This window comes from Mus caroli, unplaced genomic scaffold (genome assembly GCF_978045245.1).
Source record: "Mus caroli unplaced genomic scaffold, Mus_caroli_1 scaffold_2, whole genome shotgun sequence".
Taxonomy (NCBI): Eukaryota; Metazoa; Chordata; class Mammalia; order Rodentia; family Muridae; genus Mus; species Mus caroli.
The window spans coordinates 1,359,174-1,430,733 of record NW_028227257.1 but is presented as its reverse complement, the minus strand read 5'-3'; the positions used below and the strand labels follow the sequence as shown (position 1 = coordinate 1,430,733).

The 71,560-nt window shown below is 48.7% G+C and overlaps 1 protein-coding gene and 1 non-coding gene across 2 annotated transcripts; both read left to right on the top strand.

Annotated features, from left to right (window-relative positions):
* The first annotated feature begins 13,353 nt into the window (after window positions 1-13,353).
* On the top strand, window positions 13,354-55,736 carry Ntsr1 (neurotensin receptor 1). The gene is made up of 4 exons (XM_021156860.3): window positions 13,354-14,506; window positions 52,308-52,524; window positions 54,386-54,476; window positions 55,484-55,736. The coding sequence occupies exons 1-4, from the start codon at window positions 13,793-13,795 to the stop codon at window positions 55,734-55,736; spliced, it is 1,275 nt and encodes a 424-aa protein (XP_021012519.2). The 5' UTR covers window positions 13,354-13,792.
* A 14,643-nt stretch (window positions 55,737-70,379) lies between these two features.
* On the top strand, window positions 70,380-70,512 carry LOC147005695 (small nucleolar RNA SNORA51). Its single transcript, XR_015046586.1, has one exon. It is a non-coding gene; the product is annotated as a small nucleolar RNA SNORA51 (small nucleolar RNA).
* The last annotated feature ends 1,048 nt before the right edge of the window (window positions 70,513-71,560 follow it).

Genomic DNA, 71,560 nt, shown 5'->3' with positions numbered 1-71,560 from the left:
ACTGGAAGATTCTAAGTTCAGAGAGATTGTGGAATCTTTGGGTAGCAGGGCCTAGTTGGCAGTCGTAAACTACTAGAGACACACCTGGAGGGTTCCAACCCTATGCTGTGTCTGGTCTCAACTCTGTTTTCTGGGCATTGGCAGGTGAGAGGGTGGATCTGGTCCTGCTACTATGGTGGACTATATCCATGAACTGTGAACCAGAATAAATTCTTCCTCCCTTAAGTTGCTTCTGTCAGATGTTTGGTCACAGCAATGAGAAAGGTTCACTAACACAGTCCTCAGAATCCTCTTCAAGTAGCATGCCTACACAGTGGTGTCCTGCTGTGTAGAGTTACATGCCCACGCAGTTGGGGGGCTGACACAGAGGCAAATTCCCTCCATTCTGCTCTCACTCACCCAGAACAGCTCAGGAACAATCATCTCAGTTATCCAGCCTCGGAATTTCCAGAGAAAGGGGAAATTATTCACGTGTGACACTGTCAAGATTTTCCAGCTCGTCATGGACATGAGCTTGCTCCTGACCCCTCCCCTTTTCTTCTGTTCACGGTGTTGGTCTAGTCTTATGGTTGTAGTAGAAGCCTCAGGATTTACCATCCAAGGCGCCCCATCTGTGCTCAATCACACAGCCACCATGTCAGACGCCAGAGAGGGGAGCCAGAGTCAGGCTATCTCAAAGAACAATGGGAGCAGGGCAGAACACAGGTGCCAGGGACTCAGGACTTAGAGCACTGCCATCCTGCCACCCCAACTCTTCCCTGGGCTACCGACCAGTGAGAGTGGCGCGTCTACCCCGCAAGCACAGCAGGAGAATCCCACATGTCTATCTTGGACAGTGCCTGTGAACCTGGTCCATTCCTGAGGCGTTTCTAACTGCCTGGCAGGGAAAAATAGAGAGATCCAGTCCACTCTAGGTCCTGCAGGCCTGGTTACAAGAAACAGAAACCCTGGGACCCCACAGAAGAAGTAGGGTAAGTCTCAAAACAAAGGGACCTCTGTGGTCTGGGTAAGCATAGGAGAGCTTCTGGCATGTAGTGAAGGTTAACAAAGAGTTAGTGGGCTCTACAGATTTAACATGGCCCGGCAAGATGACTCAGATAATAAAGGTACCAAGCTGCTAAACCAGACAGCCTGAGTTCAATTCCCATGATTCTACACTGTGGATGGAAAGTATCAACTCCTCCCTCACATTATGGTATGTGCACAAACACCACACACACACACACACACACACACACACACACACACACACACACACACACAAATAAGCGCCTCTATCACTGAACTACATCCCTGGTACTCCAGGGCTTCTGTAAAGGAAAAGTAGACCTCATCCCACCTCTGTTTGTCACTGTGCTCATTATAGATGGATGTGCACTCAAACATCACATTGTGTACGTGCAGACAGAGGGAGGGAAGGAGAGAGGGAAGGCGAGCCTCCAAGGGCTTAGACTCCTGCAAGATTCCAGGCCAGATCCCGCCATTGTAATGGTAATGATGTTTGAGTCTCCCGGGCAAGCACTTGTGAACATGTTGGAGAGAAAAGGTGCAATTTCTATGGGTGTCATAATCTGATTTTGTTTTAACTGCTCATTTATTTGGGAACACAGTTTTCTTAAGCGCACTAATGTTCCTTTTCCCCTCCACGGTGATATTTTTAAGAACCAGATTGTAGAGCCATGCAGTGCAGAGCCTTGCGGGTGCACTCAGAGATTTCTTAGGGAAACCGGCAGCCGGCAGCAGCATCTGCTGCTCCCCCAGAGAAGGGAGGGGGGCATTAAGTTTGACAAACTCGGGCTTTTTGGACATGTAACTATCCAGCCCCTTGCTCCAATGGGCTGGGCTCTACCTGGTTCCAGAACCAAGGGAGGTCCATCTTGCTCCTTGGCACTGAACGTGGTTCTCTCTGTTTATCCTGCATTGGAAGATAGACAACTGGATTAGATGAAGAATGCACGGGCACAGAAGCTCCTGTTGGTTTGAATCACTCAGTTAGAAGATATTTATCACTAACCACATGAAGATCTAGCCATAGCTCTGGTAGCTCCATAGCCCCTCTACGATGGTCACTGAGGGGGTCTTCTGTGATGAAACGCCCAAGTTCTTTGTATCTTGAACAAAGAGTTGAGCAAGACACAGAGAAGCAGCAACAAAGGGTTCCGTTTTCATTAAAAGTGAAAGCAGACCACATGCTCCATAGAGTGGGAACTGTGCTAGCAAGTGAGTCTCAGGAGTCACTACTTATCTCTGGGCCCAGGGTCTTGCAATTACACAGGGAAGGGAGTGGGTCAGTAAGGGCAGACCTCTCCCTAACTAATGAAGGTGACTGTCATCCCTGAATTATATCACATATTTACTGTGCATAAAGCATCCCATGATCCTGTGTTATTTTTTTCCTTCGTGTACATGTGAGTCTCAAGGGGAATTCCCCACTGGGTTTCCCAACAGTGGTTGGATTTATTTGTTTGCTGGAGGGAATTTGTACAGTTCAAGGGGTAATCTGACAGAGTACAAGGGGAGGTCTTTTTATTATTATTTTGGGTTGTTTGTTTGTTTTTCAAAACAGGGTTTCTCTGTATAGCCCTAGACTGTCCTGGAACTCACTCAGTAGACCAGGCTGGCCTTGAGTGCTAAGATTAAGTGTTTGTACCACTACTACCCCACAGGAAGTCTTTTCCAATGGCTGGGTCCTGGAATTAACTTTCATCTGATTCCTAGTCAGTCATGTTGGTCTGATCCTTTCTTCCTGGCCCACGCCCATCCTGGGCTAATCTTCCCATCACCTTCTGTACTGGAAAAAAAAGAAAAAAGATTGGTCGGAGACACAGTAATAGAAAGGATGATTTTTTTTTAAATTTATTTATTGTATGTATTTTATGAGTGCTGTCTTGCATGTATACCTGCATACCAGAAGACCATCAGATCCCAGTACAGATGGTTGTGAGCCGCCACGATGTTGCTGGAAATTGAACTCAAGATTCTGGAAGAGCAGATAGTGCTCTTAACTGCCAAGCCTGGAAGATAGTTTATTAAGGAAGAAAAACATTTTTAACTTGGAATTGGGTCTGAGCTAGAGAGAGGCCAAGGAGCCAGAGAGGCTGGTTGACAGGGCCATATGATCTTTCTATGAGCATATTTGAGAATATGAGATGTTCATAGGAATAATATTTGTACATTATTCATGTTTTCTCTGATGCCCTGCTTTGTCCAGCCCCCTAATTATAGGATTATTTCCCAAATAAAGATGTTCCAGTTCCTAAGGATGTCACAAAAGTCAAGGCTCCATGTGGGAAACTGGGACCAAAGTTCAAAGTTCAAATCAAATCTCCATCACTGGGAAGTTGCAAGGGACTTAGGAGTTCTATGCCAGGGACTACGGCTGGAAACTAAGCACAGGTTTCTTACTGTGTCACAGCACACTGATGTGTTAATATGATAGGATATTTTTTTAAAAGATTTATTTATTTATTTATTTATTTATTATAAGTAAGTACACTGTAGTTGTCTTCAAACACACCAGAAGAGGGCGTCAGATCTCATTACGGATGGTTGTGAGCCACCATGTGGTTGCTGGGATTTGAACCCTGGACCTTTGGAAGAGCAGTTGGGTGCTCTTACCCACTGAGCCATCTCACCAGCCTGATAAGATATTTTTGGCTTACAGTTTGGGAGAGAATAGCCCATCACAGTCGGGAAGCCATGCGAATTTCACAGCACCCAGTAGCTGCTTGCTACGTGGCTCCGAACTTAGTCCAAAACCTGCAGGGCTTGACCCCCTCAAACCTAGAAGCAATATTCTGAAAAGTACTACCCCCTAATGTTTCACAACCCCCCAAAACACAGCCATTGGCTGGGGACGATGTGTTCAACACATGAGTCTATGGGGATATTTCACATGCCGACCATAATAGATGGGTGTCCTGGATGGCAGGGGTGGTTACAGTCACAAAGCCCCTTAAGGTGAAGAACATTCTCTCTGCACTCAGGTGCTGAAAGAGTTGAGGAGGATGGGACGTGCCAGTGTGCAAAGTGTGCATCTGGCACTGAGCTGGTCCTGGGTCGGGATTGGCTGAGTGTTTGGCATGGTAATCAACAATAGGCAGAGATAGGATCACAGCCATGCATCTCTTGAAGCAGCTCATTACTTCTGTAGATAAAAACATGACAAGCAGATACTGTAAACCCCCAGCCCATGGGCTAAGCTGTTTCACTCCACAGCCTGAGCCGTATCTGAGGGCTAAGGTGCCTTGGCAGATTTGGGCATTCTGAAGCACATTGGAGATGTGTGAGGTAGCTTGTTAGTAACAAATAAGTTGGCAAGTAAAACCTTGTTGTTCTGCAGCCTGTTCAGAAAAAAACCAAAGAAGTAAGCATAGGGCTTCCAAGAGTCCTCTTTGATAAGCCACAATTCCCCTTATGTTTTCAGAAGCAGTCATTTCCATGAGAAAGTTCCAGAAGTTTGTCAAATGGTATGTCTATTCATTTACTTGGAGCCACATATTTGACTGTGGCTTTGCAAATGTATCTCATGACTTTCACTTACCAGGGTCTAGTGTATCCTTCTCTGTCCACATGTCAGAGTCTGTCCAGTCCCTCTCTTTCATAGAAAGACCAAGGTGTCACAGGCTACGCTGTCTGCCCCAGGCTCTGGTCACAGATAGTAGTGTGGGTGACAGGGCCCAGAGCTCAGCTCAGTTCCCAGCCATTTCATACTCGATGACTCTCAGGACAGAGCTCTCTAGGTCCTATACATTCACAGAGGGAGCAAGATTCACCTCTCCGAGGTTGGTTCAAAGTGTTAGGATGCTGTGGGTATACCTGCATGTGATCTCATCTCGGAAATGGTAAGACACAAATGTTCAAATGGGTGAAACGGAAACAAAGTAGTGTGAATGGATACATTGAGCGATTCTGTCAATACCGTGGGTCTGACCCAGCTCCCTTGTGAAAGAACCAGACCTTATCCACACAATCTCTGCAGTGCCACAGCTTAGCTTATCCACGCAGTTGCTGTCTGCACCAGTACAGGAAGAACTGGTTGGAAGATTGATGAGCCAGCCAGTTGGGCTCTAACAACCTTACCTGGTCTGGCTTCCCTGGAATCAGCAACATGAGAAAATGGACCTGGCTTGATGACATTGATACATAGAACCAACTCTGCCTAGAGAAAGGACTGTCTGGAGCAGACTCCTGGGCAGTGGCTGGAAACCTTCCCTTCCCCACTGTCTGTTCTGATAAGCTGATCTTGGTGTGTCTGGGGTATTGGTCACTGCATCATCTCTATTAATAGTGGGATTTGTAGTAGGCAGCATGGCATCAGGCTAATCTCAGAAGGGGTTAGAGACCACAGATAGCCATGTGGGTAGTTGCCCCTGGCTCTATGACTGGCCCCAATCAAGGCCCTGGACACTCAAGCTTGTAGTCACTTGGGAGAAATGAGTGCTGTCTAGACTCCATGGATAGAGGAAAGAGGACTGTGTTTGGTCTCCCTAGAATTCTGTCCCCGAGCCCCAAAGGCTTTGTCCATATTATGGTGACCTGGCTCCTCTGTATGTGAAGATTGGCATGTGTGATTTGTCCCCAAGGTCCCTAGCTATTTAACAAGTGACAGTTGTGACTGGTACTCCTGAACTACAAAGATGATCCTATTTTAAGTATCAGGCAGAACTTACTACCTGGAACACACCCAATGTTGAGTCCAGGCAGGATCCACATCATGGGCATAACCAAGGCTGCATCCACACACACCCTACCCCCAGCCCCCAGACACACCTAGCTGGCCCCTGCAATGGGTGGTGTGGATAGTCGGGAACTAGGATCAAGGGGAGTCAAAGAGCCTGGCCAGGCAGCTTCAGCCTGTCTTTCTTCCCCCTGGAAGGCATGGGAAGAGGCTGCCCGCAGGGCTTAGCACCTGCATGTTATTTTTAGGGAAAGTTTTACACTCAATTATCCATGTTAACTCAACATAATTTATCCTCTGAAAAGAAAACATGCAAAAAGTAGACATACCAGCCCCTGAGCATTGCTTAGGTCAAGAGTGAGTCAGCAGAGACCCCAGTGTGTGTTCTGGAAGGTGGAAGACAATGTCCTCTGGGTGGGGCTGCCATGCTGTGCCAAGAACAGATGCCTGGCATCTTTGTTGTTTATTATTATTTTTCAGCCCGGAGGATCGGAACTCAACTACTAGGTATCAGACAAGGGCTCTGTCACTGAACCATATCCAGCAGAGCAACCCCCTGCTCGGCTGTCCCACTCTGTCAGGCTCTTTGTCTTCTCAAGAGACTCAGTTTATCCTGAGAACAGACTTAGGACCCTGTCCCTCATCATCCTGGATGATAGCTTCCTCTGTCTCTGTCCCTGTCAAGACTGGTCCCCGGAGCTTCCTACTCCTCCCTGTCCCCACTCCTGGTCTTCTCACCACCAGCATGGACTAGGGCTGACAAGGAGATGCTCTCTGTATCCAGCCATCCTGGGGTTTTCTCCTAGGATATAAAACAAGACTAGTGGGCTCTCCAGGATGGACAGAGGCAAGAGCAGGAGGAGCCCTGAGCCTCCACTGGCCATTGATCTACTCACCCAGGCTCTTCTGGCAAGTGGGTATTCTGAGATGCCCACTCAGTCCGAGAGGAGGGGCCCAGAAGAGTGTTGTGTGTGCACACAGTTGATTCTATTGGCTCCATCAAAATCTTTCATTGCTGGGGTAAGGGGGAGGTTGAAATGGAGTCTCTTTGTGTAGCTTAGCCTGACGTTGATCACCTAATTCTTCTACCTCCGCCTTCTGTGCACCACTCCCAGCTTTAAAGCTCCTTTAGTAGCTTCTGTCCGACTGGAGTTGTAGAGTGCTTACTGGACAAGAGCCCTAGCGCTTGCTTTGCAATAGTGTCTGTTTCCTTACTCTCGGAAGCAAACTTCCCACAGATGCACCTGCTACTTTGTAACTCTGCAACCACATCCCTGAATAGACCTCCCTGGTCTATAGAACCAGGATGTTAGTGAATCTGGTCCCTTCTGGATGCCCCATGGGCTCCCACACGGTTGATGGAGGTAGGTTCCACAGCTGCCTTCTCCCCTATTCTGCCCTCTCTGCCCAACATAGAAACCCTTCTTGATTTTTGTTTGTTTGGGGGATGTGGTTTTGTTTTGTTTTGTTTGTTTGTTTGTTTTTCTTGTTGGTTGGTTGGTCTTGTTTTGGGGGGTGTTTTTATTTGGGGGGGGTTGGAGGGGGTTGTTTTTGTTTTTGTTTTTGTTTGTGTGTGTTCCTGATAACACAGGATAAACTCTTATGCTAAGGCAGTTAACAAGCTGCCTCACAGGTCTTCTGGGTGTCTGGAGCCCATCATTTTCCTGACCACATTGCACTGTCCCAAGATAATAGGGCCAGTCCATGAACATCAAGCAGTTGGCACTGCTACTTTGTAGATAAGGAAACCGTGGCTCTGGATACCTAGAGATTCACCCAGTGGAGGTAGCCAAGACTGAAGCCACTACCACTTTGCCTGACCAAGTAGAGCAGGCTTGCCCAGGATGTAGTGCCAGCCTTAGGTGTTGAGGGTCCCAAGCTCCAGCCAAGAGGAGACACTCTCTCCAAAACTGTAGAAAAAAACAAGGAGGGTGGATATGGTATTCCATGCTTGCAAGTCTAAGAATGTTAAAGCAGGAGAATTGCCTTGAATTCAACCCCTATTTCACTTACATGATAAAAGACCTTGTCTGAAATAAAAACAAACAAAAGAACTTAAGTATCTGCAGATGGAGCAGATGGCCAAAGGGGCTCCTCTCCCTCCACACTTTGGTTATTGTCCTGGGCAAAGCCAGTGCCTAGCCCTAACCGAAGAGGGTGGGGCAAAGTAGCAGGTTCTCTAAGCAGGCTCAGAAGGCCTCTGCCAGCCTGTGTCTACCAACGAAGACCCTGGGAAAAACTTGGGCTGAAGGCTTAGCATGAGACACCCATGTATGCATAAAGGCAGTTCACAGGAAGACAGGAGTGCTGAGTGGACTGAACACTGGACAAGAGAAACACAGAACTCACAGAACCTTGAGTTCAAGGGGCAGAGATGTCTTTGAGAGGTCAGAAGAACGTAAGCCAATCAGTCTTAGGTGCTCCATGAGTGGGGAAGGGCAGGTATGCACTGCACACTCCAGGCAGACCTTGGGAAACGTGCTGATGTTGGCAGCCACCAAGCAGAGTATAACTGAAACACATGATTAAAATGGGCCTGTTATAGGCAGTGAGGGCTGGCTGAAGTCCTCAGGTTTGAACTAGAAGGTTCTGGGTGTTTTAGCCACAGGAAATGAAGAATCTCTGGATGTCTTGGGTGGTAGGAGAGCTTCAATCTGACTGGAACCTGTACTGAGTGCTTACTGGGTATAGTGTCTGTTTCCTTACTCTCTGAAGCAAACTTCCCACAGATGTACCTGCTACCTTGTAACTTTGCAGTCACAGTCCAGAATAGACCTCCGTGGTCTAGAACAAGGGTGTTACTGAGTATGGATATATCTATCCTAGTGTAAAGACAGGGGATGAATAGGAGTGACCATGGTTAAACTACTAGGTCTTCAGGATAGGGGGTACCAGTACTTTGTGTGCAGTCCCCCATAGCTTCCCTGAGTTAGCGTCTCTGCCTGCTTAGTTCTGAAAGGTCTCTGGATTGCAGCTTTAAAATCAGGGCGAGGCGATCATAATAACCCTCACTGCTCGATAGCCCATTCCAAAAGAACTTCAGACCTGAGGGAGGGTGACTTTTGGGTATGTGAATAGGATGGCCACAGCGTCATCCTGGGAAAGAGTCCCCTGGGGAAGAGGTGGGGGTGTGGCATCTCCCTGCTTGGCTTCTCCAGCTGGTTGGAGCAGGTGCTTTGTGAATGCTGCAATTTCCTCGGAGTGACATTCTGTGTTGTTTGAAGAGTGTGCACTCACTGTAAGACACTCTCAGTGGCTTCACAGGGACCACACCATGTGCACTGTACACACGGGGAAACCGAGGTCCAGGGGATTTATTTGCCTTGTCAGAGCCAATCGACACAACAAGGTAGAGCTACGATTCCAGACCTCTTCGATACAGATTTCATGACATCCTACCCACTGCCAACAACATTATATTCTGTGGCCCTGTGTGTGTCTCTTGTAGTCACATAGTGCACTCTGGGCAGCCACCCCACTCCCTCTCCTGGTTCCTACCCCAGAATACAGCTTGTGACTCCAGAGAGCTGGCCAAGGCTGAAGGGTGATCTGGGAATTTGAAAAACAAGGGTGACCATTTTACAGCCTGAAGGACCTGGACCTGGACCTTGGGGATCTGCCAGAAACCCCCAGAGATGCTGTGAGCATTGCCAGACTGCAGGGAGAGGCGGTGGCTACTCCCCACACGCTGTGAGCATTGCCAGACTGCAGGGAGAAGCGGTGGCTACTCCCCACACGTGTACATGTGTTGCTCTATTTTTAAGATTCCTCCTTGGAAGGCAGCAGGCCTTGGAACACACTCAGTTCCAAACTGTGAGATGGAGCATACAGCTCGACTCTTCAGAGGATTCGTGCTGCCTATCCTCACTGTCTACATACATTTATACCTCACCCACCCAAGCCACAAAGGACACCAAATAATAGAACTAAGCATAACCCAGGTAGGGTATACAGACCCACATTGCCGGAGCTTGAGAGGCTGAGGCAGGAGGATTCTGAGTTCAAGGCCAGTATCTTTGAGAAACTCTGTCTCAAAAATAGAAAATAGGACCCAGAGAGATTTCTCAGATGGTGAAGACACTTGCCACGGAACCAGACAACCTGAGTCTGATCTACAGGACACACAGACTGGAAGGCAAGAACTAACTCCCACAAGTTGTCCTCTGATCTGTGTGTGCAGGCACACACACACACACACATACACACACAGTGTAGCATACTTGTACCTGTACACACAGTATCACATGTGCCTGCACAAATGCACATACATACACACTATGTCACCCATGTGCCTGCATGAATATACACACACGTGCACACTCACACACTCAAATAATAAATAAATAAAATGTTGACCAAGAATAGTGATGCACACCTTTGATCCCAGCATAAGAAGTAAAGACAGATAGATCTCTATGAATCTACAAAGTGAGATCTAGACCAGCAAGGTTACACAGTAAGTCTGTGTCTCAAAACAAGAAGAATATAATTTTAAAAATTAATGAAGATAAATAAATAAATAAATAAATAAATAAATAAATAAATAAATGGATTAGAGATGTGTTCAGTGACAGAGTGCTTGCCTAGCACGTGCAAGGTCCTGCGTTCAATCCCAGCACTTCAAAAGCAGAAAAAAAAAAAAACAAATAAATAAATGTTTGCTGTGTTAGTGTCTGAGTTTTAAAGGTTTCTTAGAAAGCAAAAAAATAACTAATGCAATATGATTGAAAATGCATTTACCTTTTTTAAAGAATTCTTTTATTTTTAATTATGTATATTAGGGGTGGGGGTGTGTGCACATGAGTCAGATACCAGTGGAGGCCAGAAAGAGGGGCTTGATCCGGGCCTATGGAGCTGGAGTTACAAACCACCTTCTGTGGTCAATGGGAACCAAGCTCCAGGCCCCTGTAGTTGACAATGAGCCATCTCTTTAACATTTTGAACTCATTAAGAAGCCTCCTATAATAGTGGTCTAGGGGCCAGAGAAAGGAGGCATGGAATCTGAGCAGACACAGCCTCCCTTTACTGGGGCCTGTTGGACACAATGAGTAGGTGGCACCACTGTTGTCTGTGTCTATGTGAGCAGTGCTGGGGGTCACAGGGTCAGTCATCAAACCACACAAACAAGGATGTCAGCTCCTAGGAAGGCGCCTGCTGCAGCCTCTTTTTTTTGGTGGCTCTTTGAACTTGGCTTTCACACGAAGATAATAGCTTAAAATTCCACATAATGATGGGACTCAGCCTTATCCATATCACACCAGGGACCTAGGAGGCTGAAATCATCCTGTATTCTAGCTACGTCTGGAATCCCAGACCATGTCAGTAGACTTGGGCCTTGCTGCAGAGGAGATGGGTCAGCTCTGGCCCTGGAAGTGGGTCCAGACCAGAGCAGCTGGGACTCCCCACAGCCCACCCAGGATCCTGATCCCCACACAGTGGTGACTCATGCTTCTAGAGCTTTGCTTGCCCATAGCTATGAGGTGCTTCCATCTGTCAGTGTGCAGCTTGAGCGATTGGTGTTATAGCTGGGTCACCTATGGACACATCTGGATCCAGGCTTGACTCCGGTGCAAGGTGCTCAATGACATGTTACTCAGAGAGGGAACCTGTTGGGAAGCATGGATTGGAAATGAAAATGTGCAATTAAAGGTTCTGCGTGAGCCTTCCTGTCTCAGAGCACAAAGAACAATCTAGAAGTATCCGGAGTTATGGCCACTGGGGAGCCCCTGTGAGGGCCTGCGCCATCTCTATGCACATCCAGGGCTTCTGGATGGTATTTTCCTAGCTGGTTTTAAGCAAATACCTTGTCATAATATGTGTGCTAAGTTGCCATTTATGATTTTTTTTTAAAGCTTTGACGCTATCGGAAAAGAAAGCTTTGGAGACACAAGGCTGGCTTAGCCAAAAGGTCAGGACTAGAAAACTAAACATGAACTCATGCTGCCTTTGAGATGGCCTCTCCCACGTGGCTGCAGCTCCTGTTGCCAAACGGATATACTGCTGTGGTCACCGTCTAGGACCCTCCTCTGGGGAACCCCCTGATGGAGGAGGCCAGATGACACTGTTGGTGGTTGAGTTTGGGTGAGACCAAGGACACAACAGGGGAGTGAGACATGGGATCATATATAGCCTAGTGCTACTACTTCCTAATCATGCAGGCCCTCCCCACCCCTCCCCATGCTCATTAAGTTGGTGCACAGAATCTGTCAAAGAACAAATCTAGTCTCAAGCCCACCTTACCCGCACTCAATGGGCAAGCAGCCAGAACCCATCAAGGTAGGTTTCAAGTTCCCTTCCACAATGGAAGAAGCTGAGGCTTGCCCAAATATTAGAAGCCTGATCAACCCCTACACCCTCAGCCTGCTGTATTGGCGTCTCTTAAGGGGACACAGTAGTTTCCTTTGAAAACCAAGTGTTTAAGCACTGCTTTTCATGTGTTAACATTCTGTGGAGGGTACCAGCTTTTGTTGAGGAGGCACTGAGGCCTGAGGGTCACTGGCTACGCAGGGATCCCTGGTCTGGGTCAAAGCCTCACCCACTTCTCTCGTTACCCTTTCTCTCCCCCACAGTCCACTCAGGACCCCTAGTTCCAGCGCAGCAGATACAGCCAGCCAGGTCCATGCAGGGACGGCAATCCCTGAGCCTTCCTTCCCTCCTGCCCCGGGACTCCCCAGGATCCAGGGAGGAGTTTTCTGGAGGAAGAGGGCAGGAGAAAGGCCGAGAGAGCCAAGTGGGGAAATAGAGGCAAGGGCCCTGGGGCAAGCAAGATGGCAGCAAGCCTGGAAGCTCTGGCCAGCGCCCCTGCCAAAGAGGACAAGATGAAAAGACCTTTGTTCCCCGGGTCCCTGACTGGGGCAGGGTCCCCTGAGAAAAGCTGTGCTGGGCCGAGTGCACAGGCTTCAGGGTTTCCTGCAAGGACAGACGCAGCTCTGTGTCGCCCACAAACCTGCCCTTCCCCTCTGAAACACGACAGGGCACCAGCTCTGAGAGTCACTGCTAGTAACCAAATCCAGGTGACTACAGAAGGGCAGAAGGTCCCATCATACCCAAAGGCAGCTAAGACCGTGGGACTGCCCGGGCCTGCGTGGAGAGATGGGCTGTTCTGCCTTCCTGCTCTATGCTTTCCTTCACCAGACCCTTCACAGACTAGAGGGCCCCCTGGGTGCTTCTGGCACCCCACAGGCACCCAGAAGAGAGGAAGTCGAGGCAGTTGTACAAAGGCCCTGACATACCAGCAGGGTGCCGCCTCCTTCTCCGCCTTCCCCTCGAGAACACCATCGTGTCCCTAAGGGAGCTGAAGGCGGCTAAGGGTAGCTTTCTTTCTGGGGTGGGAGAAGTTGGGACCAACGATCGTGAAAGAAAGATCGTGCCGCCCAGGAGAGGTTGAAAGGAAAGATCCAATAATCCCCTCATTCTCCCTCGCCTGGTAGGGAATTCTGCTTCCTGGGGTACTCATCCTAGCCCAGGTGGTCCCCGGGAGCGTGCAGGAGCAACCGTCAGCCAGTATCCGGGTGGGGAGGGGACAGTGGCTGTGGCGTCTCTGACTCTCCAACACCCACCCTCCTCCACTGCTGGGCGCGCCGCGCAGCCGCCAGCTCAGTGGAAGCGCGAGGAGCCCGGCAGGCTCCGGCGCAGCAGGAGGTGTGCGAAGTCGGGTGCGGAAAGAGCTCCAAGCAGAAGAGGGAGAACGAGGGTGAGCACGCTGGGCAGCCGTGCGTGCGCTCTGCTCTGCGCCACAGGCTCGCCCAACGAAGCACAAGCCAGCAGGGTCGCGGTTCTGAGGACATCGCTGCCACCCAGGAGTGCAGAGAACCAACCACAGAATCTGGAGGTCGGTAGCAGCCCCGATCTAGGCAGGCTCGGAGCCAGGGGGTTGCCGAGGAAGAACCGGAAAGCAGACCCCAGACTCTGAAGGAGAAAGAAGAGTAGATCCCTGAGCCGGCACGTCTCGAGCCCCAGAGCTCCCAGGATCTCCTGGATAGCGGGCTTCGCCGCCGGACGGCACGCCCCCCTTAGCTTCCACACCCTCTCCTCTGAGCGCCTCCTCATCTGCCCCTGGAGGGACTTTCACCTTCAAAGGTGCAGGACAAAGCCGCATATCCGGCGCCCACCATGCACCTCAACAGCTCCGTGCAGCAGGGAGCCCCCAGTGAACCTGGTGCCCAGCCCTTCCCACGGCCACAGTTCGGACTGGAGACGATGCTCCTGGCGCTCAGCTTGAGCAATGGTTCTGGCAATTCCTCAGAATCCATCCTGGAGCCCAACAGCAACCTGGACGTGAACACTGACATTTATTCCAAGGTGCTGGTGACCGCTGTATACCTGGCACTTTTTGTGGTGGGCACTGTGGGCAACTCGGTGACAGCCTTCACTCTAGCGCGGAAGAAGTCTCTGCAGAGCCTGCAGAGCACTGTGCATTACCACCTGGGTAGCCTGGCACTGTCTGACCTGCTCATCCTGCTGCTGGCCATGCCCGTGGAGCTGTACAACTTCATCTGGGTGCACCATCCCTGGGCCTTTGGGGATGCTGGCTGCCGTGGCTACTATTTCCTGCGAGATGCCTGCACCTATGCCACAGCCCTCAATGTAGCCAGCCTGAGTGTGGAGCGCTACTTGGCCATCTGCCATCCCTTCAAGGCCAAGACCCTCATGTCCCGCAGCCGCACCAAGAAATTCATCAGTGCCATATGGCTAGCCTCAGCGCTGCTGGCTGTACCCATGCTTTTCACCATGGGCCTGCAGAACCGCAGTGCCGATGGCCAGCACCCTGGTGGGCTGGTGTGCACACCCACGGTGGACACAGCCACCGTCAAGGTCGTCATCCAGGTAAGAACATCTAAAAGGGGACTCTCTGAGCTGTGGCACATTAGAGGGCACACCAGGGCAGCCGGTTTCCCGTCTGGCTGTTTCTTTCTATTGGAGCCACACAGAGACTTTAGTAGTGTCACCTCAGAAGTTCCGGTGATTCAAGGCACCACCTGGGGAGAGACACAGTTGTGTTGCCTTGTGGAAAGAACTGTGCCTCAGAAGCACTTTATTCTTCTCCCTTGTCCCAAAGTAGGCCCCAGTGACATCATACTGAGCAACATATGGAGAGCGCTCAGCAAGGCTCCTCTTGCTGAGTTTGGGAAGGGGCGGGGCATAGCCATCAACTCCTCCTCAACTTTTCACTCCCAGTTGCATACCCCGCCCTGCTTCCTCCCCTCCTGTTGAAGGGGGCTTGAGCCCCAATCAGTGACTTCTATTTACTGTAAGCCCGAGGGTACTCTCAGGGAAGAGGGTTGCCACCAGCCATCAGGAATCCCTGACGTCCCAGGCTGAGTCCCCAAGGCCTTCTGGCTGCCTCTCCTGGACCCAAATCCAAGAGCTGGAGCTTTAATCTGGGAATTGTTCCCAGTTGAGTTACACTTTCCCTGTCTGCGAAGTGAAGTGATCACAACATGGTCAGGAGGGCTCAGAGAGGGGTTCGAAGGCCCCCAGTCTGAAGTACTCCAGGCCCTTGCTGCTGTTGGTGCTGTTTCTGCAGAGCAATAGGAAGTGTCTTGGTGTGGAGGGGTATGACGAGGTAAAAAAAAAAAGATTGGGATGATGGACCACAGTCCTCTACGGGTCTGAGCGTAGCACCAGGGAACCAGATGGGAGCCCTCCTTGGAAGTTACCAGCAGAGAACTCAACATGGCAGGAAGCTCATCAGGAGCAGACCTTGAGGTGGGAAGGGGGCATCCACAGGGGCAGCCAGAGCAGAAGTGACATTTTAAGCCAGGCATGGTTGATTGTGCCAATACTCCAGAGGCTGAGGCAGGAGGATTACAAGTTTGAGGCAAGCTGGAAAACAAGAACAACAACCGGGGGGGGGGGGGGAGAAAGGATGTTTAGAATAATTTCTTGGCTGTAGATCCTGGGCAACCGTAGAAGTACAGGGAGGGTTCTCTTTCACCACAGGGTGGTCAAGAAAAGCAGAGAATGAGAGGATCTGGCTGAGGGCTCCTGCAATGTTAGAGGGTCCTCCAGGGAAGCTGGCTGTGCCATCTGTCTGTTGCTTTCTTCACCAAGCCATCTTGGTGGCTGAGAGGCCACCAGTGAGATTCTGTGGTCACATGGTATGTCCAGGTGATACCCAGACACCAGAAATGCTGGGTCAGTTGTAACCCATATTCCGATGCCAGGCAAATCAACAGTGCATCTCTGAAGTGGGCCGTGGGGACAAGTGTCCCCTGAGCTGCCACTCCTCAGCGGGGCTGAGTCAGTGCCCAACGTTTCTAACAAGGTCCCCTGCATTAAGGCAAGCGCACATTTGTTGGGTGATAAGCAGTAGGATTCAAATGGCTCCTTGCTTCCTTTGAGGCAACAGGCTTCGTCCTTCAAGCTCCTGTCTTTGATGGGCTTTGTAGGAAAGGGGACTTTTCAGTCCACACTGTTCCCAGCCTCTCCAGCTGTAGGGCCTGGGCCAGGGGCAAGCACAACTCATCTGCATCTGCTTGACAAAACCCTTTCTGAGATTCCTGCAGAACCCCTGTTGGAGCCCAGAACCGGATCCACAAATGACAGGGTGTCTCCTCCCTCCCAAAGCGCTCTTGTCTGGGGCTTGTCATTGCTTGGCAGCTTCCGGGTCCATTTGACAGGGTCCTGGTCACTGTCCATCAGCAATGCTTTTTGAGCACCCATCCTGGGCGAGGCTCTCCTCGGTAGCTGTCACAGCACAGGCTGAGTGTTTACTAAGTGCCTACTGGTGGCTTCTGTGCCCCTGGAGAGCAGAGCTTCGGTTTTCCCTCAGCAGACACAGCCTTATTCTCGGAGCGACTGATTACAGCGTGCTCTTCGTCTACCTGGTGTTAACAGCTGACCAGGTCTCTCTGGCTGGGACCACAAGCTGTTCTGGGTATTTGATGAGACCATTCCTAGGGAGAGGCGTGGGCCCTCTCACTCCTTCTAAACCTCTATCTGCTATCTAAAGATGTGTTTTGTTGCTGAGCTCATTGGTTTTGCAGTGCCCACCAAGATGTCTGGGTCCATGAAGCAGATGAGCGTGGCTGCCTTCTGTCCTACTTGTGTCTCCAGTCAGGACTGGCTATGCCATGTCTCCATCCTCATGACCATATTTGGAAGTATTCAAGTGTTGGCCTCTTTCCAAAACAGGGACATCCCTCTGCCTTAGTGCCTTCCATGAGGACTGCTACTCTGAACACTTTAAGGATTTCAGTTCAAGCACTTGTAAACAGAAGCTATTAAAAAAATGAGCTGAGAGTTAGGTGGTAAACTTCTGAGCAACTGAGAACGGTTTAGAGGCTGGGTGTTTGGGGCATAGCAGGATAGAGCAGAACCAGGCAGGCAGAGGGAAAACAATAGGTGAACCCTGATGCCCAGCTCCTCCTGAAGGCTCAGGGTCTGGCTCTGGTACCAATGGACAGGAGGAAGAGCTGGAGACTTGGGGACTTCATGGTGTCTGAGGGTTCCCCAGTACTGTACCTGAGCCACATGTGTCTCTGACACCACCCAGGCCACCCAGAGCTTCCTGCTCTGACCTTGGGTCTTACAGTACTCTGTTGCTAACCTTGGAGTTTGTGTCCCAGCTCAGATAGGTCCTGTGTTCTCATGTCCAGGTAGTATGCACTGATGGAAAGATACATGGAAAGACATGTGAGCCCAAGGGCTGTGCCCGCCCTCCCCATCATCTGCCGAGCTACCCTTGGAGAGCCTCTTTTCCAATAAAAATGGAAGCATCCCTCTTGCAGTCAGACCCAACAGCAGCAGTAGCCCTGGATAAGGTACACACTCCCTCCCAGGGGCAGGAGAGGCTAACACAGGGAGAGGTAGTGCCCCAAGTCTACAGCAGATCAATAGCAAGGTGACTGACATGAAGAACAGCCTCTGGGCATGACTAAGGAAGGGGGGACATTGGTTTTAATAGAGTTTACAGAAACACCATCTGGGGGAAAGGTCGCAGGTATGTGTGAGGGAATATTGAATATTGACCTCCTTTATATATGCTTGCAGTGTTTAACAGTCAAAGTTTGATTTTTTTTAAAAGTTACTTTGTGTGCGTGAGCGCAATCACACAGACACTCAGGTGAAGGTACATGCGTGTGGAGTTCAGTTCCCTCCTTCTTCTGTGGATCCAGGTGTCAAATACAGCTTGTCGTGTTTCTCAGGGAAAATTTTCACCATCCTGATGACTGAAGTTTTTATTTCATTTTATTTTATTTATTTTTAACTCGTGTGTGTGTGTGTGTGAGAGAGAGAGAGAGAGAGATTGAAATTTTGTGTGTGTGTGTGTGTGTGTGTGTGTGTGTTGTGTGTGTGTGTGTGTGTGTGTGTGCAGCCATACTCTCTGGGGCTGGAGTTTCAGAGCTGTGAGCTGCCTCATGTAGGTGCTAGGAACCAAATTCCAGTCCTCTGGAAGAGGAGAAAGGACTCTTAACCACCGAGCCATCTCTCCAGACCCTGATCAAAGCTTTTAAAAGCACAACATGGTATATATTCCTGGGCATAGTGGTGCATGTTTGTAATCTCAACTCTCAGGAGGCAGAGACAAGGATATATATATATATATATATATATATATATATATATATATATGGCTCAGGTACAGGATATATATATATATATATATATCTGAGTATATATATATATATATATATATACTCAGACCCTGACAGAGAGGGCCCAGGGTGGGGTGGGGTGGAACTTGGCTTATGAAATCTGGCATCCAGATGGTAGGCCATGATTGAACATAATGGCCAAGACTCTAAAGCTTTGAGGAGTGAGGGAGACTGAGATAGTCTTCCAGGACTCACCTCACCTTGGGAACAGGGTGATCTGGCCTTGTGGCTGGCCTGGCCTGGCCTAGCAAGATAGGACATGAAGGATGGGGACCTGCAGGCAATTCAGGTGGGGTCGGCACTGGGACCTTGCTTCTTGGAAAGCAACAGCGGCAGGACCACCTATTCATACCAATCAGACCTGGGAGAGCCAGAACCCCAGGCACTTGTTCAATGTATCCATCAGACTGCTGGTGCTTCTCCTGGGGACTTAGCACCAGTTTCTCTGTGAGATGGGTGAAGAGAAGGGAACATGGGGGCCCAGGGTTGGCACGAGTCCCGGAGGAAGAGCCTCTCCACAGGAGCTCAGGGGGCTGTCCAGGTAGCTCCTATAGTAGCCAAGCACTGGGCTCCCAGGCCTCACCCTCAGAATGATACTTCCTGAAGAGTCATCTGCAGTCCTGCGGTGCCAAGGGCACAGGGGTTTGTCCTCTGAGCAGAGCCTCGTGTCATCATCTTGATATGTTGTACTGGGAGGCAGAGACTCTGGCTGATCAAGTCTGATAACGTGACAGAGATGCCCCCACGGTCACATGCAAATAGTGGGCCAGGCTGGCATGGAGGCTCTGTCAGTACTCTGGACCATGCACCAATGTTGGAGGCCTGTCCATCTGCATTTCCCAACCCATGATTATACAACCTTGCAGGATTTTCTGGCTGTCTTTAAAGGAAGGAGAGATTCTCAAACCCTTCCCTCCCCAAGTTGCTATCAGTCAGTGTTTTAGCACAGCCTTCAGAAGTAAGCTAGAACAGGACAGGCTGTTGGTCAGTGTCTTAGTTAGGGTTTTACTGCTGTGAAGAGACACCATGACCAAGGCAACTCTTATAAGGACAACCTTTAATTGGAGCTGACTTACAGGTTCAGAGGTTCAGTCCATTATCATCAAGACAGGAGCATGGCAGCATCCAGGCAGGCATGGTGCAGGAGGAGCTGAGAGTTTTACATCTTCATCTGAAGGCTGCTAGCAGAATACTGGCTTCTAGGCAGCTAGGATGAGGGTCTTAAAGCCCATGCCCACAATGACACACCTACTTCAACAAGGCCACACCTTCTAATAGTGTCACTCCCTGGACTGAGCATATACAAACCATCACAGTCAGATTGGTCAAGTTGAAACTACCCTCTTCAACCCAGACACCTGTGCCAGGGCTGGTTTAGATGGTAAATTAGCAGAGACTCCCAAAGCCTGAGCCATCACTTAGGAATGGTCAGTTTGGGGGCCACCCCAGAGCAGCAGTCCAGAGCTGGGTTCAAATCTCAGCTCTATAGATGTCCCACCACAAGATGCAGGACACAGCTTCCTCACCTGCCAACCATTGATGAGTTAATTCATATTAGATGCTTGCAACTGCCAGAGCCTGGAGGAGCTCTCAATTCACAACCTGCAGGATTCCTTCCACTCCAGGGAACAACAAAGAATCTTCGGCAGGCAGGCAAGGCCTCTTTGTAGAACAGCAGAGCACAAGACACTATTACCCCAGACTGCTTTCTTTCCCAGAGCCTTAGAGCGCTTCCATCATCCATCTTTGACACCCCTACGGTTTGCAGGACACCAGGTCAGGGGCACTGCCAGCTGGCCAGCACCTGACCACCTCCTTTGAGAGGTACTTGCTGCCTGAGGCAGAGTCCAGGACAGGTCTCTCCAACAGCTTGTTCTGAGGAATCTTCCTCTGAGAGTGTGGAGGCCTTATGATCAGGGATACAGTTTGGTAGGTCAAAGGTCTCTCATAGGCTCCCAGAGAGTGCAGCATCAGGAAAGAGGCTCTGGGACAGACCTGTGCTGCGTGAGCTGGAGGAACTGGGAGAGAGCTGGGGCGGCCGGAGCCATGAGCATTAGTGGACAGACGACAGTGTGGCTTTTACGCCAGGAAATGAACAGCACCAAGCTTCCCAGCAGAACCATATGGAGGCGTAATGTTTTAAGAGTACAGATCTGTCTTTCTGCCTTTCAGGAAACAATGTAGGGATAGTGAGAGCAGTGAGGAAGCAGCTGACTTATTCCATTACTCCAGAAGAGTGGCTTAGACTGGGGCCAGGAGGGAGCAAGCAGAGACCTGATGCCGGATCCCTCCCTCTCTCCCTCCCTCCCTCCTTCCCCTTCCTCCTTCCCCTTCCTCCTCTTCCTCTTTTCTTCTCTCTCCCCACCCCCCTGCTCCTGCCCCACATCAACAGGGTTTAAAAGCACTGGCAGCTCTTCTGGAGGGCCAGGGTTCAATTCCCAGCACCCACATGGCAGCTCACCACTGTCTGTCACTCAGTCCTAAGGCATCTGCCATGGCCCCTGGTCTCCTTGGGTACTGCATGCTTGTGGCTCGTAGGTATACACTCAGGGAAATGCTTACACACATACCACTTCCAGTTTCCCTGAGTTTCTCTATTGTGTCTTTAATTTAATTTATATTAAGGTTTTCATTTCCTAAGTCTGTTTCCTTTGAGTTTAATTTGTTCTTGTTTAGTCCTGGGCTGACTCAGTGCTTTTCTTGTTTTGTTTTTCTGAGATAGGGTCTCACTCTGTAACCTGGGCTAACCTTGAGTTTGCAACAATCCTCCTGCTTTAACCTGGGATTACAGTGTAAATACAACATGCTCAGTTTATTAGTCTGGATTTCTTATGGTGAAGACTTAGGTTGTTGGTTTAAGAATGTTGTTTTGTTGTTGTTGTTGTTGTTGTTATTGTTGTTGTTATTGGGGCAGGGCTTTTCTATGTAGTCCTGGCTGTCCTGGAACTTAACTCCCCAGTGTTAGGTTAAAGGTGTGAGCCACAAAGCCCAGCACGAACTTCATTATTTATTGTATAAACAATTAATTCTCCAAAATTCCTCCTATGTTCTGCTTTAGTGACATCTTAATTTTTTTTTTTCGAGAATGTATCCTTTCTTGTTCAAATATTTTCTTATTTCACTCATGGGTTGTTTAGAAGTGTTTCTACTTCCTAGATGCTGGGATATCTCTCCTGGATCTGTTGTGCTATATCCATTTCTAACCCAACCCTGTTTGTCTTTGAAGGATATGCAAATGGTATAAATTTGTGATATTTATATCACAGGATATAAATTTAGTTTGTTAGAGACTGCTTTATACCCAAGATAATAGATTGCACTGGTGGGTATTGCACAGGACAGTAGCAGAATGTTCTGTTGCCAATGGCAGATTATTCTGTAAGGGCCGATGGGTGTCGCTGGCCTTGAACTACTAACGTCTGTTGGTCCTGTAATACAGTCTTTTTTCTTTTATGAGCTCTTATCTTCCTGTTCATTGCAGACAGTTCTGTACCTCAGACAATGTGGTCACAATGCTGGCTTTTTTGTTGTTGTTGTTTTTGTCTTGACCTAAGATCTTACTGAATAGCCCAAGCTGTCCCCAAATGAGCATATGCCTGCCCCAGCGTCTCACATGTTGGGATAATGGATAGATACCAGCATGCCTGCCCCACTGCCTGTTAAAGCCTTGGCCTTTGCTTCTTTTGGGTCATCCCTTTAGGTTCTGCTGTGATCACCAGACGATACAGGGGAAATCAAGGTCCCCTCTTTGGATTCTTAGTCTCACTTACAAAAGAATTTAAGCATGGATTCAGATTCAGATACAAGCTCAAGGCTGATCCCATTAAACTCTAAAGAGAAAAACTCCCAGGGCAGGCCCAGTGTCAATCTCAGAAGCTGCAGGGAGAAAAATGGAGGGGAAAAAGCCATTTAAGCCTTCAGGGGAGTCAGAAAAGTAGCAGACACATAGCTCTGTGTGTGTGTGTGTGTGTGTGTGTGTGTGTGTGCATGTGTGTGCGTGTGTGTGTGAGGGTAGCTTTGGTTCTGGCCAGCATTCAAAACAGACAGAAAAAGGAAATGGGGGGGGGGGGCTGGGAGGGATTCTTTCTGATTCAAGCTGCTTCAGGAAAGTGAGCCCATACAGCTGGATCTCATGGTGGTTTGTGGGGTCCGTGCACTGGGGAATTCTGGAAATGAAAATGACAGTATCTCTCTAAAGGGAAGATTGTTCCCTCTATCCCTGTAGCATAGTTTAAGGGGAACCTACCTTCCTAATGGCGATCCCTTGGGCAGGCGATTGATCAGGCCCCTCAGGAATTTTAGGTATTCACTCAAGCCAGAGATTCCAAGCTTGTGGCCAGAAGAAGTCAGTTTTGCTGTTGTTGTTGTTGTTGTTTGTTTTCTTAATGGGCCTTCACTGTGACGTAACAATCCCATGGATGGGTCTAATGATTGTCTTTTCCTTTGGGGAGAGTGGTATTCCTGGACCTTTCAGTAGTAACTTTAGATTGTTTCCTGAGCATTTTTAACTTTGCTGTTGGTGTTTTGGATTATATTAATACCCTGGAGAATGCTGGTATTTTCTTGAGGTGGGCAGCCAGTCCAGTGTGAGCTGCACCTTCAGTTATACCATCTGTTGATGATGGCGCTGACATCAGCTCTGTCACTAAGTCCCCACTTCTTCCCTGTATATTCAGCTTGGTCCTGGCTCATGGCTGTGGCTCAGTTCTCAAACCCTTTATTGTGTGTTACATGCATGTACCATTTGAAGACAGTCCCAGGACTCATGATGGGTCAGACATAGATTCGGTCAATCTGTTTCTATCTCCTGGGGCTTCTTTTCTCCATCCTGTGTCCAGGTAAGCCAGAGTCTTCTGTCTTACCCTTGGTCACTTCTCTATTTGGTGCTGTGGTAAATGTCTAGAAGGGTTGTCCCTGCTCCTCCCTAAGCTTTCAGAATCTAGTAAAGAGAGGCCTGTGATGAGGTCCATCTATGCCTCCCACTTCTACCTTGGTCTACCTTTGGGGTCTGCTCCAAGTGACATGTCTTCTTGTCAGTGGGTCACCTTTTCCTATTTCTTTGTGTATTTGATTGTTTTTAAATTGATGGTAAATACTGTAAATGACACATTACAGCTATACACACACACACACACACACACTATATATATATATATATATATATATATATATATATGCCTTCAATGTTACTGTAACAATTCCATGGATGATGGATCTAATGATCGTCTTTTCCTTTAGATTTTTCAATAGTAACTTTAGATTGTTTCATATGTGTGTGTGTGTATATATATATATATATATATATATATATATATATATTGTTAGGATAAGGTCTGAGTGGGTGTTCCTCTATTGAGAGATCAGTGTGATAATAGCCTCTCCCCTCTGGTTTTACTCTCTAAGGAGTCTTCCATGTTCTGTCTGCACCTAGCCCTACACAAAGCACAGAACCCACAGAGAAGCCCTGTGTGGATTCACAGCCCAATCCCGGAACTCGCCCTTGTCACCTTAAGGAGCTATCTTGACAAAGACCTCGGTTCCCACAGACTCCATTGTGAAAGTGTCCCCAAACAGTGGACTGGTGATGAGCCTGTGGTGCTGGGAGTGGCCCGAAGCCTGTCAGAACATGGGGCCTAAGCACCTGGTAATGGTTTATGGGTGTTTATAGCAGCAGATCTCGTCCAGTACCTCAAATGAAAGCCTTCTCCAGACTTTAAACACTGCCTACATGGACAAATATCCCAGGCAGCTAAGATGCAAAACTTTGGCTTGAAAGAATTACTACAGCAGTGTTTTAAGGGGGGCATAACAAAGAGGCTTAGCCGACAAATGTTCAGCGACTCTTACACTATGGCTTATAAAAGGAGCAGAATTGTTTGGATTTCAGCATGTTTAGCCAGTTGTCTGTGAAAAGGTGAATTTATTGTAAATTCCTGTAACTCTCCTTTGGTGTATTTAAAGGTTAAGAGCATTCTTGGGAGAACTTTGTTCTTGTAACTCAAAATCAGTTCTTCTCTTTAAAGATGCTACACTTCCAGCCCCTCAAGGTTCAGAGAGCCCTGGAGTTGTTTGGAAATAATCTCTCCCTGGGAACTGTTAGGACTAAATGCTCACCGCCAGCCATCGGTCCAGCGCATAGTTTCCAAGAGTTCAGTAGAACCACACATCCCCAGCTCCTGAGAGTCTGTGAGAACACTGCAAAGCGCATCTGGGTCATGTCATTTGGGAAGCTGAGGACCCGATATCCGGGCCTTCGAGCTGGTCTGGATCCAGGTGGGACTAGCTCATTTATAAACCTGTCTGCTGCAGGCAGGATCTGCACAGTAGGAAGCAACTGTCCAGAGTCAGACTTATTGCCTTGGGGAGAAGAGAAGCCATCCCATCTGGCCGATAGCCCTCTAGAACCTGCCTCTGGGACCCTGGGTCCAGCTCATTGCAGGACCGCAGCTGGTGGCCTTTGCCAGTCCACCTTTGAAAACACAAAACAAGGTGGGCAGGACTCTTCCCACCCTCAGGATCCTCAGGCTTGGCTACCTGAAATTTCCTTGTTTGGGCTACCCTCAGTCTGAGAGCTCTGTCATTGCCTCATAATCTCCAATAATCCTGGAGCCTAGCACCACTCTCAGGAAAAGCATCCGGAATGCTATGAAGCCAGCTTTGAAGGCCATTCCACTCCTGCATGGTGCCCAGGGGAGTACTCCAATGTCGGGAGTAAGACACCAGTGTCCCTTAGCTGAAGAGCAAGGAAAAATTAAGGAAGAAGCCTAAAGCAGGGATGGGGTGGGGTGGAGTGAGGGCTAGCCATAGTCTCTGTGTGCCAGCTGGTGTGTGTTTGGAGACAGGAACAGAATGACCATCCTGAAAGCCTCCTCTGTCCCCGCAGACCTCAAACAAGTTTGAGACTCCAGATTTTGCCTAACTTCAGCATCCATTTTGTTGAGGTGGATTGTACTCCTAAAGGGCCTTCCCTTGTTAGGGTTGGACTAAATTCCAGGATGTGAAGTTGGTGATGTATGTGCCTCGTACCAGATTCTGATTTGGAGCCCTGCCCTTCTGATCCAAGCAGAGGAGGACTGTCTGGCCTCTGCACCTTAGAGGCTCCCACATCACTCAGATGCTGGAGCAGTAATCTGGGGTCACCAGGGTCGCACCCCTAGCAGAAGAAAGCATTTCTGGAACAGCTTAGCACCCCTAGGGTCCCCAGACTGTCAAATGTGCCTGTACACTGGAAGCAGGTAATTGCAGGGCTCTTAGGCACGTTAGCGCCTGTTAAACTTCCTGCAATTAATTTTCCTGACAGCTTGTTTAAAAGGAGCCGTCTAATGTATTAAAAATACCTGTGTTTGTGGCAGATCATCCAGGCAGTGCTCATAGAGCTTCTAAAGAAAGTCGCCAGGGGTAGATGCCCACATTTTAAACTGCTCTAACCTCAAACAAGTCTGTGCCTGCTGTGAGAGGCCCGGAGCCTCCAAGAGTCTCTAGAGCTTGCCTGAGACCCGTGGCTGTCATAACCCAGGGCTTGACCACACTGCTGACTCACAGCTGTGGGACATATTCTCTCCTCATCCCAGAGACCGGAGGTCAAGTTCCAGGGTGTCTCTCAGGCCCGTGTTTCTTTTGGGGACTTTAGGAGGCTCCTTCCTTTTCTTCCAGGAATGATGGACTCAAGTGTCCCTGGCTCACAGCCACGTCCCTTCCGTCTTGGCTTGGTCTTCACATCCCCTTCTTCTCTGAATATCTGCTCTCTAGCAACATTTGTCATGAGATTTAGGACCCACCCTGAGCCAGGACAATTGCATCTCAAATCTGATTATATCTGCACAAACAAGTACAACTATAGTCACTTGTGCACACACACACGCACATGCACACACACACACACAGCCACTATCATGTTATCTCAGTATACCTTAAAGAGAGAGGCAGAGACTGGATTCCAGGTCTGATCTTGCTGGTTCCAGGGCACAGCCACTGCTGATCCTTGAGCTATGCCTAACCAGTATACACAGGGGAACCTTCAAAACAGGAAAAGAAAAACAAACTAGAAGGCTCCGGATGCAACCTCAGAAATTCCCACCCAGTCCACAATGTTGAAGATGACTCCTAAGGCCAGCAAGACAGGGCCTCAAGCTGCGCTTCTTTCTAGACTACCCTGCCAGGGCAAGTTGGGACACGGAGGACAAGATGCAAACCCTTCTCATACAGTCTCTGCCTTCTGGGTGACCACTTGGCTGGAACAGCCCCGTTATCTTCTGTTTTGCTGCATCCTATGCTGAGATGTTAACCACAGCTGTTATTCTCTCTGGGCTCCTGGATAAATGCCAGCGAGGCCCCCAGGAGAAGGCAGACCTGCTCCTCGCTTGGCTGCATCTTCCCCAATGGTATCTGTACTGACTCCCCACAGCTGCCTCTGGATCCCATCACTACCCACACCTCTCACTGGCCTGGGGTGGAAAGGGCCCCTGCACTTGACCAGCTTACCTTATCTGTCTGGCTTTTCTAGTTGCCAGAGGGAATGTGCGAGCTAATTTCAGCAGAATCCTGTCCACGGTATAACAAAAGCAGGAACAGATTGGTCCTGGTCACAGCGCAGAGGGTTGTCACTGCCACAGCATCCGTAGCTCGAGTCCTACCTATTGGCTCCTGCTGTCTTGCAACTTAAATCATGAACCAGAGAATCTCTGCTAGGGCTCAGGTCAGTGAAGGTAACACTATGGGGACAATGAAGGCCAACAGAAGGAAGAAATGATGCTCGTTTGTTGTAGGGCTGCTCGGCTTCAGGGTGTCCTCAGACACAGGCTAGAGAGTCAGGCTCTAGAAAGATGTGGCAGGGCCCTGGTCAAGAGGCTGGACGCTCTTCCTTGCATACCTGAATTCCAGTTCTATCTGCCTCCTGGGCCTTGTGGCTCCCCAAGAGACTCATTGTCCTGTTCCTGTTGTGGGGCAGTACTAAAACATGTTCTGAGTGGTATAAAATAGGCCTACCCAACCCACCCGTTGGCCTGGGACCTGACCTGGACCATTGCAACATTATCCCACAGACAGTGAATGGCTGTGATTGACACCAGAAAACATTTCAACCCTTCCCGTGGCCTCCCACTGGGTTTTAATGGCTTTCTTCCTTGACCTTTGTAACTAATTCACAACACAAATGGACATCCTGGTGGGCCCTCTGATCCTGGCCAAAATTGTCAGCAGGGTTGCCTTGTAAGCAGTCAAATCTCAAGCACAAGGCTACATAGCAAGACACTGTCTCGAAATTCAAAATTAAGACAAAATCTGAGCACAGGAAGTGGAGGGAATAAAGCCAGGAGGCTCCACGGAGGCGTGGGTCCTCAGGAGTTTGTGAGGCAGATCCTGCTGCAGGAGCTGCTCCAGTTCGTTCCTCCTGCTCTAAAAAGGATCCTGTCAGAGTTTCAAGTGAGGAGGACAGATGTTTAAGAAAGAACCAGGAGATGTGCCCATGGGGCCCAGCTCTACTCTCCCTGGGCGATGGACACCACGCTAGAGGCCTGCCTGCAGTTTCCCAGAAACCTGCAGGCCTGCTGCTCCCCTCAGAAGCGTCCAGGCTTTCCTCATTACTTTGCTGTTTGGGGGCCAAGCAGTGCCGTTCTGCACAAATAGTGGGGTGCTCCCTGCTGCCCTTTGTGATGGTATGGTACAGACTCTCTAACATGCTTCTAGGCCCAGCTGCACTAGCCCATCAGGACTGGGGCTGTTGGAAACAAATCACTGTTTCTGTGTTTCTGTCTGTCTCTCTGAGTCTGTCAGGAAACTGGGCCCCTTAGGAAACAAGAGGGTTCAAGTACCAGAGTTTGGCAAGTGGAAATAAACAGGGCTATCGCTGCCTGGAACCATAGTCCTCCTTCCTGAGAGACAAGGCCCAGCCAGCAGCCAGATCTAATACCTGCTCTCCTGGTGAAGCTGCTGAGCAGTAGCTGAGCCTCTAATCCCGCATTGCAGTGACCATGCACGTTCCCTCCTCAGCTGCCTCTGTGCACGCATCCTGAGGGTCTCATGAGGATATAGGACTACATCAACTGAGGGATATTGGGGTCTGGATAGTAGGAGGAGGTGGGAGTCTGAGCTGAAGGAAGAGAAGCAAATGTCTTAAGGGATGCAATGATCCCAGCATCTGATCCATGATCAATAATGATCCCAGCGTCTGCCCCCCCCCAGCTGCTCAGAAGGACCCCAGGCTTCCCTGCTCCTCTGCCATGTGTTTAATGCACTCATGAGCTTAAATCCATTGGATGAACAAATAGAAATCACTCTGTGAGCAAGAAAGCCTCCTCTCCAACATTCACCAGCCTTGGTCTCAAGAATTCTTATGGTTCTGTTTCTAACACCGGAGAGAGCTCATCCTTGATGTCCCTTCACCAGAGCTGTGTGGATTTTGGTATAAACAAGCTGTTGTGCCCTCATTGCCTGTCCATTTGGAGCTGCTGTGACCAGACCTGCTCGAGTCCTCTGTGGAAGACAGCATGTGCTCAACTGGAGCAGGCCTCTGTGTCTCACTCAAAAAATGGAAAGAAAAGGAAAACGGAACACTGTGTGCTGTGGAGGGAGCAGCTCCCAGAGATCTGGAGTTTCCACCAAGCTGATTTGGGGGGAGTTGAATCCACCTGGTCACCTGGTCAGTACGGCCAAGACCCCTGTCATGTAGCACCTGTGCCCAAAACCAACCTTCACTGGGTCCTAACTCAGGACAGTGGGACTTTGGGAGATACTGAAATTGCCAGATTTATTTTGAAGCAACTATACCTGTCTAGTTAGCAGGAGATGGACCCCCAAGGTCTCCTTGGCTCACCCCAGTCTTCCAAACTAGATCCAGAGAAAGCCATATACAAAAGTAAGAGATGAATGTCAGGACCTGTCCAGACCCAGCTGGGGGCCTGTGGGTAACAGGGAGTCCACTTTAAGATGCTTGCTGGTCCCCAATCCATACACAGTTTAAATGTTCCTTCCCTGGCCTGTCATCTACAGGGTCACCCTGAGCAGCCTCTCTGCTGTGGCCTTGATGGGCTGCATGCATTTCTGAAGCAGCTGGTTCCACTGAGGGAGGCTGGGAAAGAGGCTAAAACAGAGATGCAGGAACTGAAGTCCCATCCAGCCCTTGAGGAGAGATGAAACACAGGAAGTACAGGAAGCCATGGACTCCTTTTGCTTGAGGGGAGGTACATCAGAAGCACACAGTACTGGGGGTGGCCTCTAGTTAGAAGGACTTCCGGTTGAGCTGAGAGCCTGTTAAGGGAGTTTCACAAAACAGGGATCTTGTAGGATGCAGACAGGCCCTAAGACTTCTGCAAAGTAGCAACTAAACAAAGGAAAATCCTGACACAGATGATACTCAGAAAGACAAAGAACAACTGGAATAGTTATCCCTGCTGGTGGGATGCAAGAGTATATCTGGGAAGCTAAGGGGTTGGGAATTATGACTTTTTAATAATAATTATACACACACACACACTTGCCTTTGTGTGCACTTATGTCAGTGTACCACGCCCATGCAGTGCCTGAGGAGGTCAGAAGAGGGTGTTAGATCCCTTGGAACTTTAATTACAGGTGGTTTTAAGCCACCATGTGGATGCTGGGGATAGAGTCTAGACCCTCTAGAAAAACAGCCAGTGCTCTTAACTATTGAGCCAGCCTCAGAAGTTACAAGTCTTAATGAAAACATTTTAGAGTGATTTTTGTAATGTGTTTGTTTGAGACAATGTCTCAGGACACACCCCACACTTGTTAGCTTCCTCTGCTGGAGAAATTTTGTGTTGTGAGGTTCATTGTCACAATTAACAAGTGTTGACAAATTAATCAAAATTGACAGCTCATACCAGGTTCTCATCTGGAGTTTCACATTCTGTGGCTTTGGATAGATGCATGGTACCCCATCATGGACAATAGCTGTACACGGAGTCCCCAACCAATGCTCTGGGCTCTACCAGAGCCCTAGGCAACTTTTTTATTCAAAGCCAACTACACAATTTGTTTTCCAGAAGATCATACAGCTGGAGTCAAGGCATTCTTTCAGGACAGCCTCCTTCCTTTGCTGACGTTCATTCAAAGTCCTTCATGTCTTTTCCTGGCTTGGAAGCTCATTTCTTTCTATCACTGAATTAGATGCCATTATTGTTTAGTTAAGGAAGAACATCTCATTTGCGATTATGACTAAAGCTTCTATAAATGTATCCGTGCAGGTTTGTGTGTGAACATAAGCTTTCAGCTCCCTTAGGTTTAAAAAAAAAAAAAACCCAAAGACGGCAATCATATAACCTTAGGTTATGAATAGGTTAGTTGTGTAAGACAGGCACCTGTTTCCCACCGCAGCTGTGCTCTTTTGTGTTCCACCAGTCATGACGGAGCATTCCAGGTGCCCTTCTTCAGGATTTCTGGGGTGGGGGTGGGGTTAGAATATTCCTGTTTTATTCCATTGCTGTATTAGTTATTTTTTTCTCAGTGTTATGACCAAATACCTGACAGGAAGCAATGTAGTGGAGGAAGGGCTTATTGGGTTCACCATTTGAGGGCATACCCCATCACAAAGTGGAAGGACAGCTCTGAGAGTGGCTGTAGATTCATCCCTAGGAATGTAAGGCAGCTGGTTACATTGTATCCAGAGGCAAGAAGGGGAAAAGGCATCTGCTGGGGCTCTGATTGCTCCTTTTGCCTCCATGTTACTCAGTTCAGCATTCTAGACACTGAGATGCACCCTCCACATCTCTTTCCTCCATTAAATCTCTCTAGAAACACCCTCACAGGCATCCCCACAGATGTGTCTCCCCCGTGAGTCTAAACCCAGTGGAATTGAGGTGGTAATCAAGGCTTTCCATCCTGTGCAGTGTTACAGACAGCACCACACCAGGTGTATAGTTTTTCATTAGTGGCTGTTCTTACATGAGGTCCCTGTTTAGACTTTTTGCCCATTTTTTCTTTGTTTTCTTATTTATTTTTAAGAGTTCTGTATATTTTGGATCAGCCTATCAGATGTGTCTTTTGCAAATCATGCCTCCCAGGCTGTGGCTTCTTATTTAATCTTTGTTATGGTTTTATGAAAGGAATTTACAATATAGCCAGGGCTGGTCTCAGGCTTCTAATGCTAATACAGATGTTACAATATTATGCTCAGTCTTGTCTTCTCATTCTTTTAACAATATTATTAATTTTAATAAGATCCAGTTTATTGGTTTTTCTTTCATGGAACATTCTTCTGTTTAAAAATTCAGCTAGTTGTGGTGAATTACATTTGTAATCTCAGTATTTGGGATGAAGGGGCAGAAGGATCTGGAATTCAAGTCATATGGGGCCACATGAGACCCTGTCTCAAGAAAACTAAATAAATAATTAAATATTCATCATTAAACGTGGGGCTAGTCAACTTTTCTTATGTATTGTCCTGAGCTTTATACTTAGGTTTGTGACCAGTTTTGATGAGTTTTTGGAAGGTGTAGAACGCATCCTTTCACATATGGTTGTCATGGTAACTCTTCCTCCACAGTCTACCTTGGTCACAGAGTCCTGTGTGGGTCCATTTCTGGGCTCTCTCTTGGCTTCACTGACTACACCATCTTGGCTGTGTAGCTTTGTTGAAAGTTTTGGACTTAGCAGTGTCAATGTGAGCATATACCAAGTGTATACAGGTCTTCAGAGGTCAGAGGAGGACATAAGGTCCCCTGAAGCTGGTATTACCATGTTGTGAGCTGCCCAACATGGGTAATGGGAACTGAACTTCTGTCCTCTTCAAGAGCATAGAATACCCTTAACCACCAACCCATCACTCCAATCCCTTCATCTGTTTCTCAGTGTAGGCCTGGCTGTCCTGGAACTCACTCTATAGACCAGGCTGGCCTCGAGACCCATCTGTCTCTGCTGATATTAAAGGTATGCACCACCACCACCCAACAGAGTTCCTTTATCATTTTAAAACAAAATCAAGGTTTTTTTTTGTTTTTTGCAGGGGTGGGGGGAGTGGGGTTGATACTAGGGATAGCTAGGCAAGTGCTTTACCATTGAGTTACACCCATTCCATATTTCATTTTTATGATATAAATAGTATTCTATTTTTTAAGTTTTTACATTAATTACTTAGTATACAAATACTGTATTGTGGGGCTGGACAGATGGCTCAGTCGTTAAGAACTTATACTGCTCTGGCAGAAGGGACCCAAGTTCAGTTCCCAGAATTCTCATTGAGTAGCTCATAACTCTCTGTATTTCCAGGTCCATATGATCCAACACCTCTCTGGCTTCTGCACATGCACATGTATGTATGCACGAGTTCTCGTGTGTGTGTACATACACACACTAAAATATTTAAAACAAGCAGGCACAGTATTGTATTTTTAACTCTAATTATTCATTGTTGGCATACAGGAAAGCAATTGGATTTTGTTTATTAACCTTTTATCTTACTTTCCCATAATCATACTAGTTTCAAGAATGTCATTTCTTTGGTATTTTCTACATATATGTCTATCTACACAGAGAGCTCTCTCTTTATTCCCAATGCACATACCCCCTCTTTCTTGTCTTATCTGATTGGCCAGGTCGTACAAGGTTAAGTTGGCATGGTTCTAGGCATGCGTTGCTCCTCATCTTAGTGGAGTTATAATCTCACCAGTAGTAAGATGTTATCTCCGTTTCTAGCTTGCTAACAGTTGAGTCACGAATAGGCTTACACTTCCACATCACAGCTCATCATCAAAGGAAGTCAGGACAGGAACTCAAGCACGGCAGGAACCTGGAGGCAGGAACTGATGCAGAGGCTGTTGAAGGGATGTTGCTTAGTAGCTTGCTCCCTGAGGCTTCCTCAGCTTGTTTTTGTAGAACCCAGAACCACTTGCCTGGGGGTGCCCCCGCCCACATACACAGTGGGCTGAACCCTTCCCCATCAATCATTAATTAAAAAAAAAAGTCCTTAAAAGCCAGGCCTGGTGGCACATGTCTTTAATGCCAGCACTTGAGAGGCAGATGCAGGTGGACCTCTGTGAGTTTGAGGACAGCCTGGTCTACGAAATGAGTTTCAGGACATCCAGAGCTGTTACATAAAGAAACCCTGTCTAGAAAAAAACAAAAGATAGATGATGGATGGCTGGATGGGTAGATAGATAGATAGATAGATAGATAGATAGATAGTGGATAAATAGATAGATAAATAGATAGCATTTTCTCAGTTGAGGCTTCCTCCTTTCCGATGAGTTTAGCTTGTGTCACATTGACATAAAGTAGCCAGAGCAGAGCTGTTATGGCAACTGTTACAGATTAGATGCTTTACAATGAACAGGGACTTTTTTTTGGCTTCATGGCTCTGAAGACTGAGAGATCAAGATCCAGGAACTACATTTTATGCTAGCCTTCTTTTTTTGTTTGCTTGCTTTTGTTTTGACATAGGGTGTCTTTGTGTAAACCTGGTTGTCCTGGACCTCGATTTGTAGACCAGGCAGGCCTCAGACTCATAGAGACCCACCTGGCCCTGCTTGCCTAGTGTTGGGATCGAAGGCGTGTACCACCATGCCTGGCTTGGTGGCGACCTTCTTGTGCTTGTAATGTGGCAGAGGCATCACAGGGTAAGAGGGAGGGAAAGAGGACCAGACTTGCTTTTATAGCAAACTTACTCCAGGATATTGAAATTAATCTATCTGTGAGGGCTCATTCTCAGGACTTAAACCCTCTTACTGGGTCCTACCTCTCAACCCTGTTGACTATTAAATTTCCAACCCATGGACTTTGGGCAACACTATCATGTGTGCGCCACTGTGTTTGATTCACTAGTATTTTCTTGAGTGTTTTTGCATCTGTGCCCCTAAGAAATGACCATCTACATTTATCATGTGTGTGTGTGTGTGTGTGTGTGTGTGTGTCTGGTTCTGGTTCTAGGGTAACACTGGCCTCACTGAGTGGGCTTGAGGTCTGTCCTTAGCTTCTGTCTCCTCAGAGAGACTAGAGAGAGCTCTATCACTTTCTAAGTGTTTGGCTGGAGTCCCCAGTGAACTTATCTGGGCCTGGTGCTTCCTGTTTTAGAAGGCTATTGAATATTGATTAGACTTCCTTAATAAAGATTTCTAATGTCTGTTTCTTCTTTGGATGTTTTGGTGGATTCAGCATTTGCCCATTTCATCTGTGCGAGGCATCTTCAATCTGTAGTCTGTAGGCCACATGCCTTTCAGGATAGCCCAGCCCTGAGTATCTGGGGCAGTTGGCAGGCTTCAGGTTCTGGAATGTTCTTTGATGAGAAACCACTATGGGAATCAATGGGACTTGTCACCACACCACACTGACAAGGCACCAACCACAAGCAGTCTGTGGTCTGAATGCCTTGAAAAGAGTGAGTGTCTCTGTGTGTGTGTGTGTGTGTGTGTGTGTGTGTGTGCGCGCGCGCGCGCGCGTATATTACGTGAATATTCATGTAAACATCGGACTTGCAAATTCAAGCAATTTAAATGTCATGAGCACCTGTGGCTGCCTTGTGGAGAAGATCTGTCAGAGAAAATGCATCTTGACTACAACCACAGCAGGAGGAGCCTCCAGCCCTCTGCACAGCCTTCAGGCATCCCTCCTAGGAGCATTCACAGCCCCAGGAGAGTGAGAATTAGTGCTAACATGGTGAGACTACAGTTGTGATGCTGTGGTTTCCTCCAAAGCAACTGGCTGGGGCCACAAGAATTTTGGGGACAGCTGTGTTTCCCTGGGCAGGCAGCTCCTCCAGGCAGTTTCTAGCCCAGCCTTCCCATTCCTGGTTCAAAAAAAATTCTAGAAAGCTCCTGCTCTCTGATTCACCTGCAGTTCTGGGTGAGATCCAGTGGGAAATGAAAGGGGATATAAGATAGGGTGGTTCTCCCTTGTTACTGCTCATTTTGGGTTAAAAAAGCAAGGCATGGAGGCTGCAGAGATGGCACAGTGGTCAAAAGCATTGACTGCTCTTCCAGAGGTCCTGAGTTCAATTCCAGCAACATAAAGTGGCTCACAAGCATCTGTGATCCAATGCCCTCTTCTGGTGTGTCTGAAGACAGTGACAGTGTAGTCATATATTAAAAAAATAAATAAATCTTACAAAACAAACAAACAAAAAAACAAGGTGTGTGTGTGTGGGGGGGGTGTTTTTCTCTCTCAGGTTGTTTGTTTGTTTTTTGTTTTTTAGTAGTTTCTCACAGAACCCAGACTGGCTTCAAACTGCTCTATACACAAGGCTGGCCTTGAACTCTTGACTCTCCTGCGTCTGCTTCTCCAGTGTGGAATTACAGGCATATACCATCTAGCTTTGGTTCCCGCAGTTGGCTGGGGTTTCAGCTATGCCGAACTGAAAGTTCGGAGCTGAGTGAGTAAAGTTCCCATGACAAGCAGTTGCTGCAAGGATTAATTGCTGTGCGGAGCCTATAATTACTACACATGGCTCACTTGGTGGAAGAAAGTCCTGAGCTCAGTCTCAACCCAGAGGCTCTATTGACCATCTTCATGTTTCAGATGAGGAAGAGAAGAGCTAAGGAGGGAAGGTGAACACAATTGTGGGACCTGGGACCTGTCCCCTGACCAGCCTGCGAGGCTAACCCCCAGGCTCCCCTCCCATCCCCAAGCTCCTCCCATCCCCGGGCTCCTCCCATCCCCGGGCTCCTCTCCAATCCCTGGACTCCTCTCTCATCCAGCTCCAAGGCTTGGCCTAGCCTTACTACACACCATTTTTAAGGTTTGACCAGAAAGAACTCAAGAGGTAGCGAAAGAATCTTCACTAAGACTTTGAAGTGTCTCTCTGGAGGGTAAGCCCTATTCATACTCAGTGAAAATTTGGTGCAGCTGGCTAAGTTTGCACAAGCTCTGATGATGGGACCTTGAAGAGACAGAAAGGGAGGTAGAGCCAATTTCTGGAAGATGTAGCACCCCCTCCTTACCTAGTCCGTGTGTTTTATAAGTGGTTTAAGATGGATGTCCCATCCTTGGCCTTGTTCAGAGTCATATATTCTGACAAGAGCCCAGGGTCTCAAATGACATGTCGTGGGTCAAGGATTCTCTGTAGGAATTACAGGAAGATGATATGCTGCCCTGTGGACCTATACGATGAACACCTTACATTTTTCCCTGCAGATCCTTACAGAAGAGCAGACAGCTGCCTGCACATGGCTGCACCCAGGTGCCCTCTTAAGAAGGACGAGTAGCTTTGGAAGCATCCGGAAGAAAGGGAACATAGGGTGTACAATATGTTACTAATACTCTCACACTTTGAAATAATATTTTGGATATATTTTATTAAATTAAATGTCATTAAAATTATTTACAGCCAGCTGTGGAGGCACACATCTACAATTCCAATGCTTAAGAGACAAGGCAGGATGATCAACTGTTAAGGCCATCCTGGGGTGCACAATAACAGTCTACCTCAACAAAACGAAACAAAATAGAAAACAATAATTGTTTCTAGACACACACACACCCATATGTGTATGCCCATGTGTAGGTATCTGTGTGTGTGCCTGTATGTGTGTGTCTATGTGTAGGTCTCTGAGTGCATGTGCCTGCATGTGTGTGTCTGTATGTATATCTGTGTGTGTCTGTGTGTCTGTGCCCATGTGTAGGTGTCTGTGTGTGTGTCTGCTTATGTGTGTGTGTATGTGTACAACTTCTGGTGTCATTCCTCAGATACCGTCTGTCTTAGTCAGGGTTTCTATTCCTGTACAAACATCATGACCAAGAAGCAAGTTGGGGAGGAAAGGGTTTATTCGGCTTACACTTCCATGCTGCTGTTCATCACCAAAGGAAGTCAGGACTGGAACTCAGACAGGTCAGGGAGCAGGAGCTGATACAGAGGCTGTGGAGGGATGTTCTTTACTGGCTTGCCTCCCCTGGCTTACTCAGCCTACTCTCTTATAGAACCAAGACTACCAGCCCAGGGATGGTCCCACCCACAAGAGGGGCCTTTCCCCCTTGATCACTAATTGAGAAAATGCCTTACAGTTGGATCTCATGGAGGCATTTCCTCAACTGAAGCTCCTTTCTCTGTGATAACTCCAGCTGTGTCAAGTTGACACAAAAATAGCCAGTACACCGTCCATATTGTTCTGTTGCATGCATGGTCTCTTGCTGGTCTAAAACTCACCTGTTGGCAAGGTGACTGGCCAGTGAGTCTCGGGGATCTTCCTGCCTCTGTCTCCCTAGTGCTAGAATTGCTCTCTCACTTCACACCAGGAGTTTGTTTGTTTGTTTGTTTGTTTGTTTGTTTAAACAGGGTTCTCAGCATCAAACTCATATCCTTGTGTTTACAAGCAAAATGTTTTGCCAACTGAGCCTTCTCCCAAGGGTAGCACTACCTTGAAAATGGTTGCTCATTCTTTACAACCTGTTTCTCACTGCCCCAGGAAAGGGCACTTTGTAGTGCCCTCCTGCATACCTGGGGAGGTCCAGAGCCTGTCCCACCCATTCAGGGCAGGATGTCCTCTTCTGAGGAATCCTTATCAGTTCTGGGGAAACCAGCATTGAATAAAACTGACGGTCAGTCAGTCCTAGGGAAGGAGAGTAACTCAGAACAAGCAGCCTATTCTCATGAACAGTGTAGTACAGAAGCCAGAAGACCAAGGCCAGCTCCAGTCCTTGCTGCTCAGTGCTGGCCCTGACAGGTTACCAGGTACTGCATTCCTACTCAGGTCTTGGAGACCCAGCAGCATCGGATGCTCAGAGGAAGCTGCACTGGAAGGTCAGCCTGTCCCCACAGGGGCTGCCACACAGACCCGGCACCCTGGGCAGCCCAATTCACAACTACGCAAATCCCCAGTGATTTGCAGAGGAGGAACCAGGAGGAACCCCCAGCAGGAGAGGAACGCCTTATTCACCTCAAAGCCCGGTGACATTTGAGTGGGACTGTTTCCCTACAACAAAAACAACAACCGATCCTCTGCGTTCACCCTGGAAACACTCAGTCTAACCAATGAACTGATTATGTCATTGTGACAAAGTTGTTATTGGAAGGAAGATGAGATTTCTTTTGAAATATGACAGAGGATTCAGAGTGGAACAATCTAAGCCCAGGGAGCTTCCTTAAGCCCTCTTTTTGAGGTTCCTCCCCTACGCCCATCCTGAGGGACAACGGGGTACAGCCTCCACCCTGCTGGTTCCCTGCTTCCGACAGATAATGTAGTAATAGGGTACTTGTAATGGTCGGTGATAGAGTATCCTTTATCAGAAGGGATGCTGGCTCGGGGCTGTAGAGCAGCCCTCACACCTTCACCCAGAACCCTACAGTGAAGGATGCAAGATCATCACTAGCTGAGGTTTTCTCCCAAGGGGTTTGGTCTAGATTCTGTATCCATCTACCACCCCTTTACTAAGGCCCTGCTTACAGGCAAGTGCTTCCCAAATTAATCTCCTGATCTCGTCCTTCCTTGGAACCACTGCGTGGTGACCGGAAACTGCCGTTGCTTCCGTGGAAAGTTCGCTCTAAATCTCATCCCTGCAGGAACTGGCCAGGGATGGGTCCTGGGACCTGCGGAGGCTTGGAGCACCAACTGAGGCAAAGGGCCCTTGGGGGCTGCGCTTAGATGCCCAGTTCCAGTGGAGCCAGTCAGGTACGGCATTCCTGGCCGAGGTCTGGGTGACTATGCTTGGCACTAGGGAGGCCTTCAGCGCTGGAAGGCAGCTCTCCTTTAACACAGTGGAAAGCTGTAAGGCAAACTGCCTCTCTTGCCTCAACAGGAAACCTACCTACATTGGTGCTGAGTTTCCCGATGAGCAAACAAGGCTAAGAACTGGGAGGACCATGGGAAAGAGGTCAGGCCCAGCCACTGGAGACTCAGAATCACCCTGAAAATCCCTGCATCTGGTTGTAGGGATGCCACACAGCTCCCAGGGTACAATCTAAAACCTTTACCAAAGGGGCATGGACCCAGGACCATGCCTCTTCCCCAGGGTCATGGTGGGGTTCCAGGTCCCAGGACCTTACAACACCTGGTAACCCCTTTGTGTCTTCAAGTGCTTCAAGTGCTGGATGAGCCAGAAGCAAAATAGGAGCAGAAGCAGAAACCATGCAGTCACACGTGCCTAAACACTACACACACACACACACACACACACACACACACACGTATGTGTATAAGAAGACATGATACAAAATGGGCACAAGCACATCTTAAACACAAGCACACGCACACTCGCACCTGCAGGCACAGACACACAGGTGTATTCACAGATGCATGCTCATGCCATTGTAGCTGAGCCAGAAGTTGCTGATTGCTGGTGCTTCTGGGACAGCCTCGTGGACACAGTCATCTCTTAGACCTCAGGGAGCAGGGAACACAATCTTACCTTGGTCCAGTACCACAGGATCACTTTGGCTGATGCTACCCAAGTATGAACAGCAGCAAAAACCAAGCTCTTCTCTACCAGGACTTACAGAGAAGCTGCCAGGTCTCTGGGGAAACCTGAGGGTTGGGTCTGGTGATGAACCCTCTCTTCAAGAAAGTGTAAAGGGAGACATGCTTTGTTCTCTGAGTTCTGTAGAAGCCCCAGTGTGACCTACACAGTGTACTGACTTGTCCAAGCCCAACCCTAATCCTCAGGCTGATGACTGGGAGCCTCCCTTCCCTATCCCCTTTTTCCTTTGTATTACTGGAAGCATTAGAAAGTCCTGCTAGAGTTGTCATGTTACTGGGGAAGGGAGAGAGTGTCCCATCTTGGGCTTACTAGTCTCAACAGTAAAAGAATTTAAAAATGGATTCAAAAGCTTAAGGATAATTTTATGATCATTTAAAAGGAAAACTCCAGGAAAGGCAAGGTGTAACTCTTGGCAACTTCCCAAAGGAGAGGGAAAAGAAAACACTATGCCTTTTTTACTCAGGCATGTACATTTGTCCAGCAGTCAGCCATGTGGCAGATAGGCAACCGAGTGGCCAAAATCAGATGCTTTAGAGAAAGGATGAGGAAGCTTGGGTACCAAAGGGAGCGTCCAGAGGCTCTGGCAGCATTCAGAGGAGAGGACAGAAGAAGGGGAAGTTAAATCTTTGCAGCTTGGGGTGCAGGCTGGCAGATCTAACAGACCCCAATGGTGGTTCTGCAGCCATTTCATTAATAGCAGGAATTCTGGGAAGGAAAAATAGATTATTTCATTAAAGGGATAGATATTCTTCCCATCTCCTTAGCACAGCTTCAGGTGAATCTGCCTTCCAGAGGGGTGTTCCCTTAGCTAGGCAGCTTACCTGCCCAACAGGATTGACTGTTAGAAGAGACATGGCATGTCTCCCTGCAGAGGAAGCTGTGTTCTTTAGTCTAGGAGGCACCGGTTTTCCCTTCCCGTACAGCTAGGGATTGTGTGTGCGTGTTCGTTTGTTTGCTTTTGAACAGAGAGAAATTAGAAGAGTCAGGCATGAGTGAGAAGCCGGGACCGGTTTCTCACATGCTCGCCTCCAAGATCACAGTTTAGTCATCTCCTTGAGGGCTGAGACTCTCAGGACCCAGGAGGCTCTGGTGTCTGCATCATGTCTGTGTATGTGTACCTATGTGCATCTGTCTCTGTCCACAGTCTTTCCACGTGTGTTTGAGAGCCTATGCATGTGTGCAGCCTCCAGGACACAGAGTCATTGTGAGGATATGACTGAGCAAGCTAGATCCCCCCATCCCCCAGTGTATAAGACACCGGCTGGAGACAGAGCTGCATAAAGGACCTGACTCACTAGAGGCTCAGAGAAATGGCCAATTGGATGTTCTCCCTCCCACCTACAGCTGACCTTGACTCCATTTCAATCACGAGAATATGCCATCAACACTAAACCTAGCCTTGAGGTGGATTTTCTCCTACGTATGCTATGGTCCGGGAGAATTTACAGACCAGAGCCTGAGTGCCTTCAAGTGGCCATTTCAAAGCCATCAAAGGAGACTCATCTAGCCTGCAAGAACAAGATTGGCCAGGCAGGGAATGCTATCCTGCAGGAGCCCGGCTGGATGGCTAGATGCAGCTCCTGCATGCCAATGCCTGGAACAAGGCTTCCTACTGGTGCAGTTAGCATCCAGGTCAATGACAGAGCCCAGCAGCAGCAGCGTGGAGAATAATAGACCTCTGACTCTGATGAGGACGCAGCTCAGCCTGCCTGGTGGGTGCAGCATCCACCTTCCAACAGAATAGAGACAAGGAACCGCCCTTCCTCCTCTCCCCCTTATCCCCCTCTCTCTTCCCCCTCCCTCTCCTCCTTCCCTTCTCCCTTCTCTTCCCCTCATCCCCCTCCCCTTTCCCTCCTCTATCTCTCACGTGCTTGTCTGAGACAGGCGTGAGGAAGGCGGGGAGGTTTACTCTGAATCCGACTGGAATGAAACAAATCTCATTTCACGTACACCTTGAACATGCCAGACAAGGCATCCCAGTGAGGGTGACTGACAGCTCAGGACATTCAACAGAATGTGGATCAGGGTGCCAAGGGCCTGTAGAAGGATTTGTCTGGGGAATAGGTTCTGCGGGGACATTTCTGAGGGGATAAAGCTCCAGTTGTCAGGTAGAAGGTGTCCAGAGGAGCCAGGCTTGGGATGTGGGTGTCAATGGAGACATGTTTGGGGAGATTCATATAACTGGAGTAAACTCACCTCTCTTCATACAGTGTGCACAACTATAGGGGTGTTGCCTTCAGAGCCTATGGAACCAGGCAATGCCCAGCTTGGCCATGAAAGGGTTCTTGCCTCTGCCAAGCATAACCCATCCTTGGGGCTGTTTTAAACTACTTTGAATGTGAAGTAAAAGAGCCTAGGAAATGGTTTCTCTTTAGATTCCCTAGGGGTAGAGCAGGTCCTCAGCCATGCATGCCACCAGCCCATTGGCCATCCTGGACCTGGAAGCCATGGACAGAAGACACTGGTAGGTGTTGTTCTCCTGCCTGTAGGTGGGATCTTGCTTCTCAAGCACGTGTTTTGATATCTCCTCTTGCTCCTTCAAGCTCTTCCTATACACTGGGCACTGGTGTGAGAACACAGTCAATGATCATGTTGGTCCCCATTTTTCTCAAATGGACTGTGACATGACCAGTACCCAGTGTGCGTTCCATGGCCATAAGCCTGAGTCTTTCAGGCAGGAGACAACGAGCTGGGACAATGCTCTATCATGGACAGGGTAGACACGGCCTACTGTTTATTAACATGTTGCTTGTGGTTAGTTTGGGCTCTGGTGGCCAAGCTGAGCAGTTGTGACAGAGACCATCTGGCCCACAAAGCAAAATCACTCACTCTCTGACCCTTTACTGAAGACATCTGTGGACTCCTGCTCTAGGATGTCAGAGGATGGAGAGGGTAGACCTCACTCAGAGCGGGATTGAAATGGTCCCCACTGCCAGGTTAGAGCTCGTGATGACCTGCCTCTTCTTAACTCAGGCTTCTTTGCTTTGTGAGCACCATGGCAGGGCCCACAATGGTCACTGTGGGGGCTTCTCGCTGCCAGACAGGACCCCGTGCTGGGCACTGTACAGGAGCCATACTGTGTGCTTGCAAAGCCAGGACTCCACAACCTCAGCACCATGGCAGAGCCGGTGCAAAGTCAGTGTGCTGCAATCCACCTGAGGGCGGGGACCTCCTTTCAGGTGACACCCCACATGGCCTCACTTCCAGTCACAGTGCTCATCCCTCTCTACCCGCACCTGTTCCTAATGTGGGAGCCAATCCTGACTCCTGCTCCAGGTTGTGCCTACCATGTAGGCAGGGCACCCTAAATATGCACACAGCTGTGCCAGTTTCCTGTTTCACAGGCTAAGGCTCCTGCCCTGTCAACCCCTCCTGGCCCGAAGGATCACAGTCCATAGACAAGTGTCAAGCTCTCTGAAAACAGGCTCACCCTTCACAATGTCTTGAACTCATCTCTGTCTCCCACCAAGGCTCCTCCCTCTCACTGCCCGGCTCCTCCCACTTCTGCAAGTAGGACACCTTGCAAGCATGAGGTATTTGATAAGTGGCCTTACCTAAAGGAGCTTGGGACATGCAATACCTTACACGGTGCCAGAGGATGGAGGATGGAGGATGGAGGGATATTTAACTAGCCCCAGGGGAGAGATGGACATATGTTATAGAATTTCCAGAAAGAGCCAGGTTGTACCACCTCAAGTCTGCAGCCTGCAACACAGCCTACCCCCAGCTGAGAACAGTAACCAGAAATCGCCTGACAGCTGGAGTCAGTCATGACCAAGGTTCCTTCTGCTGTCTATGGCAGAAGATCAAGGCTGGCAAGCTAATCTGAGACTGTGAGAGAGCTGTGAGCCTGGGGGAAGGGGAGGCTCCTCAAACCCCTGGCTCTCAAGACCCAGAAGGTTGACTCATGGCTGGCAGTGGGTGGGTAAGCCCTATACTGTTCTCCCCGCTGCCCTAGAAGCAGATAGGGCAGATAGGGCGGAAGCTATAGCATGCCAGGTCCGCCCTGTCCTTAGAGGGTGGATCCGCCCTTCTGCTGTCTGTGACGTCAAAGCTCACTAGGGATCCTGATGGGAAAGACCAAGACAGGACAGCTGAAGGTGATCTGTGCCACCCTCTCCTGCATGGGGATTTGGGGGATGGCAGCCACAGAGTGAGACTGGAAGGAATTCAGGGTCACTTAATAAGATCAATTTTGGTTTTCCTTTCTCTCTTCCACGCCTCCCCCCCCCCCAACCTCCTCCCCTATCTAGAGAGAAAATCAAGGAGCTTATACCCAGGGCTCTCTGATTCCCACTCTGGAGAGTGTGAATTTGCACGCTGTGCCATTCATAAAACAAAAAAGCCTCTTTGTTATTGAAAAAAAAAGCTCCAAGTGGGAGTAAAGGACAAATGAATGTGGGACTAATGAGGTAATGGGACTTGGTGGGGCTTGCAGACTGGGAGGGAGGAGCAGAGCCCCCTAACAGAGAAGTAAGTGCTTTGCTCCACCTCCAAAGCCCCTTCCCACTGGGTAGCATTTGGGCCACAGTTTACAGTTTAGTCTCCTCATCTTCCAGCCTCAGGAGTGTGTGTGTGTGTGTGGTGTATATGTATGTGTGGTGTGTGTGTGTGATGTATATGTGTGTGGTGTGTATGTGTGTGTGTGATGTATATGTGTGTGGTGTGTATGTGTGTGTGTGTGTGTGTGATGTATATGTGTGTGTGGTGTATGTGTGTGTGGTATATGTGTGTGTGGTGTGTATGTGTGTGTGTGTGATGTATATGTGTGTGTGGTGTATGTGTGTGTGGTATGTGTGTGTGTGGTATGTATGTGTGTGTGGTGTGTATGTGTGTGTGTACATGTGCTCACACTAGTATGTGTATGTGAATGTTCACATACATGTGCATGTGTGTGCCTGTGTGTATGTGTGTGCCTGTTTGTGTGTATGTGTCTGTGTGTGTGGTGTGTGTACTTGTGTGTATATGTATGTGTGTGGTATGTGTGTATGTATGTGTGGTGTGTGTGTGTATGTGGTGTGTGTATGTGCACATGCTAGTGTATGCATGTGAATATTCACATATGTGTGCATGTGTGTGCCTGTGTGTTGTGTGTGCCTGTTTGTGTGTATGTGTCTGTGTGTGTGGTGTGTATTGGTGTGTGTACTTGTGTGTATATGTATGTGTGTGTGGTGTGTATGTGTGCATGCTAGTGTATGTATGTGAATATTCACATATGTGTGCATGTGTGTGCCTGTGTATATGTGTGTGTGTGTGTGTGCATATGTGTGTGGTGTTTGTGTGCATTTGTGGTATGTATGTGTGTATGGTGTATGTGGGCATGTGTGTGCATGGGTGCATGCTAGTGTGTGTGCATGTGAATATTCACATACCTGTGCATGTGTGTACCTGTGTGGGTGTATATGTCTATGAGTAGTATGTGTGTATGATGTGTGTATATGTGTGTGGGGGTGTGCATGTGTCTGTGTATGTGTGTGGTCTGTGTATGTGTATGGTGTGGTATGTGTGTGTATGTGTGTGTGGTGTGTGGCATATGTGTGTGTGTGTTGTGTGTTGTATGTATATGTGGTGTGTGTGTGTGTGAGTGTGTGTGTGGAGTGTGTGTGTGTGTGTAGGTTAATGGTTGATGTCAGATGACTTCCTCTATCACGGTTCACATTGTTTTTTTGACATGGCCTTTCCCTGATTCTACAGCTTACCAACTGGCCAGATGGATGGCCAGCGAGTCTCCACCAGCCTCCCCAGTGTTGGGATTACAGGCTTACATCTCTGTGCCTGAATTTTTAAATGAGGGTTTAAAGAGCAAGTGCTTTCCTGGACAATCTGTCTCTCTGGCCCTCTGCTGCCATTTCAGAGCTTTTACTTCTGCCTGCCTTCAGATGTCCCACAGTCCTACCCAGCAGAAAGCTGGCTCGAGGCAGTGTCCCCTACCCAGAGGTGAGGCTCAGAACCTGGTCACTCAGGAAGAGGCCAGAGCCTGGATTTGTACAAGCTATGAGTCCTCTGTCCCGCCTGAGGCTCTGTGGTAGGGACTGGAAGACCTCTACCAAAGTCTTCCCTCACACTCTAAATCCTTTTCCTGTGGGTGAAGACACGCCCTTCTGTGTTCACTGTAATCAGATTTATTGAGCAGGGACACAGCACTAATCCCATTGAGACTCCGATGTTGAAGAGCCAGATGTCCACGGGGAAGTGCAGTGGCCAGCTTTGGCAGTAGGTGGTAATTACAAATTGGGAGGAACAGGCAGGATATTCGCTGCACTACCCACACAATTACATGGCAAGAAAGCACACAGCAAATTGTAGGGCTGGAGATTCCGCTGTAATGGGTGTCCTGTACTGCCCATATGCAACGTACACTCTGAGATGCATGTGTATTCTGCTTACAACCACTGAGCCCCAGCAACCAACTTTGTCCCAGGCTTGCAAAGCCTTGCTCCCAAGCCCAGATGAGGGTTTTTCATGATCATTGGAAATATGAAGCTAATGTCCATGAGTCCCAGGCTTTCTTGGCATGGAACAGAGAACTTTCTTGGATGGCTCAGCCTCTGTCAAGGGCTCTAAATGTACTGTGCTGAGCATTTGGCCGGATGTTTAATCCTTCAGTGTCAAATTAACGCCCTGCAGCTTAGGAAAATGCAAACAAAAGGCATATCGGCAAACCTGAATGAATTGCCTTGGGTTTTTGAAGTAGAGACACAACAGATGCATTTTAGCAAGTGGGAGCTACTGTTCAGGACACTCTTACTCATGAGAAGAAAGGCTACTGTCCTAGCTTGGTGTGGACACAGTCATGGAATCTGTCCAGCCAAGCACTGCCTTTCTGACTGCAGTACAAAGTGAGCCTTGGGTACAAGCTGGGGCTCTTTCCTGCTCCACTACTGTTGGGTACAGAGATGGGATGTGGGCCAGGCAGTACCCAGCCCACCCACTCTCCACTGTACTGCTACTCAAACTGCTGGGGATTTAGAAGTCACTTGCTGCTGCTCAGCAGATGTTCCACAGATTTGAGCATTCTAATAGAAGTTTTGGCTGGCATATATTTGAGGGCGTGGCAGACAGACTTCAGTCCTCCCTGCCCCTTCCCTGCCCTGAAGACTTACTCTCTTACCCAGATGGTTTGGGGCTAATTTTGAGAGAGGCTAGAAACATTGAAGCATCTTGTCACCTGTTTCTGCCCTCCACCCAGTAAAAAGAAAAAGAAAAAAAAAAAAGCCCCACACCAGCTGTGCTGAGGGTTCTGGACCAAGGCCAGGCCCTGCATCCACCCTGTTGTGCTAAGCTTTCTCCAGGGACTTAGAACCTGGCACAAGTGGACAAGGGCAGAGCTGTTGAGAAGGCCATTTCTGTAATTCGATTGAGGCCTCCAGGCTGAGTCTGTGGTCTCCTGACAGCCAAGCTGGTGCCAGGCCTACGGCACAGCCAGGCACTGGCAGGATGTGGATGTTCGTGGTTTTCTGTTGCCAATTTCTCAACCATACGGCAGCCAGCCTCTGCACCTCTGGACAGCAGGAGGGAAGAGTCTGGCTCTCACATTGAAGGTGGCCAGGACACAGAGGTGGGGGGTCAGATGTGCCATCTCCTGGGAGAAGAAGGCTACAGGGGTCCTGCCTACACTCTGGTCACAGCCCTCTTGGTATAGCTAGCTGTCTGTGGTGCTGTCTTTCCATCTGGGACTTGAGAACCACCCAGCAAATCTGCTGTTTGGACTCTGTCTGAGGTCCAGGCTCTTCCAATAATCCCAAACCAGAAAAGAAGGACAGGGACCCACAGCGGAGTAAAGTCAAATTAAGGAAGTGAATGGAAGCTGCCCCAAGAGATGCCTCCTGGAAGCAGAGGGGCGCTTTCATACACTCACTCATGAAAGCAAGAGCCTACATATACTTCATCTGGCTGGAGTCCGGTTCCTACACGTCAGGTTTTCTTCAGAGCCCTTCTGAGCAGCCTTGAGCATGTCAAGGGTTTGGGCCACTCTCAGATCCCTGGCAAGTGCGACAGAGATCCAAATGGAGACAGGAGCAACATGGCATCCTAGACCTGCCACCCGTTGGGACATTCCAGAAGAAGTTGAGTCAACATTTTTTTATATACCTTTAGCTCCCTCCTCCTTATTGAATAGAACCCCGGTCTCAGGCATCCTGTGGGGTCTTTCAGATGATGGCTTCTTTGTCTTTTCCACAGTCCCATCCTGAGGATAATGCAATGCAGTCACTCTCCTGTGAAATTCTGGGCCGTGTCACTTTAAGAGAACCCCCACCCCGTTGTGTTCTGGTGAGATGAGAATAGACCCACCAGATACAGTTTTCTTTTGTCCCTAACATCTCCACATCTGGGAAAAACTGGTGGCTTTGGTGTGACATGTGGAGGGCTCTTGTTCACAGCTGGGCATCTACTGCAGGGCACTAGACATAGAGTTTGTGTGGTGGGACTGTTATTTCAGTTCAAAAGGGGCACCTGAAGCATGCACTGCCAGCCCCTGTACAGGTTAATCAGGTTTTGTTCAGAGCCAAGCTGGGCCTTAGAGGAACTTGGGGAGCCACACACACCTTGCTTCCCTTTAGTCCCTTGGATATATTCTCCATAAACTGTTATCTCGGGGTGCCCGGTATCAACTAGTGCCCCAGGATCAGATGCGTGGGGACTGGCCAGCTAGCTGCCTGCCTCAGTGGTAGCCATTCCAGTTCATTCTGGTTTTGTTATTTCAAACAAGGCTGCACTGGAAACCTTTGATATCAGTGCATTATGCTATCATCCACGGTCCCAGCAGAAGTGGAGAAGGGTGGCCAGAAAATGTGAGGACACAGGCTAGCTCAGCAGGGGATTGCCTTCTGTAAGGGTGGCAAACGAGCCCCAGCCAGAACAGGTTCAGCACGGGCAAGCCTTGGACAGAGTGCAGATCGAAGACGTCAAGCAGGTTCCTGTGCCCTCACATTTTCTGCCCAGGCTGGTCCAGAAGGTCACACAGGCACTTCTCCTACTTCACCCTGCTGGGTTTTTTTGATTTGGTTTGGTTTTTTTGTTTTTGTTTTTTGTTTTGTTTTGGTTTTTTTTTTTCTTTTGTTTCTCAGCTCTTAGGCGTTGCAGCCTCTTCAGCTCCTTCTCATTCTTTGCGGGATGCTGGCTGGAGTGAGTGAGTTCAGATTTTTATCTAAACACAATGGGTTTAACTAGGGGCGGGGAGAAGCCCCAGTATTGTTCTGCAGGAGAAATGCACCTGAGGGTCAGAGCTTCAGTGTAGGGATCTGAGACTAAGGCCACCTCTTGGTGACTTGGGGTGGGTGGGGAGAGTATACACCACTGTCACATGCGCCCACATCTGTTGACACACAGGCTATATACATCTCCCCCATACACCATCCGTGTACAAGCTTGAACCTACCATCTCTTTCTTACCACTGTATCTTTTCTAATCAAACCCTTCAATCTGCCTCCCTTCTTATCCACAAAAATATAGACTTACGGAGGGCAGCAGCTAAACTAGCCCAGTTCCTCACAGGTGCCATCCCAGCTTCCTGACAAGAACTCTGAGCTTGCTTTTTTGCTCATCCTGATGGTAATCCTGGGTGCTACTGAAGGCACTCAATGATGGGAGCACCTTTGGTCACTCTAAGATTCCCTGGTTGTTGGGATTTTTTAAGATTAATTTATTTCTATTATGTATATGACTGCACTGTAGCTGTACAGATGGTTGTGAGCCTTCGTGTGGTTGTTAGGAATTTGAATTTAGGACTTGTGCTCTCTCTGGTCAGCCCCGCTCGCTCCAGTCAGCCCCGCTCCGCTCAGTTCCTGCTCACTCCAGCCCAAAGATTTATTTATTATTATAAATAAGTACACTGTAGCTATCTTCAGCCGCACCAGAAGAGGGCGTCAGATCTCATTACAGGTAGTTGTGAGCCACCATGAGGTTGCTGAGATTTGAACTCAGGACCTTCAGAAGAGCAGTCAGTGCTCTTACCCGCTGAGCCACCTCAGCAGCCCCTAAAGTTCCTTGTTGAGATGTGGAGTCTCTCTGGGACCTGCTTGAGGTCACAGATACCCAAGGATATAGGATTCCTATCTGTCTACACCCCAACCTCCAACCCCTAATCCACCCCATGCATTCTGCTCCTTTCTGGAGAGCCTTCCTCGTGCACGACAATTTCCAGGACTGAGAGGACCAATAGCAGTCAGGGTGGAACACAAGGCAAGAACTCCAAAGGCTGGCATGCTCTTGGGGTCCACCGTCCTCCCCAGCACCCCAATCCAGCTTTGTAAACATGATCAAAAAGCTGGTGGCCCACAGTAGCCTGACACCTAACTGTTCTTGGGTCCTGTCTCATCCATGGGAGTTGGTGCATATGTCTAAAACAGAAGGAGAAAAAACAAAGAGATACCAGGAGAGACAGCCACACAGAAGGGGAGGCAGAGGCAGAGACACTGTGTGGTATGTGCTGTCCCTCGCTAAGACCAGCAATGCTGAGTCTGGTTTCTCTCCCCAGGATGTATGCATCCTAACTGTGTAACAGGTTCCCTCCACAGGTTATTATCAGCGCTGCCCCCTCTGACTTCCCTGTTCTTGGTCATGTCCCTCCCTCCCCATTGCTCAGGGTCACAGATCAGGGTGATCTGGGGTCATCTGCCTGCATGTCCCCCCAGGACACAGGGGCCTGGTTTGGAAAGGCACATTAAAGGATGCTGTGGGTGCTTCCAGCTGTGTAGGATAGCATTGATGCATCCTGCTGTGAAATCAGCATGATCCTCAAGTTGACAGAGGTGACAGATGTTTCTCAGGCTATCCTGTGTGGCCAGGGCTGCCGTGCCCATGCAAGTTGGAAGCAGACAGCTCTAAGGCTGGGGCTACACCTGGTGAGGGTCAGAAAAGGCGTGCGCCTCGGAACCTCGGGTTTAGGAGCAATGACTGGCCACTGAGGGTCTGGAACTAGCCGCCTCATCTTGCTGCTGCTTTGCTCCAGCTCTGGCCAGTCCTAGAGGTAGCTGTCTGCCGCCTGTGTTCATCGAGGTGTGGTATTTTAAATGTTTTGACATTTTAAATCCGAGTTGGATACATCCAGTGTGTTTAATTCCACTGTGACTCACCAGGAATCAAATTAGTGTATCTCCTGGGATGGGGCACAGCTGGGCTCACAGCAGACAGAGGACTTCTTGCTTGCCCTCCATGGGCTTCCAATGGAGTGAGTAAACACACAGGAGGAACAACTCTGGCTCCTGACCTCCTGGGGAAAGATGGAACAGGCCCTCTATTCTCAAGGTCAGAGGAGATGCAGCTTGGGGAGGGCATAAAGAACCCAAGAGGGAGATGGTGCTGACCTTCTCTGGAGAGGTGTGTACCTTGCCTGTTGAGCAGAGATTTGTTTGTGCAAATGGCATTTTGAACTGCCTTTTTCCCAGGCCCTCCCAGGGGTGGTCTGTGGATACCTGGGAGTGGAGAAAGGCCTTCACAGGTGCTTCAACTAAGTCTGAAAGAGGCTTGGGAAGTCCAAGCCAACTCCAGCGCCCTGGGTTTCCACGCCCCTCACTCCCAGCATCTGGTCATGGCTGTCCTTGCATAAGTCAGGAGCTTTGTGATGGCCATATTCTCCATGGACTTCAACTAGGACATGTGCACATTTGTGTGATTTTTTTTTTTTAATGCTCCAAGAAGCCTCCTGAAGCCAAGGGTCAGCTGGACGTTACATTGTTGGAAAAGCCGGGCTGAACTCATACAGGCCAGGAAACAAATCCATGTCCCGCCATTTCTGAGTTATGAAGAGAACCTCAGAGATTCAGTTTTCCCAAATGCAGAGTGTATGGAGAGGCCTGGGCTGCTGTGTAGGTGTACCAGCTGGTTTTGCGTGTCAACTTGACACAGCTGGAGTTATCACAGAGAAAGGAGCTTCAGGTGAGGAAATGCCTCCATGAGATCCAGCTGCAAGGCATTTTCTCAATTAGTGATCAAGAGAGGAAGGCCCATTGTAGGTGGTACCATCCCTGGGCTGGTAGTCTTGGGTTCTATAAGAGAGCAAGCTGAGCAAGCCAGAGAAAGCAAGCCAGTAAGTAACATCCCTCCATGGCCTCTGCATCAGCTCCTGCTTGAGTTCCAGTCCCAACTTCCTTGGTGATGAACAGCAATGTGGAAGTATAAGCTGAATAAACCCTTTCCTCCCCAACTTGCTTCTTGGTCATGATGTTTGTGCAGGAATAGAAACCCTGACTAAGACAGTAGTGCTAGCGGTCCCCGGAGCTTGCTAGCCATCCCCAGAGCTCTGAGAGACACCACGTGGGTGGCAGGTTGTATGAAGGCCTCAGTGTGAACTGTTTGCATGCAGTGTGGGAGCTAAGGATTCAGTCTCACTGGACAGACCATGCTGAGATCTGGAGTCCTGGACATGATATTCTCAGGCCCAGGACTCAGAGCCTGGCCCTTTGTCAGAACACCTAAGGTCTTTCCCAGCCCCAGGTAGCAGAGGCTATGCTGATCTCTTTGAAGCCTGTTGGAGTGGAGAGGAGTGGAGTGCAGGTTGAAAGCTGAACCTGGGGAGGAGCTCCAGGGGAGGGCCGGGTCTGGTAGGCAGGTCAGATGGCCTCTGGCCCTCCTAATTTGTCAAGTACCTCCCAACTCCAGCTCTGAGCACACGGGGTGATAGTCCCCAGGTCTGGTGGGTAAGCATCTGTGTCTGACAGTCGCCTCTTGCTCTCTGCAGGTTAACACCTTCATGTCCTTCCTGTTTCCCATGCTGATCATCTCCATCCTAAACACTGTGATAGCCAACAAACTGACCGTCATGGTGCACCAGGCCGCCGAGCAGGGCCGTGGTGTGTGCACTGTGGGCACCCACAACAGTTTAGAGCACAGCACGTTCAACATGTCCATCGAGCCAGGCCGTGTCCAGGCCCTGCGCCATGGAGTTCTCGTCTTACGTACGTAACCGCAGACCCAGGGGGGAACAGACAGTGCTGTTGGGGCTCAACCCAGAGCCGAGTGTAAAGACATGGGATGGAATGTGGGTCCAAGCTCAGCATTGGTGCTCTGTCCTCTTTGTGACAGCTTCACATCCTCACTTAACCAACCAGAGGCCGGAAGCCAACTCTAAGCTTGAAGCTTTACTAACATACATGGGTAAGCTTTCTTGTAAATCAAGGATCTGTCAAGGAAGCAAGTATACCCCCAGGAACACGCATAAATGAAGTCACATGACCAGTCCTGGCAGCCGGGGACCTCCATGGAGGTAACATCTAGCTATGCAGGACTAGAAGGTCCTGGTAACAGACCTGAAGGCAGAAGGCCAAACAAACCTTCCAAGCAGATGCCTGGTGATTAGACAGTTCGCAGCAACAATGCTAAGTAGAGGGGTAGACCTGAATCCTGCAGCTGATGCAACCTTGGGAATCATTCATCAGGGATGGTGGATAGGAAAGACCCAGGACAGCAGTCTTTTTATCTTCCAGATCCATGTCTTGCTTTTTATTTTCCTGTGGCTATGGCTCCTTCCTGGTCCTGCCCCTTTCAGGTTTGCTTCCCAGCAGCTCTAGATACAACCTCAAGGACAAACCATGTGACAGTAAGAAGTCCCCCAGACCAGGCCCTAGAGCCCAGAGTGGCTGGCACAAGACCTGAGTGGGTCTAGGTGGCCTTCCTCACAGATGTCCTCGTCTGTACCCAAAGGTAGCAACTGTGATAAGCGTTCATTCTCAAACACCTCCTCCCAAGGACATTGCTGGACCCAGAGCAACCACCTCGTGTCCACCACTAACTTAGTGTTTCTCAGAGTAACTGGAAGAGTGAGTGGTGAGTCCTGTCCTGGTCCCAGGAGGAGGCTGAGGCTGAAGGTAGAGAGGAGCACCCAAGACCTCAAGCAGAGGCGGGCCAGACAGAAGACTATGTAAACATGCTCATAGCTGTCCAACAGAACTGTTTTGGGGTCAACCCTCTTGGCTGAGAAACCCAAAGGGACCCCAAAGATTCCCTCTCTGCAAGTGCTAGAATCTCCTGCTTATTTAATACTGAATGGTACTCCACTGTACAGTGCTTACCCATCCAAGTTCCTGTTGTGTGCATGAACCCCATGACCACACACTAGTAGGGCAGTAGATCCACCTGTCTGATCACAGGCTCCCAGGTTTCTTCCACCTCTGTGATTGACTGGGAAAGATACTATTGAGAAATGGAGTGCACGTATTCTTTTCAATTTCTGTTTTTAATTCTTCCAGGTCGATTCCCAGGAAAGGGGGTGATGAATCACGTGATGCCTTTTTTTTTTCTTTTGAATTGCTGTCTGTCACAATGGCTGCAGCATGCAACATTGTTGCATTTGTTGTTAGGTTGTTTTGTGTGTGTTTGCTTACGTGTGTGGAGGCCAGAGGTCAACAGCAGGTGTCTTCCTCTCTTGCTCTTCACCTTCTCTTTTGATATGTGTCTCTCACTGAACCTGGAACAGATTGATTCAGTTGTGATCCATTGCCTGTGAGCTCTAGGCATCCACAAGCCTCCGCCTAGGCCTGCAGTCTCCTAGCACTGGGTTACAGACACACTCTGTTCACCGGGTGCTTTGTTGGTTGTTACTATGTTTTGTTTTATTACAAGAGAAAAGAAAACGGCCCATGACCTCAGGATGCCATCTTTGTCTCCCGTGGCTCAGGATGTCATCTTTGTCTTCCATGGCTCTCTCCTATTTCTGAGGGCAATGACCTCAGGATGCCACCTTTGTCTTCCATGGCTCAGGATGTCACCTTTGTCTCCCGTGGCTCTCTCCGTGTTTCTGAGGCAGTGACTGTCTTGCAGGTGCTGTGGTAATCGCCTTTGTGGTCTGCTGGCTGCCCTACCATGTGCGGCGCCTCATGTTCTGCTATATCTCAGATGAACAGTGGACTACGTGAGTATTTGAACTCTAGCAGACAGAGACAGACAGGGCTACCATGAGCTCCACAATCCACAAGCCTGTCTGGAACGAGGGGAAAGCTGATCTGAGCCTGTGGCTCCAGGGAGGATGATTATAGACAAGAGGTCAAAGCAGACAACAGACACTCAAAGTCATTCCTGAGACATTTATGTCAGAGCTGAAGGTTCTTTTGGTCACAGCTACTCCAGACCAGACTGGTGGGCTCAACAGAGTCACAGGAGGAGCTGTGATTTGTCACACAAAGGGAAAAGACAGGGAGACAAGCTCAACCTCCAGCTGCAAGCCACTTGTGAAGGTTGTCAACTGGGCAAATTGTAGGAGACTCAGTGTCCAGGTTCTTGATGAGACCGGTCACAGAGCCCCTTCTGCTAAGCATGACTCAGGCTCCCAGGTGGAAAGTACGTAATCATCATGAACCTTGTTTGCACAAATGAGTCAGCTGATGGTGAGAGCAGTCTTGAGCACCACCCAGCCAGTGAACCTACTGTGAGCCATTTCTGTAGCAGAGCAGGGCTCCCTAGCATGTGAGAAACATCACCATCAGACTAATAGGCACCAATGGACAAGACATAGCTGCTGCTCACATGGAGATACTAAAGAGCAGAGAAGCAGCTCTAAGTGAAGGTTTGGGAAGGTCAGGGATGCCTGGAGATGGGAGTTAAGATCATCATGAATAGATGTAGCATGCACAGATATCAGGAGCCTTAGTGGTTCCTGTCCTTGTGTGGTTTGGGATTAGTGGGCCCTGAAGCCTTAAGACACTGAGAACAGGATTCTATGTAGACAATCAAGATGGGCTGCTGAGAGAGAGGGGGCATGCCCAACTGGGGCTGTGGTCAAAGCCAGATCCTCTAGATATCCTATGAAAAAGGCGTTAAGGATGCTTTGGTACCCCCAAGCTGCAACACTGCGCATGCCTGGCCCGTGCGCATGCCTGGTGAGAGCCACTGGAGTCTAAACATCCTCTTCTCCCCCAACAGGTTCCTCTTCGACTTCTACCACTATTTCTATATGCTGACCAACGCTCTCTTCTACGTCAGCTCCGCCATCAATCCCATCCTTTACAACCTCGTCTCCGCCAACTTCCGCCAGGTCTTCCTGTCCACACTGGCCTGCCTCTGTCCTGGGTGGCGCCGCCGCCGAAAGAAGAGGCCAACGTTCTCCAGGAAACCAAACAGCATGTCCAGCAACCATGCGTTTTCCACCAGTGCCACCCGGGAAACCCTGTACTAGGCCATGAGGAGGTAGCCTGTGCACAGGGCAGCAACTCCCCCAACCCCCCACCCCCACCCCCAAAGCGTCCTAAGGTTAAGTAGTGGCTCATCTAAGCCAAGCCGGTGAGGCTGGAGCACCCTCCGCGGAGGCTTCTTTCTTCTCAGTTTCTCTTTCTTCCCTTCCTCTGGTTCTCCCCTCCCTAGTCCTTTATTCTTGCCCCTTATCCCTCTCCTACCTCCACCTTTAAAAACAGAAAAGAGGCGGTTTCTCTCCTGGCCCTACAAAAGGCCTTTAACAAGAAGAAATTAGCACTCACCAAGGACAGTCTCCTTTGTTCCCAGACTAATGGATGTTTTAGAAGGAAGAAATGAAAGCACCACATTGGGACTGGACAGACGAGCTGTTGTAACCATAACAGCACCTTGTAACTGCACTGGCAGGGCGAGACCGTGTCTGAAGTTGGACTTGGGCTCAGAGACACAGGCTCCATCTCAGCCCCTTTATGCCTCTACTCCTGCCCTGGTCCAACAGATATCATAGCACTCTCTGAGCCTCGTGTCCAGATCCTTTCTTGGCAGGCTGGTACACTGCCCTTCCCAGGGTGGTCCAGAGAAGCCCCAAAATTACTGTGTAAGGTCCAGGGCCCACAGCTGGAAGCTGTGGGAATCCATGCCACACCTGGATGGCTATGGCCCACTAACGAGACCCCAATTCCCACATGCCCAGGAAGGATAAAAGGGCTGGCCTGGAATCACACAGGACAAGCTTCAAGTGGCTTTGCACTGGGACCTTCACCTCTTGGATCTGCAGAAGGATGGGAGATAAGTGGGGTCCAGCCTCCCCAGTCCAGGTGGCTTTGCTGGGGACATGCATGGTTCTGCATCTCATATACAGATGTATAGACTAAGGTCTGACAGCAGCTGGCTTCAGGCTGGGACTCCTGAGAAGGGGCACTGAGCCAGGTCCTCAGCAAGATGCCAGTGTCTGAGACTCCACAGGTAAGGGGAGGCCAAGCACCCCAGCATCCAGCTGGCCAGCAGCCCTGGACTGAGGCATATGTCAATTTGTTAACCAGCTGCCAAGCAGCCACCCTGGCCCAGGTTCTAGGCGCCTGGAAAAGCAGGCACCCTTCATCTCTGGGAGCCGTCTCCAAACAAGACAGGACCATTCAGCCTCCAGCCAACAAGCTGGCTGGGCACTTGGAGACAGTCCCAGGATGCCATGCACCAGCAAGGTAGAAGTAGCAGGAGAGTCAAGTTTAGCCTTTTGCAAAAGAGCCTTAGCTCTATTGTCTGGGAGAGAGATGGCTGGACATGCAGTTGCTCTGTAAGAATGGAATTGCCACGGGACATGGGAGGCTCAGTCACGGCCCAGGCTAGCCTCTGCTCCCTCTGAACTATAAAACAATGGGTGAAAAGTCAGGATATCTGTGGTCACCCAGAGATATGGGGAGGGTGTTCAAGTACTTGAACCCCACAAATCACTGCTACTAGTAATGTGATCCCTCAGGCCATCAAGGGCAGGACCTGGGTGAGTCAGGATCAAGGCTGACACCAGGAAGATGTGATCACCCAAGAGGGAGGCCTCTCTTTCTAAGAAATGTCTGCATGGGAGCCCCTCACAGCCCTCTGGAGCCACCTTGCCCAGTGAGTAGGTTAAAGGCTAGCGGTTGGTCGTGAGGATTTTGACTTGGACTCAAGCCAGGCAGCTCAGCCCCAGGACTCTACCCTGGTTTCTAGACCTTGAGCAAGCCATTCTTCTGAGCCTTGATTTCCTCATCTCAGCTGACCAGGACTGTCTTGAAGGACTCAGCCTGGAGTACGACGCAGAAGTGGGACACCTGAGGCTGGGTAGAGCCAATGCCCTCTTACGTGATTCCTCAGAAATGTGGTGGCCTCGTTATAGGGGTGGTCCAGGCAGTCACCAGAAGTCTCTGCTGTGGTCTGTAGCATCTTGTCTGTGTGCTTGGTGTAATTAGGGACATACATCCATGCACCACCAGACACACCTGTGACCCTGGCTGGGTATCCTATGCTCTGGGCCAAGTGAAGATGAAAATAGTTCAGGAGGCTGTCCTGAGCATCCTGACTAGAGTCTCATGAGCCCAGTCATGATGTGGAAGCAAGTCATGTGCCCCAAATATCTGTCAGAATGCCACCCACCCTCCACACTTCAATAAAAGAACACCCTCCTCATATGTCTCAATAAAGAATAAAGGAAGCTGTGTATATCAAGTTTGGGCCTTTATATTATGCATCCATTTACACATCTGTTCATTCAGGCAGGCACAGCTGGTGAACATAAGCCATGGTGGGGGTCATGTCTTCTTAAGACTGAAGGGATCCTGCCCTCCTCTTTGTCTCCAACACATACCTAATCTGCCAAGGTTCACACTTGTTCACACCTACTGCCAGGCTTCATGCCTGTTCACACCTGCTGCCAGGCTTCACATTTATTCACACCTGCTTCTGAGGTTCACACTTGTTCACACCTGCTGCCAGACTTCACACCTGTTCATACCTGCTGCCAGACTTTACACTTGTTCACACCTGCTGCCAGGCTTCACATTTATTCACACCTGCTGCTGAGGTTCACACTTGTTCACACCTGCTGCCAGGCTCACACCTGTTCACACCCACTGCCAGGCTTTACACTTATTCACATTTGCTGCCAGGCTTCACACTTATTCACATCTGCTGCCAAGCTTTACACCTGTTCATACCTGCTGCCAGACTTCACATTTATTCACATCTGCTGCCAGGGTTCTCACCTGCTGCCAGGCTTCACACTTGTTCTCGGCAGACAGTTGAATGATGGCTGTTTTAAAACTGATTAAACATTAAAAAACAAAAATTTTGGAATTTTAGACAATACAATTTTCCTCAGCGTTAAGAAGTTTATGTCCAGAATGAAGAAGAAGGAGCAATGCTTCCAGCCTTCACTTAAATGCCAAGTGGTCCAATCTGAGCAGGGCTGCACTCATGGTAGACAGGCACCAAAGAGGACAACATGTTGATGGTGATGATGATGATGTTGACTGTGAACATTTCTCAATCTTGCCTCCAGGACAATGAAGGAGACTCAAAGCCAATAGGACCCTTTCCCACAACCTCAGAAGCTGACTCTCTGGACCCTCTGGCCTGAGCTGCACTATCACTAGCCTGCCTGGATTCTCTCTTTGCCTTGGGATTATAATCTGTTTTTAGTTGGGGCTACCATTGCTATGATGAAACACTATGACAAAAAGCAACTTGGGGAGAGAAGGGTTCTTCACTCACAGCTCCATGAAACAGTTCATCAAAAGCAGTGAGGGGGGAACTCAGGCAGGGCAGGAACCTGGAGGCAGGAGCTGATGCAGAGGCCATGGAGGACTGCTGCTGACTGGTTTGCTCCTCATAGCTTTCACAGCCTGCTTTCTTGTAGAACCCAGGACTTCCATCCCAGGGACGGGCCCCCCCCCCCCATGTTGAGCTGGGTCCTCCCCATCAATCAGGAATTAAGAAAATGGTCAACAGGCTGGCCACAGCCCAGTCTTACAGAGGCATTTTCTTAGTCAGGGCTCCCTTCTCTCAGATGACTATGGTTTGTGTCAAGTTGACATATGGTTTGTGTCTAGTCAATACATTATCGCCCACAGAAGTTCACCTGCTCAGCCCCCTCCATCATCCTGCTTGCTGAGGAGAAGAGGAAAGTTGCCTTCTTCACAGGTGGAGCAGGGTGGGAGACCAGCGGTCTGACGCCCCCTGAAGACAGAGAAGAGAATTGTGTCCGCTTGCTTAAACACTGGATGACATGGGTAGGTGTGGGCATGCATGTGTATGTACACACACACACTTTAAATAAACTGAAGACCCAGGGCCCCTGGCTTTGGAACCAGTTAGATGCTTTTAGACTGAGGCATGCCCTTTTGTGCCTCCTCCTACCACTGGCAGGGGCCCATACTCCAGCCCTGCTCAGGCCACCAGGGCAGGGGCACACATGAAGAAAGGTGCTAAGATGGCTTCCAGGATTCCTTTCTCTCCTGGAATCTTAGTGGACCTCATAATCTCAGAAGCATGTAAATCTCTAAGTCTGCTGACCCCACCCTCCCAGCCCTACCTTGCCCTGCAGAACCAGAAACTCAGACCTAGGAATCTGTACTCCTAACCTCCTAAGGACTGCTCCAACAGGATTTCCCCTGAAGTCTGAGTCACCACATCCTCCCCAGTCTCTCATTCATTCATTCATTCATTCACTCACTCACTCATTCATTGAGCCTGTCGGGCTTCCTTGAGCCGACTTCCTCTCCTTTCTGATGAAGGTGTGAGGCTTCCGAATATTACAAGGAAGTTCTCCCCTCTTGCAGGCATGGGGAACTGGATGACTGGCATACAGGTCCAACAGACACCAAAGAAATGAAACACTAGTAGAACTCCAGGCTGGTCACAAATGTGAGACTCAGGGACAACCAGCACGTAGCCTTGACACCCACTCCCCTCTGAACCTACGATCTTAGCACAGCCCCTCCCTGCTCTGATCATGTGAGTGTGTCTCTCATTTTGTGCCCTGGACAGAGAAGGAGGCTGCCAGCTCTGCCACCATTGCTAGGCAACAGGGTAGGGCTTGGGAGCGAATCCTACGGTCTAAACACGTTTGAAAGAAGAAAGAATGCCAAGCTTCCTGTGTCTGCGAAGCTCCCCTCCCCAAGTCCCCCTCCCCCCACCACCCCCTGCAATTATGATCTGAATTCCCATTTTTATCAAAACACCATAGAAACCACGTCCAGGCTGAGTTTACAAAAGAATACTGCTGCGTACACCAGGGCAGGGGGGAGCTGGGAGGGGGGGTAAGGGGGAATATGGGAGTGGGGAGACAGGGAGAGGCAGAGGAGCAGGCAAGGAGCAAGGAAGAGGCAGGCAGAGACAGAGAGGGCAGAGGTGTGCTGTTCTAGGATGGAAAGGACTATCAGCTCCTGCTGAGTAGAGTAAGAAAAGCTTCCCAGCACAGGCACACGTGCACATGCATACCACACACACTAATACACATGCACACACTACTGTGTGAGAATCCTTACTTAAATGAAAACTTCACTTTCCCTAGCCCAGAGGCTCGAGAGCTCTAAAGCCCCAGGGTCAGCACTATGGAAGGAGCCGCTGGGACCTCTATCCCATGGAACAGCCTCCGTCTATGGGTGACTGAGGGCATGTGATGAAGGTGGCTTGAGGCCTGAGACTAAGCTAGGGAAGGAATGGAGCAGACAGTGCCGTCCACTTCTTTTCCTGGCCAGATGCTGGGGAGCCAAGCCCAAGCATCCATCCCTTACCTGACTCTTTCCACATGAGAAGTAACACAAACATCTGTGCTTACTGCCTCAGCCTCCTCATTCCCAGGCATCATCCCAACTGAAGGACCCTCCTCCTTGGAGATCCCCGTGGTCTGCGTGGCTAAGCAATAGAGGCAACAGTTCACTCTTGCAAATCCCAGCCTTGCCCTTTCACAGGCAGCCACCGGGTGTGGCAGTGCACTCAGGAGGTTCCAGGCCAACCTTGGCTGTAGAGGAAACTTGGGGCCAACCTGGGTTACTTAAGATCCTGTTTCAAAAAAAGAAAAAAGAAAACAGCAGGTGGGTTCAGAACTGTGGGTGAAGTGACTGACAAGCACAAAGACCTGAGTTTGGATCCCAACACCCACTTTTTGCCAGAAGCAGTGCAGCTTGGGTCTGTAAACCTAGCTCTGGGTGAGCAGAGACAGGGGGATCCAAGCAGCTTGCTAACCAAAATACTGAGCTCCAGGTTCAGTGAGAGACCTTGTTATTAAAAAAATAAAATGAAGATTAGTGTGGCAGCACACACAGCCTTTAATCCTAGCACTCAAGAGACAAGGGTAGGGGAATCTCTATGAGCTGGAGGCCAGCCTGTTTTCCATAGACTTCAGGCAAGCTAGCACTACATAGTAAGACCTTGAGTTCAAAAGAAATATATGTATATATGTATAGCATATATGTCATACATACATGTATATATCATATATCATACATACATACATCATATGTCATACATGCATATACACATATATCATGCATATATCTATATATCATATACCATGCATCTATCCATATATCTTACATATGTCATACATATAATACATATTATTTACATGTGGTATATATACATGATGGAGGACTAAAGAGATGGTTCAGTGATTAGGAGCTCATAGTTCCCTTGCAGAGAATCTAAATTCAGCTCCCCACATCTATGTCAGGTAGTTCACAATCACCTGTAACTTCAGCTCCTGGAGGACCTGATGCCCCTAGCACAGTGAGCATAGTCATTTATGTGCACAGACCCAACACATACACATAAATAAAAATAATAAATAAAAAAAAATAAGGTGGAGACCTATCAAGGAAGATAATGGGGGTGAGGATTGGGGGAAGAGGATAAAACACTCTCTTGTCTGAGGCTGAGGCTTTCCCACAAATCCACAGCCTGCACAAAATATAGATGTATACTTTCATTGTCTGTATGACCGGATGATCACTCACCAAGCAGGCTGTGCTTCCTGGCTCGAGGGACACTCAGACAGGAGACAAACATGTTTCCAATACCTCGCTTGCCTTCTAAAGAGCTTGTGTAAGGAGGAACTGAATCCAGACAAAGTCAGCCCCAGCAAACAGCCAAGCTCCAGCGGTGATTGCTTGTAAGCAGACCAGGCAGTGGCTGGTGGCACTTAATAGATACTTGGCTCTATTGATCAAATAAATGGAAGAAAGGCCACTTCCTTTGCCAATGCGGCGGATGGAAGGGCTGGGCAGTCTAATCAATAACTCTCCCCATGCACAGCATGGAGGTGTGTCCCTAATGCAGGACCAGCAGACAGGGAGGGAATCAGGGTTCCACTTCTGTCCATGACATTTCCTAGGACAGGAGAGCACAGGGTGCCATGATAGAGATGAACTCAAAGCCTCCATGACCTCTGGGTAGACGCTTGTGTCTCCCAAGCTGCGGCCACCTGCACAGCTCTGAGTAGAGCGGACATACTTAGACATACATGTAGTAGTGATCTACATACTGGGAACTGGCAGCATCTGAAAAAAAAAAAAAAAAGACCTTGTGCACGCATTCCTACTCGGCAGCCATGCTGCAGACAGGGATGGATGGACAGATTCCCCAGGGAATTGGTGGGTCTGGGGGTTCCAGTCTGGGGCTGATGGACAGAGGAGAGCAGGTAGGAGTTTTCTATGCTTGGTAGTCTCTCCCAAAGCACTGCCTACACCTCGGAACTCATGTGTTTTATGGGTCTACTGCACTCTGGTCCTCTCAGTCCCCTGGGACTCAGGGATGTCAGAAGTTCCATGGCTCCCAGAGCTGCTGTCTCTTGAGGCTGGACAGATGCCCTGAGCTCTGCCTCCTGGTTTCCTATCATGACCTTTTACCAGCTGTCCAACACTGTGGTTCATTTGCCCCCATAGCTCTTCTCCAAGCTGTTGATTCTGGGGCTGTCTATACCAGGTACAGATACCACAGCAGAGCCTGTGCCAGAGTACCACTCCCAAAATGTAGCCAAGCAGGGAACTCATTTGGAAATACGTGATTTCCACAGTAGCCCACAAACAACTGGGGGAATCAGAGGGAGGTTCAACAGCCCAGCTTCCTCCCCTGTACCAACATCACAGAGGTAGCTGAAGCCCTGAGCCCCAAGTCAGAGGAGGTTCCAGCTGCCCTTGTTATCAGAGGGTTTCTTTGTGGTATAGCTGCCTTCAGTGACCCTCACTCCTGTTAGCGACACCAGTAGACTCAGTGTTCTCCAAGGCAGATGTGGACGGAGCACTGTCTTTAGTTTGTCAGTTGTCTGATATCAGCAGGTGTTTCTGTGTCTTGTGGGGCATGCAGCGCTCCAAATCCACACTGCGGAATTAGTTCATGTGCTCATCAGGGTCTGCGGTGAGACTCTGTAGCTCCCCTTTAAAGTTGCTAGCAAAATATTCCGCAGCATTTTCCTTCCTTGCTGTACAGTCACCAGCAGCTCGGAGGAAACCTTGAGTCCCCAGACTAGGGATTTTCTCTCCTAACATTCGTGGTATGACCTGACACAGCACCCTAATATGGTTGTCACAGGCAATCAAGCATGTCCACCCTTCTACTGTTCAGTGGACTCCAGTCATAGAACCTCTCTCCGCCCACCCACACACCACGGGGACCAGGGGGACTCAGATTGTGTGTGTCACTTAGTTCTTGAACCAAAAGACCCACAGATCTGAAATAATTCTCTTACTTTCAGCCTTTCAACCCTAGACTCTACCTGGCCATCCGGCAAATCCCAAAGCCCTGAGGTCCAGGCAGAGCTGTTTCCCATCTCTGCCTCCAGCGTATCCTAGGTGTCCAGTGGAGACCAATGAGCAGACATTGCAAGACACTTTAACCTGATAGGGGAGGAGGTTCCCGAGAGGGATGTAGGCTCCAAGCACATTGTTTTGGACCAACAGTGAGCTTGACCAACAGTTGCTACCTCTGCTCCCGAAAATAGCTCCACTCAGCCACCTAACTGCCATCTTCAGGCCCCTCACAGGCCTCTTCTCTCTCCCTTTGACTCAGGAGTCACTAACTGTGCCCTCTACTGGGAGGTGCCTGGGTCTGCTTCCCCACCCCAGCCTTCTCTGGCTTCCTAGCTTGCTGTGTGCTTTCTTATTCTCTCATAAAAGCATTCACTCCTTGGTGAAAATGCTAAATATGCAGGAGTAATCCACACAACTGAAGTCTTACTAACCCCACCCAGGGCTAATCACCACTAACAGATGGGCGAGCATGCTGCCTGGCGTTCTCCGCAGCTGCAGATATATATATATATATATATATATATACACATATACACATACACACACTCACACACACACACACATATATCTAACTTGGGAACAGCTCACACACATGCTTGCTTGCCTAGGTTCAAACTGCTCCTGCCAACAAGTAGCTCACACAGCACCTCCTTCCCAGTGTGCAATCACAAACCCTCATTCAGATTCTGAGACAAGATGGCTTGCTGACATCTGAAAGCAGAGTCACCTGACTTGCCTGTGTGGTGGTACACACCTTTCCTCCTAGCACTTAGGAGGCAGGATATATGGGTTCCTATAGATCTGAGGGAAGTCTGGTTTACATAGTGAGTTTCAGGACACATAATGAGACTCTTGTCTAAAACTGAAATAAAACAAAAAGCCTGTGTCTCGTGTAATGCAGAGAAGCCTCCTGTCCCCACGGCATCCAAGCAGAGAACCACACCTCTTTATTAGGGACACAGTTGGGTAGCAGGGGCTCCCTGTCATGGTAGTTTGTTCATTAAGGAGCAATAGGTAGAGCTGGGGCGATAGCTCATCGGGAGGAAAACTCTGGCTATATATGTGTGAAGACCTGAGTTCTAATCCCTCATAAATCTGGTTGAGTCTGCAACCTCAGTGCTCCTGGGTGAGATAGGAAGCAAGATCCTGAGAGACTCTCCTGACTTGTGGACCAGCTATGATGGCAAACAGAATGGTCAACTGCTCAGAGGGTCTGGGGAGCCAGGAAGCTTTCCCAGCATGGAGAAGAGAGTCGGGGGTCCTTCCTGGCAGGGCACTTCAGAGCCAGCAAGGGGAGGGAGTGAGGGGAGGGAGGGAGCCAGGTGCCCTGGTCAGGGGACTCTCACAGCTGACTGACTAACCATCAAACCACTTCTGCTGCTCTACTGATGAGCAAACAGGTGTTTATGTATACAGGTTTCACAGAACAAAGACAGACTAATCATTATCCCAGATGTGCGGATTATGTGCCCGACATTTCATTACATGTCCAGGGTTACAAGTTCAGTCAAAATTAGAAAATACAAACAGAACAGATTCTTATTATTGTTATTAGACCTATAACTCCAACTTAAAGACTCTAAAGATTACCTCCTCCAAAGCAAACGCGTTTGTCATATGACAGCCTGCTTTTAGGCTGGCAGGATTTGTTGTTTGAAAGCACTCCAGGGAAACAGAAAATATCTGCACTGGTCTTGTTATGAGTAGCAAACACTAATGCCTAGATTCTTTTACTATATGTTTCACTATATACACTCTAAAGTAGGAAAAGCTTATTTTAGTCCATCTATCTATTTACTGAGTTTTATTCCTCCAGGGGTGTACCCTGTATGACCCCTTATCTTTAAACTACATTTATAGAGATCTCAAAGCTATAATAAAAAGAGGCCTTGAATCTGTAACCTGTTCTCCTGGCCAGCCAGAGTTTGTCAATTGTCTGTTTGCCCTTTATCATACGATTTAAGTTAGCTCAGGGGCAGATACTCCAAGAAGATTCCCGGCCTCACCTAGCTATGTGCTTATCGATGCTGAATGATCTCCAGGGCATCAGGAAGACTTTCATATGTGGCCAGATAGTTTATATTTAGGATTTTCCTAAGAAAACCCAGACATAATTTTTCTCAGAAAATGATATAAAATGAATCATAATTCAGAAAGTCCCCAGTAATTCAGCACACAGAGTCCAAACCCCAAAGGCTAGAGCTAGAAGCACAGCAATTGCAGCATTTGGCTCAGCTTTGCTGGAACTGTCATGAAGCTGTGCTGGCTTCATGATTCTTGCCGTTCCTAGCAGATATGGCTGTACCAGGGAACATCAGAGAGGAAGGTGAGGACCATAGAACCTGAGGTTGCCCTCTGACTTCCACGTGTGTGCTATGGCATGCATGTACCTACATTCATATACAAACACATGTATACATGTATGCACACACATCACATGTATACATGTTTGCACATGCATCATGCACATACATGCATGTGCATACATCATACATATGTGTACATATATCACACATACATATGTGTGTGCATATACACACATACATGTGCACACGCACACACATACATGCACACATGTGCGCATATACACATGCATACATGCATGTGCACATACACACATACATGTACACATGCACACACATACATGTGCACATATACACACATAAATGTATGCATATATACCACACACACCACCACACAAAAAGGAGGTGAAGAAGGAAAAGGAGGGACCATCAAGATGGCTTTGTGGGTCAAGGCTCTTACCCCCACCCTGACAACCTGAGTTCAATCCCTAGGATCAGTCCCACAGGCTGTCTCCTGACCTCCACAAGCATCATGGTACATGCATATACACACACAAATAAATATGTAAATACATAAAGAGTGGACAAATAAACAAATATAAGCTCTCCAGTAATTACCTAATACCAATCGGTTAGCTCTGAGATCATATACATACAAAGTAACACCATACAGATTGAACAAGTTATATTTATGTATTTAAGAATATAATATATACACACATATGTAACAATAATTTTTTTTAAAGAGGCTATGAGTCTGGGGGAGAGCTGCATGGATGTGGTTGGAAAAGGGAAGAGAAAAATGATGCACTTATGTTTAATTTCAAAATTATTATAATAGATAATTATTTTATATTAAAGAAGGAGGAGAAAGCCAAAGGAGAAGAAGACACAGGTAGCTGTATTCTCAGCTCTGATGAGGCTAAGGCAGAGGATTGCTATGAATTTGAGGCCATCCTGAGCCACAAAGCAAAATCATATCTCAAAAAAATTAAGTATGTGTATGTGACTCAGCTGATAGAGTACTTGGCTAGAATGATCACAAACCAGGCAGAGTGAAGCATGCCTTGGGAAGTGGAGCAGGAGGATTAGAGGCTGTCAGTCACCTCCAGTTGTACAGGGAACTGGAGACTAACCTGGCTACAAGATGCTCTTTTGAGGGCTGGAGAGATGGCTCGGTGGCTAAAAGTACTGGCTGATTCTGAATTCAATTCCCAGAAACCACATGGTGTCTCACAACTATCTATAAGGACATCTGATGCCCTCTTCTGGCACGTTGGGTATACATGCCGCAGAGTACTCACACATTAATTTTAAAAATATACTCTGTTCCAAGAAAGAAAGAAAGAAAGAAAGAAAGAAAGAAAGAAAGAAAGAAAGAAAGAAAGAAAGAAAGAAAGAAAGAAAGAAAGAGACTCTGTTCCCAGACGTTTTCTTCAGGAATGTGGCTGAATGCGATGGTGCACACCTGTAATCTCCAAATTCAGAAGGCAGAGGCAGGCAGATCTCTGAGTTCAAGGCCAGCCTGGTCTGCAGAGCGAGTTCCAGGACATTCACAGAAACTCTGCCTTCCCTCAGGGAGAGCCGGCTCTTCCACCCTCTACCACCCACTCTGACAACCCTGGAAGAGGAGGACTTGGGGTCAGGTGGAGACTGTCACTGCCCCATGCCATTTTCATTACTTGTGTGTGGTGTTTGTTTGTTGAGATTTTTTTTCAATAGGATATTTTCTTTATTTACATTTCAAATGTTATCCCCGTTCCCAGTTTCCCCCTCTTCTGGGAACCCCCTATCCCATCCTCCCTCCCCCTGCTTCTATAAGGGTGTTCCTTCACTCACCCACCCACTCCCATTTCCCTGCCATTGATTCCTCTGCACTGGGGCATCTATCAAGCCTTCATAGGACTAAGGACCTCTCTTCCCATTGATGCCTGACAAGGCCGTCCTCTGCTACATATGTAGCTGGAGCCATGTGTACTCCTTGGTTGATGGCTTAGTCCCTGGGAGTTCGGGGGGTTGGGGGGGCAGTCTGGTTGGTTGATATTGTTGTCCTTCCTATGAGGTTGCAAACCCCTTCAACTCCTTCAGTCCTTTCTCTAACTCTTCTATTGGGGACCCCGCACTCAGTACAATGGCTGGCTGCAAGCATCCACCTCTGTATTTGTAAGGCTCTGGCAGGGCCTTTCAGGAGACAGCCATTTCAGGCTCCTTTCACCATGCACTTCTTGGCATCCACGTTTGTTGAGATTTTGAGACGGGGTTTCACTCTGTAACACAGGCCTGCCTGGAACATGATATTTGGTCCAGACAGGCCTCAACCTCTTGATAATCCTTACGCTTCACCAACCTGAGCCCTAGGCTTACAGGGGTGAGTGACTGCACCTAGTTCAGTCTATTTTTTTAAAGTTTTGTTTGATGATAAGGTTTTGCAGACAGTGGGAAGTACCTGGTTCCCACTCTCCCACTCAGCCTTTCTATTTATACCACAACTTCCTCTTGCTGTCAGTTGAAGAGTCACATTAATTTTTCCTAGAGCTCCTGCTAGACATCAGGCCCTAGGGGTCATGAATGAGACACCACAGTTCCTGTCCCTTCATTTCCACAGTGCCACAGGCAGAAGGTGTCCTCGGAAATAAACCTCCAAGTCCTCACCTGCTCACCTGAGGCTGGGGCCTAATCAAAGGCTTTGCAGATATAAAGCACTAAGGATCCTAAGATGAAGTCCTCATGGTTGGGGTGGGCCCTAAGGCACAGGACAGATGTTCTTATTAGAAGATGAGAGGTCACAGACCTCAGGAAAGAGGTGTGAGGACAAGAGAGCTGGGCTCACCAGTAAGGATCGTGGCACCTGAAGCTGGGAGACAGGAAGGGACTCCCCGTTCCTCCCCTGGGTTCTCTAAGGAACTGAGCCCAACTAGCACCTTGTTAGGAATGGCTGGCCTCTGAACTTTAACACTATAGTACTGGGGGATGTAGAAATGACCTAGAGATTAAGAATACTTGTTGCTTTTTCCAAGGACTCAGGTTAGGTTCTCAGTACCCACGTGGTGGTTCACAACCATCTTTAACTCCAATACAGGATCAGGACCTAACGGCTTCTTCCGACTTCCATAAGCACCAGGCATGCGTGTGGTGTAACATACGTACATGCATGCAGGCAAAACATCTACATACAAAGTAAAAGAAATGAATCTTTAAGAAAAGAAGAAGGAAAAAACAAAGAATATATTCCTATTGGTTTAAGGCTTCTGATTGGTGCTATGTCACACAACCCCAAGAATCTCAACCACGGGTCAAAAGCTCATGAATTCACTGTCATCAGAATACACATGATTCCCATTGCTGCCAGGCCTGGCTGTAACTGCTTCGGGAGCTCACGAGAGCCAGCACCCGTCACTGCATCATTCAGCCGTCTTCTCCGGGCTGGGACTGTCCCTCTGACTCCTGCTCCAGTTTCATGGAGAACGCTGTAGGCCTGGGGCCTGTTCGTATTGGCTTCATTTGTCATTTCTGAGCCAACCTCTCTGACTTCCATGGCTCATGATGTCCACCATCATTCTGTGGACACTGGCCCTCTGACCAGCCTTCGTCTTAGGCACAGGCCATATCAGACACCAACATCTAGTCCTGTCTGTGTGTTCTGGGGCACACCTGGGTTCTTCCTTGTGTATCATAGGGTCTTCTTTCCCCCATCTCCAAAGCAGGTTGTAGGTGTTGGAGCCATGAGGTACATTAAGAAGTGACTGGTGACACTCTGAACCTGGTACTCCTACTGCTCCTATTCTCACTGCAGAGCTATAGCAGAGCTATGGCCTGTGGCCAGCACTGACACCTGAACATCCTCAATCCCTTGGCCAACAGGCCCCAGGCAGACAGCATATTCCAGGATACTGGAGCAGAAGTTAGAGAGACAGTCCCAGACTCATTCTCTCCTCAGATCTACAGAAAATGTTAGAAATCTTTCAAACTCAAGGCAGCTTTGCCCAGCATCATGACAAATGACTGTTATACCACAGAGAAATCTCAATCAAGAAGATTGCAAGTGGCCTCCTTGTGCTTACCACAGGCTGTGTTCCTACACTGACTGTATAGAAAGAGGAGGCAGAATAACCCTACCCTATATACACCTCAGCCTAGGCCACTGTGCCTGGTCTGTATTGTGAATGGAGAGACACGGGAAAAAAAAAAAAAAAGAAGATTGCAAGTTTGAGACCAGCCTGGGCTTCATGAGATCCTGTCTTGCAATACAGCCCTGTTTCTGCCTCTCTGTCTCTGTCTCTGTCTCTGTTTCTGTCTCTGTCTCTGTTTCTGTCTTCCTCTCTCTGTCTCTGTGTGCATGCATGTGAGTGTGTGTATGTGAGTGTATGAGTGTTAGTGTGTGTGCATGTGTGTGAGTGTATGTGAGTGTATGAATGTGTACATGCATGTGAGCATGTGTATGTGAGTGTGTAAGTGTGAGTGTATGTGTGTGTGAGTGTGTGTATGAGTGTGTTTGAGTAAATGTGAATATGTGTGAGTGAGTGAGAGTGTGAGTGTGTGAATGAGTGTGTGAGTGTATGTATGAGTAAATGTGAGTGTGTGTATGTGTGTGTGTGTGTGTGTGTGTGTGAGGGTATGAGCCCCCTCTTATGTAGCCCAGGCTGGTCTAAAACTCAGGAGCGTAAGAGACCTGTCTGCCCTGGCTTCCTGAATGCTGAGAGGCCAGGAATACAGTACCCTAAGTCTTTTTTTTTTACTTTAACCTTCCTTTAGGTTACATCCCCCAGAGATGAAGTACTTCCAGATGCTCATTCAGTAAACAGCCTTTAACTCACGTGTATGGTTCATATGTTTCAATTTGGGGCCAGCAAGATGTCTCGGCAGGTAGACGCACCTGGTGAGTACTGATAAGGTAAACAACCTAAGCTGCAATTTTAAAAATTAAAGAGAGGATGGGGCTCAATAACAAAGGACAAAAGTAAAAATGAGCTGATAGGATTCCATTGGTCTCTTTATTTTTTAAAATATTTTCTCTTATTTTTTTAACATATTTACCTTTATTTTACATGCATTGGTGTTTTGCTTGTGTGTATGTCTATGTGAACGTCAGATCTTGGAGTTACAGATGGTTCTGGGCTGCCATGTAGGTGCTGGGATTTGAACCAGTGTCCCCTGGAAAAGCAATCAGTGCCCTTAACCACTGAACCATCTCTCTTGACCCTTTCTTTATTAATTTAACCATTTCA

Coding starts and splice junctions, on each gene's coding strand:
- Ntsr1 (XM_021156860.3), top strand. CDS start 13,793: ATGCACCTCAACAGCTCCGTGCAGCAGGGAGCCCCCAGTGAACCTGGT. Junction 14,507..52,307: donor CCGTCAAGGTCGTCATCCAG/GTAAGAACATCT, acceptor TGCTCTCTGCAG/GTTAACACCTTCATGTCCTT. Junction 54,477..55,483: donor TCAGATGAACAGTGGACTAC/GTGAGTATTTGA, acceptor CTCCCCCAACAG/GTTCCTCTTCGACTTCTACC.